This window comes from Triticum aestivum, chromosome 7B (genome assembly GCF_018294505.1).
Source record: "Triticum aestivum cultivar Chinese Spring chromosome 7B, IWGSC CS RefSeq v2.1, whole genome shotgun sequence".
In the NCBI taxonomy this organism is placed as follows: Eukaryota; Viridiplantae; Streptophyta; class Magnoliopsida; order Poales; family Poaceae; genus Triticum; species Triticum aestivum.
Window position 1 is genome coordinate 459,378,088 of NC_057813.1, and position 72,089 is coordinate 459,450,176.

The window sequence follows — 72,089 nt, forward strand, 5'->3', positions numbered from 1 at the left end:
GTCTTGCAGCATGTAGGAGAGAGTAGATTGAAGTCCTCCATGTAGCATCTTCAAGTAGCATCTCCAAGCAGCATCTCCAAGTAGCATCGCATAGCATAACCCTACCCGGCGATCCTCCTCTCGTCGCCCTGTAGAAAAGCGATCACCGGGTTGTCTGTGGAACTTGGAAGGGTGTGTTTTATTAAGTATCCGGTTCTAGTTGTCATAAGGTCAAGGTACAACTCCAAGTCGTCCTGTTACCGAAGATCACGGCTATTCGAATAGATTAACTTCCCTGCAGGGGTGCACCACATAGCCCAACACGCTTGATCCCATTTGGCCGGACACACTTTCCTGGGTCATGCCCGGCCTCGGAAGATCAACACGTCGCAGCCCCACCTAGGCTCAACAGAGAGGCCAGCACGCCGGTCTAAACCTAAGCGCACAGGGGTCTGGGCCCATCGCCCATAGCACACCTGCACGTTGCGTACGCGGCCGAAAGCAGACCTAGCCTAGTGGCGTTCCAGTCCAATTCGGCGCGCGCCGCTCCGTCGCTGACGTCTGAAGTGCTTCGGCTGATACCACGACGTCGGGATACCCATAACTACTCCCACGTAGATGGTTAGTGCGTAAAGGCTCGTAGCCAGACTCAGATCAAATACCAAGATCTCGTTAAGCGTGTTAAGTATCCGCGAATGCCGAACAAGGCCAGGCCCACCTGTCTCCTAGGTGGTCTCAACCTGCCCTGTCGCTCCGCCACAAAGTAACAGTCGGGGGCCGTCGGGAACTCAGGCCCACCACTACCTGGATGGAGCCACCTGCCCCTTCAGCCCCCATCTCCGAACAGTATCACAGGTAATGTAACTGTGTAAAGTATATAGTATATGCCCGTGATCACCTCCCGAAGTGATCACAGCCCAGTAGTATAGCATGGCAGACGGACAAGAATGTAGGGCCAATGATGATAAACTAGCATCCTATACTAAGCATTTAGGATTGCAGGTAAGGTATCAACAGATGTAGCAACAATGCCAGGCTATGCATCAGAATAGGATCAACGGAAAGCAGTAACATGCTACACTACTCTAATGCAAGCAGTATAGAGGAGAATAGGCGATATCTGGTGATCAAAGGGGGGGCTTGCCTGGTTGCTCTGGCAAGAGAGAGGGGTCGTCAACTCCGTAGTCGAACTGGTCAGCAGCAGCGTCGGTCTCGTAGTCTACCGGAGAGAAGAGGGGGAAGAAATAATGAATACAGAGCAAACAAAGCATCACAAAATATAACAAGGCAATACGCGGTGTTCGGTGTGCCCTAACGCGGTAGTAGGTGATACCGGTGAAGGGGGAAAACATCCGGGAAAGTATTCCCGGGGTTCCGTGTTTTCGGGCAGAGGAGCCGGAGGGGGAAAGTTGCGAGTTCGATAGGTTAGGGGGGTGTGGCGGACGAACGGGTTGCATATCCGGAATCGTCTCGTCGTTCTGAGCAACTTTCATGTAGAAAGTATTTTAATCCGAGTTACGGATTAAAAGATATGATTTTCTAAAGATTTTATTAATTTTTGGAATTTAATTAATTAATTAATTAATTCAAAAAAATGGATTTATGACGTCAGCATGATGTCATGCGGACGTCATCAGTCAACAGAGTTGACTTGGTCAACCTGACATGTGGGTCCAGGGGGACCCACCTGTCATCCTCTAATTAGGTTAATTAGGGTTTAGGTTAATCTAATTACAGTTTAATTAAACTTAACTAGTTAATTAAATTAATTAAACCGGATTAATTAACTTAATTAATTCATTAGTTAATTAATTAATTAATAATTAATTTTATTAATCATTTTTATTTTTATTTAATAATTTTATTTTTAATTCTCTTTTTTTAAACCGTTCTGGGGTGTGGCCCCCGTTGTCATAGGGCCACTAGGCCTTAGCGGATCGGGCGGTGCGGGCGAAGGGGCACCCGCACGCGAGGCCACCAGGGGCGAGTCGGGGCGCCAGAATCCGGCGGGGTAGGGGGAAAGGGCCGGCCAGCTCCGGCGAGCGGCGGGAACGGGCGGCAGGGGGCTCGGCGGCAGCGGACGGCGCCGGCGTGGGCGCACGGGACGCAGGGGGCGCGGCCATGGACGGGGCGAGACCAGCGCGGGTGCGCGGATGGGGTTTGTGCTGGAGAGAGCTGCGGGAGGCTGGGGTCGAGGGCGCGCCTGGGGCGCGGCCAGTGTGGGGAGGCGGGGAGCAGCACGAGCATGGCCACGCGCGGGGCGCGGGCGCAGCCGACGCGGCCGGGGGCGGCACCGTACAGCGAGCAGGGAGAGGAAGGAGGGGGTGGCGGCTCACAGGGGGTCATAGGGTCCGGGGCAACGGGGCGCGGGAAGGAGGTGGAGACGACGGCAACGTGGAGGAGGCAGTCCGGCGAGGTGGAGTCGATGAGGTGGCCGCGGCGGTGGCGGGTGGCGATGCAGATGGAACGGTGTCGGGGAGGCAACGCCGGCGACGGCGTTAGGTCGGCCTCCCCCCATTCCAGACGGAATCGGCAGAGGGGCGGGGAGGTGTCGGCGGGAAGGGGTCGAGGAGGCGAGCGCCAGCGTGGTGGTGAAGGGGTGGCGCGGACGATGTTGGTGAGTGGCGTCGGGGTGGTACGGCGAAGACGGGTTTGATCCCGGTGGCGTCGGGTCCTTGCCCCGATCTCGCCAGATCGGGGGGGGGGGAGCGTGCAATGTGGGGCGATGGCGGGGCAGTTGCCCGATCCAGATGGGGAGGAGAAGGGGATCGGGGAGAAGTGGGGTAGTGCGGTGGGCTAGGGTTTGACCAGGGTGGGGTTATGGTGGAGTGAGGGGGCGGCCTGGGCCGGTTTGGGCCGGCCTGGCTAGCAGCTGGGCTGACTGGCCTAGTGGGGGGGGGTTCCTTTTCTTCTATTTTGTTTTGTTTTTTACCTTTTATTTACTTTACATTTTCTGTTTTGTTTTGTTTTCTATTATTGTACTTTTAGTAAAATAGTATCTAAATTAGTATTTCAACTTAGTCCATAGTCACAAGAAGTCTAGTCCTCAAATAAATTAGTTTGACATTTAATTAATCACAAAAGGTTTTTAAAATAATTGTTTTGCTGTTGTTTTATTCATCTTAAAGTATTTAAACATTTTATAAAGATGTGGCTTCTCCACCATAATTACCTATACAATATTTGGTTCACTCCGAACATTTTAGTTTTAATATTTGAAAATTTTTATTGTTCGCTTGCTTTTGGATTTGAATTTGAATCGGTTTTGAACTAACGCGGGATTAACAACAGTAACCGTGGTGATGTGGCAACATTAACGTGGGATTACTGTAGCTTGATTATCCAGGCGTCACAGCTACTATCATCTTTCAACTTAGTTTTATATCGAAACATATCGAAAAACATAGGGAAGCTACAACATGAGCTATTGATCTACAACATAATTTGCAAATACTATGAGGACTAAGTTCATGATAAATTAAAATTCAATTAATCATATTACTTAAGAACCCCCACTTAGATAGGCATCCCTCAAGCCATCTAAATGATACGTGATCCAAATCAACTAAACCATGTCCGATCATCACGTGAGATGGAGTAGTCATCAATGGTGAACATCTCTATGTTGATCATGTCCACTATATGATTCACGTTTGACCTTTCGGTCTCCAGTGTTCCAAGGCCATGTCTGTACATGCTAGGCTCGTCAAGTTTAACCCGAGTATTCCGCATGTGCAAAACTGGCTTGCACCCGTTGTATTTGAACGTAGAGCTTATCACACCCGATCATCACATGGTGTCTCAGCACGAAAAACTTTCACAACGGTGCATACTCGGGGAGAACACTTGTACCTTGAAATTTAGTTAAGGGAGCATCTTATAATGCTATCGTCGTACTAAGCAAAATAAGATGGAAAGAGATAAACATCACATGCAATCAAAATATGTGACATGATATGGCCGTCATCATCTTGTGCTTTTGATCTCCATCACCAAAGCAACGTCATGATCTCCATCTTCACTGGCTCGACACCTTGATCTCCATCGTAGCATCATTTTCATCTCGCCAATTATTGCTTCTACGACTATCGCTACCGCTTAGTGATAAAGTAAAGCAATTACATGGCGTTTGCATTTCATAAAATAAAGCGACAACCATAAGGCTCCTGCCAGTTGCCGATAACTTCTACAAAACATGATCATCTCATACAACAATGTATATCACATCATGTCTTGACCATAACACATCACAACATGCCCTGCAAAAACAAGTTAGACGTCCTCTACTTTGTGGTTGCAAGTTTTACGTGGCTGCTACGGGCTTCTAGGAAGAACCGTTCTTACCTAGGGCACAAAACCACAATGGTGATTTATCAAGTTTGCTGACCTTCAACAAGGACCGGCCATAGTCAAAATTGATTCAACTAAAGTTGGAGAAACAGACACCCGCCAACCACCTTATGCAAAACTAGTTGCATGTCTGTCGGTGGAACCGGTCTCATGAACGCGGTCATGTAAGGTTGGTCTTGGCCGCTTCATCCAACAATACCGCCGAATCAAAATAAGACATTGGTGGTAAGCAGTATGATGATCACCGCCAACAACTCTTTGTGTTCTACTCGTGCATGTCATCTATGCATAGACATGGCTCGGATGCCACTACTGGGAACGTAGCATGCAAAATTAAAAAATTTCCTACGCTCACGCAAGATCTATCTAGGAGATGCATAGCAATGAGAGGGGGAGAGTGTGTCTACGTACCCTTGTAGACCGAAAGCGGAAGCGTTTGCTCAACGCGGTTGATGTAGTCGAACGTCTTCTTGTTCCGACCGATCGAGTACCAAACATATGGCACCTACGAGTTCTACACACGTTCGGCACGATGACGTCCCTCGAGCTCTTCATCCAGTAGAGGGTCGAAGGAGTAGATGAGTTTCGTCAGCACGACGGCATGGTGACGGTGATGGTGATTTGATCCGCGCAGGGCTTCACCTAAGCACCACGAGAATATAACCAGAGGCGTAAACTGTGGAGGGGGGGGGGCACACGGCTTGGAGCAATTGGTGTGTCCTCTAGGGGCGCCCCCCGTATATAAAGGAGGGAGGGAGAGGCGGCTGGCCCTAGGCACGCCCCAAGTGGGAGGAGTCCCACTTGGGCTCCTAGTAGGATTCACCCCCTCCCCCTTCCTCTTGCCGGAGGGGGAAAGGGGGAAGGAGAGGGAGTAGGAGAAGGAAAGGGGGCACCACCCCCTTCCCTAATCCAATTTGGCCTCCTCCCTTGTGGGGGGTGGGGGGGTGCCAGCCCCTTGTGGGCTGGTTAGCCTCTCTCCTATGGCCCATATGGCCCATATCTTTCCCCGGGGGGTTCCGGTAACCCCTCCGGTACTCCGGTATGTATCTGATACACTCCGGAACCCTTCCGGTGTCCGAATACTACCTTCCAATATATCAACATTTACCTCTCGACCATTTCGAGACTCCTCGCCATGTCCCTGATCTCATCCGGGACTCCGAACAACCTTCGGTCACCAAAAAACATAACTCATATAATACATATCAACATCAAATGTTAAGCATGCGGACCCTACGGGTTCGAGAACTATGTAGACATGACCGAGACACCTCTCCGGTCAATAACCAATAGAGGAACCTGGATGCTCATATTGGTTCCCACATATTCTACTAAGATTTTTATCGATCGAACCGCAATGTCAACATACATTATTCCCTTTGTCATCGGTATGTTACTTGCCCAAGATTCGATCATCGGTATCTTCATACCTAGTTCAATCTCGTTACCGACAAATCTCTGTACTCGTTCCGTAATGCATCATCCCGCAACTAACTCATTAGTCGCATTGCTTGCAAGGCTTCATATGATGTGCATTACCGAGAGGCCCAGAGATACCTCTTCGATACTCGGAGTGACAAATCCTAATCTTAATCTATGCCAACCCAACAAACAGCTTTGGAGATACCTGTAGAGCATCTTTATAATCATCCAGTTACGTTTTGACGTTTGATAGCACAGAAGGCATTCCTCCGGTGTCCGGGAGTTGCATAATCTCTTAGTCGGAGGAATATGCATTTGACATGAAGAAAGTAGTAGCAATAAAACTGAATGATCATTATGCTAAGCTAACGGATGGGTCTTGTCGATCACATCATTCTCCTAATGAGTTGATCCCATTCATCAAATTACAACACATGTCCATGGCTGGGAAACTTAACCATCATTGATCAACGAGCTAGTCTAGTATAGGCATACTAGGGACACGGTGTTTTGTCTATGTATTCACACATGTATCAAGTTTCGAGTTAATACAATTCTAGCATGAATAATAGACATTTATCATGATATAAGGAAATATAAAATAACAACTTTATTATTTCCTCTAGGGCATATTTCCTTCAGTAAAGCAATAATGAGAAAGAAGAACAAAATTGGTAACTAGGATTTCGGTATAGTGATTATGGTGATGACTCGGTAGGATACCGATGCATCCCGGGTTTTGAGAAGTATCACGAAGCAAAGGGAACATCACATGATAACCAAAGATTCACTCGAATATCATTCGTGTGCTCATAGGGATCGATATGGACGTTCACGGTTGAGGGAGTCCTGGACTAAGGGGTCCCCGGGCGTCCGGGCTATGTGATATGGGGCGGACTAATGGGCAGTGAGGATATAAGATTAACGACCTTTCCTCGTGTCCAGATGGGACTCTCCTTTGCATGGGTGGCAAGCTTGGAATTTGGATCATGCACCTTCCTTTCTTTGTAAACCGACTCTGTACAACCCTAGATCCCTCCGGTGTCTATATAAATCGGAGGGTTTAGTCCGTAGGGCAGGAACACAATCATACAGGCTAGACATCTAGGGTTTTAGCCGTTACGATCTCGAGGTAGATCAACTCTTGTAACCCTTATACTCATCAAAGTCAATGAAGCAGGAAGTAGGGTATTACCTCCATTAACAGGGCCCGAACCTGGGTAAACATCATGTCTCCTACCTTCTTGTTACCTTCGATCCTTAGACGCACAGTTCAGGACCCCCTACCCGAGATCTGCCGGTTTTGACACCGACATTGGTGCTTTCATTAAGAGTTCCACTGTGTCGTCACCAGAAGGCTCGATGGCTCCATCAACCATCAACATCAATACCGCATCGAGGGAGACTTTTCTTCCTGGCTAAATCTTCATATTCGGCGGCTTCGCATTGCGTGCCAATTCGATTGGCCATCTGGAGTAGATCGACAGCTACGCCCCTGGTCATCAGATCAATTTTGGAAACCTAAACTACGTCGCTGATATCCGAGGAGACTTGATCTTCCAAGGGTTCGCGACCTCAACGCAGCTCCGGCCTTAGATCCGGAACACCTTGCCGAGTCCGAAGACGGGAGTTTAGAGCCCACCGGACTCTCCGCAGCCATAGATCTCAGCACGGAAGATACGGAGGGGATCGTTTCATTGGCAGACCCAGAGTCGTACCAGGCTCCCCTTATAAACACGAAGCCGGACTCATCCCCGAACACCAGATCCGAACTCTCGAGGTCCGTGTTACGTGAGGTCGGCCGAGAAACTCTTGTCCCGCCCTACTCCATGGGGAGTCCAAACCTCACTCTTAAACGAGGCCCTGGACTTAATGCGATCCCTCGCCATTACAGAAGGATCGCTGCCAAAGTATGCCCAGCCCACACTAGGGGCTGAGGGCGGGGAATTTTACGTCCCACCCACCACCCACTTTATAGCCACTGCTGATGACTTTACCGACATGCTAGATTACGCCTCCGAAGACATTGATGGTATGGACGACGATGCCGAAGAGGAGCAAAGCCAGAACCTGCCGTTTATCAGACGCTGGACGACCATTTCCTCGTATGACGCATACATGGTGGACACAACTAAATATAATGACGCCGACGATGGGAAGAATCTAGAGGACGAGCCTGCTGAAGCACCTCCGAAGCGTCGACGTCGGCGGCACAGATCAAAATCACGTCATGAAAAAGACAACAATACCGGCACCGGAGACAATAAAACTCCGGAGAATGCCGAAGACCAAGACGCCCCGGTCGAGCCAACATCCAAAAATGATGATTGGGAAGAGGGGCAAGTCAACCACGATGGTCCTATCAGGAACGAGGGCTCAGAGGATAGTAACTACCTACCAACCTCCGAAGAGGATGAGAGCCTGGGCAACGAAGACTTCATCATACCAGAGGACCCCCTCGAATAAGAGCGCTTTAAGAGCCGGCTAATAGCCACAACAAGAAGCCTGGAAAAGAAGCGAAAGCAACTTCAGGCCGATCAGGATTTACTCAATGACACATGGACCAATGTCCTGGCAGCCGAGGAATACGACCTCGAGCGCCCAACTAAGAGTTACCAAAGCGCAGGTTGCTCTCCCAATTCGACGATGAGGTCCCAAAGCCTATACCAACAGCGCATAACGCGACTGACGGGCCTGACCGACCACCTCGTGGTCGGGACAGAGCGGCAACCCAAGCTGGACACCAGCCTGTGCCATCTTACCCTAGAGGCAGAGAAACAACGGCCGCAGGGTACACGCACGACCTGCGATAGGACTTGGACACTAGAGCCGGTCATACCAGATCAATTTACGGATCAAGGGGGCATGCGCCAACACGAGAAGATGGCCATCAGGCCTGGCGTGATAAACACAACCTCACCCGGGTCAAAAACCGCATACGGACTCCATTCGAACTGCGTCGTGACGTCGCCCGATACAGAGGAGGCGTGCACCCCCTATGCTTCATCGATGAGGTAATGGAGCACCAGTTCCCAGAAGGGTTTAAACCCGTGAACATTGAATCATACAATGGCACAACAGATCCCGCAGTATGGATTGAAGACTTTCTTCTCCACATTCACATGGCCTGCGGTGATGACTTACATGCCATCAAGTACCTCCCCCTAAAACTCAAGGGACCAGCACGACATTGGCTGAATAGCCTCCCAGAAAACTCTATTGGAAGCTGGGAAGACTTGGAGGACGCCTTCAGAGACAACTTCCAAGGAACCTATGTTCGGCCCCCGGATGGCGATGACCTTAGTCACATAATCCAGTAACCCGACGAATCAGCCCGGACGCTCTGGACCAGGTTCTTAATTAAAAAGAACTAGATTGTGGATTGTCCGGACGCCGAAGCCTTCGCGGCCTTCAAAGACAGCGTCCGAGATGAATGGCTCTCTCGACACCTCGGCTAAGAGAATCCGAAGTCCATGGCATCCCTCACCGCACTTATGACCCGCTTTTGCACGGGGAAGATAGCTGGCAAGCTTGTAGAAGCAATAGCACCAGCGACCCAGGCACCTCTGAAGCCAGGGAGGGCAATGGCAAGCCACGAAGCGACAAGCACAAGCGTCGAAACAATACCAAAGACACGACGTTCAACGCCGGGTTCAGCGGCTCCAAATCCGGTCAGCGGAAGAAGCCATTCAAAGGAAACAAAGATGGTCCATCCAGTTTGGACAGAATACTTGATCGGCCTTGCCAGATTCATGGCACCTTCGATAAACCTGCCAATCACACCAACAGAAACTGTTGGGTCTTTAAACAGGTCGGCAAGCTCAACGCCGAACACAAGGGGAGAAGGCCGCCCAGCGAGGACAACGAAGAAGAGCCTCTCCCACCGAACACAGGGGGCAGAAGAAATTTCCCCACGAGGTCAAAATGGTGAATATGATCTATGCCACCCACATCCCCAAACGGGAGTAAGGGACGTCTACGCCGTAGAGCCGGTCGCCCCAAAATTCAACCCATGGTCGGCTTGCCCGATCACCTTCGATCGAAAGGACCACCCGACCAGTATCCGTCATGGAGGTTGGGCAGCTCTTGTCCTCGACCCAATCATCGACGGATTCCACCCCATGCGAGTCCTCATGGACGGTGGCAGTAGCCTTAACCTACTCTACCAGGACACCATCCGCAAAATGGGTATCGATCCGTCAAGGATCAAGCCCACTAAAACTACCTTTAAAGGGGTAATACGTGGCATAGAGGCATGTTGCTCAGGTTCAATAACATTGGAAGTTGTCTTCGGCTCGCCTGACAACTTCCGTAGTGAGGACTTGATCTTCAATATCGTACCCTTCCGAAGTGGCTATCACACATTGCTCGGCCGAACCGCCTTTGCTCGATTCAATGCGGTGCCACACTATGCTTACTTAAAGCTCAAGATGCCCTGTCCACGCGGTGTCATAATGGTTAACGGAAACACGGAATGCTCCGCCCACACCAAGGAGCACACTGCGGCTCTCACAGACGAAGTATAGAGCATCCCCCTCAAGCCGCACACCTCATCGGTCATCAAGCCGCCGGACTCTGCTAAAAAAGTCCGGCCAGTCCTGCAGGCCGACAGCTCGGTACCTCCGGAGCTAGACTAGCAGTTTCGCCTCCGTCGATCGCCGCGCATAACTGCGGAATTCGTACCGTGCATGCATCACTACACACTCAAAATAACTTGGGCATCAACGGAGGCACAATACGAACATGTCTATAGTATGGTTCGACCCTATAGGACCTTCCACCTTTCTTCGATTATTTTTCTCTCCTATCACAGGTGTGCTCGAACCTATATACCCTACAGACTTACAAGGACTCTCTTCGAGCCCGGTTTCGTGCGGATAACCAAAGACCATTCCCTTCAAGGAACCCCTCTCTACAAGGCGAAAGCGGCGCAGACGTGCGGCAGGATTTCCAAAGAACTCTTCAGACCAAAAAGGACCTGCACTGAGCTTTTCCCCTTATTATTAGTCCCCAGGCATGTAAAATGACTTTGGTGCTTATGGTACCCTCTATAAGATCACGTTTTGACGTATCAACTAGATCCTAGTAGGGACAATTTTTCGTATCAACTTTATTCATAAAACTGTACCCCGTCTTGTCTCACATACCTCGACGCCCATTGCCAGGGGCTCTATACGACCACATATGTACCGCCAAACAAAAGCCCAAATAGCTCTGCAGCACACTTCGGCGTCCCGAGGTCGGGATTATATGCATCAGCTCCGAATCATGTCTTTAGTCAATAGTTGGGTTGCCCGGCTCCTGTGTTTGATACCTTACATTCTGTTTGTTCGGCTAGGGTAGTAAAGGGAGAACTACTGCGATTGTGTTTCTGGTTCGTCCGGTCAAGCACCTCAGTAGAGAAAGGCAAAAACTGACTGTCATGATGCGGCGAGAGTTGGTCAGCCACTCGGTGACTTACTAAATCTTTAACGATTTTTCCGTATTAACCGAAGGACTGTTTTTTCAGTCATATACGTAATGCATCCACATTTGGATAGCCGCATACGTACCAGGGGCTATTTTATAGCCCCATTGTCATACTCCTATGGCTAAGTGAGAGTGGTAAAGCCATATAATCCGATTGCCTAGTTCGCCGCACTGACACCTCCGTCACGGACCAAGACGTTGGGTCAAGAGTGCTCATGTGCTATTCCGAACACCCCCGTAGCATATACATGGGGGCCGAAGCCGACGACTGGAAAACCCTCAGGAATACAAAAACGGCCGCACAGGAGGAAAGAAATTTCCGATAATGGCACAAATATATTACAAAGCCTTAGTGTATATAACAAACACGTCTGGGTCATTCAGATACATTCATTCAAATATAATATCCTTTGAGCATTGACCCTCTATCAGGCGAGCATCCTCTAGGACATCGTCTAAATAACAGTCCGGCGTGTGGTGGTCCTTGCCTTTGGGAGGACCCTCCACCGCAATAACGGCGGCCTTCATCTTGGCCCAGTGCACCTTAACACGGGCAAAAGCCCTCTGCGCACCTTCTATGCACACCGACCGTTTGATGGCATCAAATCGGGGCACGACATCGATGATTCACCGCACCAGGGTAAAATAGCTGCTCGGAATGGGTTCGGTCGCCTACAGCCGGAGTATGACCTCCTTCATGGCCACTTCGGACATCTTATGCAACTCGGCCCACTGCGCCATTTGGTCGTTCAGCAGCATCGAGCGCTCATGCATTGCAAACTGCGGCCAAAACAGCTTCTCCGTCGCATACCCCTCTTGGGCTCCGTAGAATTGCGCAGTGTCAGTGGTGCTCTTAGGAAGATCCACAAAGGCGTCTAGAGAACTCCATAGTCGATTAAGCAAGGCATACCTCTGATCGCCAAACTTAGACTGTAAAAGAAAGGGCTTACCAGCCGTTATCTGTCCGGCCTGTCGGAGCTCCTCGCGAGCCGCTCGGGATTCGGACCTTGCCTCTTGGGCATCCTGAAGGGCCTTGGCGAGTTCGGCCGGCTTAGCTTTATTCTCCTCGTCGAGGAGCTCGCACTTGCGAGTTGCATCCTTGAGCTCTTGCTCAATCTTGGATACCCGCTCCTCGAACTGGCGCCGGGTGGCCTGTTCGGCCTTCAAATCAGCAGCCGCTTTCTCAGCAGCTGCATTGCCCTCCCTCGCCTGCTCCTTCGCACGGGCAAGGTCACTCCTGAGGGTCTCAACCTCAGCAACGCCATCTACAATTATGCATGTAGCGGCGTGTAAGCTTCAACTTTGCATTTGCAAACTAATTCAATTGAATATGGAGCACTTGAAACATACCTTGTGCCTCATCGAGTCGCTTGTTAATCCGGATATTGTCCTCATCGACCAGCTGTAGTTTCCGCTTCAGTTCAGAAACTTTGGTGGCCCGAGCGGTCGCCTCTAACAGTGAAGCCTGATTTTTTATCAAAAAAGATAACTATGTTATTTCCTGCGGATACCTATAGACCCTCTGTTCGCCCTCTTTCATTGGCCAAACAGAGTCTCAGGGGCTACTATCTATATATAGGCAGATTTTTTATGGAAAGCAGCCAAAAGACATTACATCGCATACCTCGAAGCTTGTTAGTAGGCTCGTGAAGGCTTCATTCAGTCCGTTCTTAGCGGACTGAACCTTTTCAGCCACCGTACCCATCAAGGTACGGTGCTCCTCCAAGACAGATGCACTTTGCAGAGCATCCATCAGCATGTTCGGCGCCTCTACATTTGTAGAGGTCGCAGCCGGAATAGCTGTCTCCCCATCCTGCAAACGGGGCTGCTGATCCGATTCCGGAACTGTTTGGGTCTCCGAAACAGTATCCGCCTCAGGGTCGTATGATCCAGGACCCCCGTTGCTGGTCTCCATGAGGGTTGCGCCCCCTATATTCTCAGCAGCCTCCGGTGCCGTCTTGTTCCCCTCCTGCACTTCTTCGAAGCCTGGAGAAATCCTTTGGGATGACACCTCGGTGTCATCCTCCCTAGGAGGCGAGGAAGGTTGTGGAGGCGTCTCGCTCTCCATCTTCTCCGGAGAGAGATCCCCCGATGACAATGATTCTTGAGGGATGTCACGTGCTGGACTGAAACATGAAATTGTATTATACTTATAATCTATAAAAAGATTAGATGTACGTAAGGCATCTTGAGGTACTTACGATTCGACAAGGGGCTTGGCTCGGGGGCAGTGCCTGGGGACAGCTTCAGCGCCCGAATCTGAATCATTCGAGAGGGATATCTTCCCCCTCTTGGACGCCCCCTCCTCCGGATCCACGGAGGCCGCCCTCCTTTTTCCTTTAGGAGGAGGGTTCTCTTCTCCCTCCTCCTCCTCCTCTTCCTCCTCGTCCTCATCTCCCTCGTGAGAGGAAGGAACCTCAGTTCCTCCGGACACGGCACCCGAAGTTTCTTCATGTGGGAGGCCCTCTTCGGCCTCCTTGTTCTTATTCTTCTTGCCCTTCTTTGCCGGCGCCTAGTAGGGCACCGGGACCATCATCTTCATCAGCAGAGGCTCGGCCGGGTTTTCAGGGAGTGGGATCGGACACTTAATCCGCTCTGCCTTCTTTATTCGGTCCTATTTAGGAGATGGAATTTTCAGAACCCCTCCCTAAGATTTACAAGCTAGGTAATGTTCGGAAATATGATACTTGCTGGGGATGCCGGATTGTTGCAGTTGAGACTGGTGTCGTCAGACGTCCTTGGCCACATCTTCTGCTTCTTAAAAAGCAGCTTCTAGATCCCTTTGTGCGCCATACTGAAGAAGTGCTGCAGGGTCCGTGGCCCCTCCGGATTGAAATCCCACATTTTGAGAGGTCGTCATTGGCAAGGGAGAGATCGGCGGATGAGCATCACCTGAATCACATCGGCAAGGGTGATGTCCTTTTTATCATGCTCTTGATATGCTTCTGCAGCGTCGACACTTCGTCAGGGGATCCCCAATCTAGACCCTTGTTGGTCCAGGATGCGAGCCGCAGCAGAGGACCAGATCTGAAAGTAGGAGCAGTGGCCCACTTGGTGCCGCGGGGTTCGGTAATATAGAACCACTCCTTCTGCCACACCTTGACAACATCCACAAACCTCTCTTTGGGCTAGGTAACATGGTTGAGCTTGCTCACCATGGCACCGCCGCACTCGACATGTTGGCCTTCAACCACCTTCGACTTAACATTAAAAACCTTGAACAATAAGCCGAAGTGTGGAGGGACGCGGAGGAATACCTCACACATGTAACAACCTGATTTTTTGGCCCTTTCTTTTTATTTTGATTTTCTGGGTTTTTTGCTTGAGTTTTCTTTTTCCATGGCTTTGTGGTCTGGGAACTGAAGAAGGTGACTTCTTCTTTCCTTCCAGAGTGGCATTTCATACCAAAATCCATCCATAGACCTTGCCATTTTCATCCTAGCCCAAATCCCAATATTCTTTTTATTGGGAATGTTTCTTTTCTATTAAAGGAATAGTCCTTTTTGCCCTAGGTTGTGAAGCAACCTATATTTCCATCACTCCAAAAATTCCCAAATAATTCCCATAAATTTTTTGGGTCATATCTTCCTCAAATATGTAAAAAAATTCATTTGCCATGTTTATCATCATCCTCAAATAATTCATTTCCTATTCTGCCCTAAATGGCACATTGTGAAGCAAGTGCTATTTTCCTTTGCCCAATTGACCTAAAACTCCTTGTACATCTTTTCCTGTCCATATCATTGCCACATGCCAAGATGCAACCTCATTTGCCTAGTAGTCATTTAATTATGATTTTCCAAAGTTTCTGTCCAGAAAGAAACTTTGTGAAGGAGGTACAATCTAGGAATATCCAAATGAGTTGCAATTTTGCATGGTCCTTCATATCATCAAATCATAGACGTTCACCAAAGGTGAGCTCATGTCATGCCTCCATGTGAGCACAACTTAAAATATTTGTTCCTGTCCAAAATTTCAGTTTGTGAAGCAAGTGTATCTTATCTTGCTCTATTATGGCTGCAAATGTTTATAGGCCTTCTATTATCCATATAACTTATCTCCACCAAATTTGGACATATTTCATCTATCCATTTTACCTCTAGAACTTTTGCAAGTTTCTGGTCAGTGGGGATGTTTGTGAAGGAAGTACCATTTTGGTTTATGCAAATGGTGTGAAACCTTTTTCAGCATCTTCATATGACCAAATAACTCAGCCTTACCCAAGTTGAGCTTAAGTTGATACTCCATGTGACAGCATCATCATGCTATTCATTCTGGACCATTTTAGTCAGTTGCAGAGCAACTATATTAATCTTTGGTCCATTTCCATCCAAAACCCCCAGGATTCTTGTCTTTCCGTAGTTAATCATCCCAGACAACACCATTTGACCCAATCAGTTCCCTGTTGAGCACAGTGGCTTGATAAAGTTTGATGCAGCAAACTTTAAAATCGATGCCTCACACCTATCCTTGGCTCCTTCTCTTGTTATTTAAATTCTGGGATGCCTTGGGGATCAAGGACTACGCCGTACACATGAATTGGCACCCAGGAGGCAGCTTGGACACGCTTTGTCCATGGTGATCACGGGTAGGCAAGGCCAAACGCGCGCTCTGGCGCCTCTGTCTTCTTCTCCCCCTCTGTGCTCTTGCCGCCTCGGCGCGTGCCCATGTCTAGAGCCTTCCTCGAGTATTCGCCGTCCCTTTGGAGCCCTTACCCCCTCCATTTTCTTCTCCGATGAGCCGTCGCCCTCGCCGAGCAGTGCGTGCCCGTGACCGCGTCGTCTTCCTCACGCGTGTCCTCTTCCTCCTCTTGTCCCCGAGCTCTGCCTCATCTCCGTGACCTCTGCACCTCGTCTGCGTCCTCCCTCGTCGCCTTCCCGCACCCTTCCGTGATCGCTGCCGCTGCCAGAGCATTGGCCGGACCTCCTGCGGCGGCACCCGAGCTCGAACCGCCTCGACCTGGCTATAAATAACCACTCCCCTCGCCTCCCGAGCACTCCAAGATCCTCTTCGTCCTCCCAGAAGCCTCCCCGAGCCCTTCGTTCGCCTCCAGAGCCTCTCTTCGCTCACGATTGCTGCCATGGCCGCCGCAAAGCTCGGCTTCAATACGAGCTAGCCGGTCCACCCCTCCACCCTTTGACCGCACCAGGAGCTCATCCAAAGCCCAGCGCACCTCCCCCTGCCCTCAACTCGTCGCCAGAGGCGCCCGTGCCCTCGCCCCCAAGATCAACCGCCACCGCCGAGCTCTCTGACTCAATAGCCACCGTGGCCGGAGGCCTCCCCAGTGCCTTCTCTCCCTCTAAACGGAGTCAGCACTCCGCCCTGATCCCACCGGTGCCCTTCCCTCGTCCGGAGAAGACCGGACCCGCGAGCCCCAACGTCGGTGCCCCTTCTTTGTTCACCGACGCCGCCATCACCTCGTCCTCTCGCCGGCGCGCGTGAACCCCCTGGTCGGGTGCGTCGCCATCTTCCGCACCCTCCGTTGGCCGGAGCTCGACCGGATCCCATCGGAGCAGGCCGGGACATCGCCGGCCAAGCTCAGCCGCGCCTCTGCCTCGCCCCGCTCTCTGTTTCTGTCGGGCGCGAGCGAGAAGAAGGAGCGGGAGGAGAGAGAAAGGAGTGGGACCCACCTGGCAGCCGCACACGCCAGGCCCCGCCACTGCCATGTCAAGTAAGTGGAAACATATTACTGATAGTACGCTTTCCTTTTCCCGAAAACGTATTACTGAAGTGCTTCAGAAAGAAGACGTTTTCTCCTCTCAAAAACGTATTTTCCTCTACTGCGAGTGAGAATGCGCTTTCCTGTTCCGAAAGCGTATTCCTCTAAATACGTTTCTTCCTTATCCACTCAGGGACCTATTTGTGGTGATATTTTTGCAGAATAGTCCCTAGACTTCAACCCCTCACAACTTTTTGCTCGTAACTCCGATTAAGGTGAAACCAACGCCCACGTCTTTGTCTCGTCGAGCCCGTTCTGTTCCCATCATTTTCAATATGGTTTTACATACTGGAAATGACCATTTTTCCCTTGCCCCTAATCAGCCCCCTCCGAGAGAGAACCCTTTCCGGCGATTCTTTCGGCGGCTTCACCGCACATCTCCCCGGAGTATTCTTCACCCCCAGGCAAGCCACAACACCCACTTGCATGATGGTCATGCAGTAGACATGGTTTTCAACTTGAACATTTACTAACTTTCTGCTTGTTTAACTGCAACTGTTATCGTTGTTACGGTACTGCTTATAGTTTCATGTTCACCGTTGTGCTATGTTTCGATGCATCTGGTTATCTTGTGTTCTTGATAGTATTACTTTCCTATGTCATGCATTCTAGTAGTGCATATTGATGTTGATGATGGCCTTCGGTACATGATTATCGTCTGTTCCGAGTGTCGCCGCGATGACTGTTCCTTTGCATCCCGTTGGTTAAATGCTTGCATGTAGTGTTGTCGTTATTTTCTTGCATGATAGTTGTTGTTGATGCTAGTAGTTATGCCATGAGTAGTTTTATGCTCGTAATGCTCGTCAGTACGCCATGTTCATCTGGATAAATGATTCACTGTTATTATGCTTAAGGCTTATGTTGCATCCATGTTTATGTTGGTATCATCCATTATTGATGCATCATGTTATTTTCATATGACTCAGCTTATTGCATTAAAGTTTAACCGGACTTAATTGAACTTGAACAACTGTTGGCTGAGTCATGGTGACGCTGAATCGAGATGACCAGTACAACCACATTTGGTTTATGGGAAGGGCCTAACTGGGTCTATTGTCATGCCTCTTGCCAGTGCCTCCAACGAGGGAAGGTTATGCGCGGGCGCTACCCTGATCAGGTAGGACGACATAAGCCTTATGTGCCCATTGTTGTGATTAGTATACCATGTCCCCGTTTGGGACCATTTTGCCACAAGGTGGTCGAAGATGCCTTTGGTAGGCATGGGGCCACCTGAGGGAGTCCTGGATTAAGGGGGTATCCGGACAGCCGGACTATATGCTTTGTCCGGACTATTGGACTATGAAGATACAAGACTCAAGACTTCGTCCCGTGTCCGGATGGGACTCTCCTTTGCGTGGAAGACAAGCTTGGCGATTCGGATGTTAGGTTTCCTTCTTTGTAACCGACTCTGTGTAAACCCTAGCCCCCTCCGGTGTCTATATAAACCGGAGGGTTTGGTCCGTATAGGGACGATCACAACAATCATAATCATCACAGGCTAGCTTCTAGGGTTTAGCCTCTACGATCTCGTGGTAGATCAACTCTTGTAATACTCATATCATCAATATCAATCAAGCAGGAAGTAGGGTTTTACCTCCATCAAGAGGGCCCGAACCTGGGTAAAACATTGTGTCCCTTGCCTCCTATTACCATTAGCCTTAGACGCATAGATCGGGACCCCCTACCCGAGATCCGCCAGTTTTGATACCAACATTGGTGCTTTCATTGAGAGTTTCTCTGTGTCGTCGCTGCAAGGCTCGATGGCTCGTCTCATTGTCAAGGACAACATCACCTCTGGGGGAGCGCTGGCTGTAGGCCAAACTCTCCGACTAGGCAACTTCGTCATGGCCGCCCGATCGGCTGTCGCGCCGACGATGACCTCTCGGGTCATCACGAATAGCCTCCATGTTAATTCGGAACTTGCCAAACAGATGGGTCCAAGGGAGCTCTCCTTCCTTAATGAGCTCTTGGATCGCATCGCCGCTTTGGGAGTCGCCACAGACTATGACCGGATCGGGCTTAAACCCGACCAAAGGGACATTAAATCCCCACTGGTCACCCACGAGATAGCGGTAGTGGAGGAGCCACATACGGATTATCCCTCTATTTTGAGGACGAATTATGTCCGGATTACCGAGCTCTCTGAGCCGGGTACCCGCTCACGGGAGGACATGACCCAGACCCCGAACTTAGAATCGGGTATCGGGTCGGAAAAATTGGGCAGCGCCCCGGATCCCGAGTTGTCAAGCCCGGAAGCTCCCCTGCCCCAGGGCGTTAGATCGGATCAGAATCCAAATTCAGCTACACCCACCCGCCCGGACTTAAACCATCTCTCCCATATCAGACAAGAGCCCCAAGAGACAGTACATCGCTACTGGGCCAGATTCCTCCTTGTGCTAAACAAGGTCAAGGACTGTCGTGAGGAAGACGCAATCTCACTTTTCTGCAAAAACTGCACGAACAAAGGGATCCTTAATGCTATAAGTCGTCGTGACATAGTACACTTCGCTGACTTAGCAACCATAGTACAGAAGTACTGTGTGATGGAAAGCGCCTGGAAAACCCAAACCGAATTTTGGGATAGTCCGGCTCTCACTAAAACCTTTGTCCGAGCTAAACAGGCGAACTCTCGTAAGTCAGCCGATCTAATCCCCAAGAAATCAAAGCCCACCCTAGGGCGTGGAACCGTATTGGAAGAATGGCTCAATGGGCCATGTAAACTCCACAGCACGCCGGACACTACACCAACACATAGCCTCAGAGCATGTTGGATACTCCGGCAGGTAGCAAAAACTGGCGAGGATCTCCTTGGAAGCCAGAAAGCAGAACAACATCCCGCCAAAGAAAACAATACGATACTGACAGTCTTCGAGACTTTCGCCTCAAATAATAGGCACAAGTGAGCCCATGGAAATGTCGCTGAAATTTTCCATGTGGAAAAAATAAACCCGTGGAACGACACTGCTATAACTTTCAGTGCCAGTGACAAATCCCAATTCCAGACAGTCCGGGCACCTGCGGCATTGGTCCTTAGCCCAATCGTGGACGGCTTTCGGCTCACGAAAGTACTCATGGACGGCGGAAGTGGACTAAACTTGATCTATGAAGAAACACTCAGTAAGATGGAAATGGACAAAAGTCGCATCGAGCAGAGCAGCACAACCTTCAGGGGAATCATCCCTAGTCGGGAGGCATGGTGTGCGGGAAAAATCACACTCGATGTGGTATTCGGCACCCCGGACAATTACAGGTCCGAAGAAATCACATTCCAAGTGGCTCCTTTCAGCAGCGGATACCACGGCCTTTTAGGGCGGGACGCATTCACAAGTTTTCAAGCTATAGCCCATTACGGATACATGAAACTTAAAATGCCCAGACCCAATGGAATCATCACTCTAACCAGTGACCCGGACGTCGCACTCCATGCCAAAAATAAAACTGCAGCACTAGCCCTGGAGGCATTATCTGAAGTCCTAGCGGCCGAAGAACTAACAACGCTACACGCCACAGTGGACAGGGATGATGTGATACTCGACAAACGACCCAAGTCCACATCATTTAAACCCACAGACGAGATAGTTAAATTCCAGGTCCATCCAACGGACCCCACGAAGATAGCTTCCATTGGGACATAGTTGTGCCCCACAATGGATGCCGCACTACGTGAATTCCTATGCGAGAATTGGGACATTTTTGCCTGGCATCCTTCAGACATGCCGGGCATCCCACGCGAGCTGGCCGAACACAGCCTCAACATACTGAAAGGATACAAGCCAGTCAAACAGACTCTTAGGCGCTTCTCAGAGCCTAAACGGCAAGCCATGGGAGAAGAGCTAGCCAAGCTGCTTGAGGCCGGATTCATCAGAGATATCAAGCATCCGGATTGGCTGGCAAATCTGGTAATGGTACCGAAGAAGGACAAATCCTGGCGCCTATGCGTCGACTTCAAAGACCTCAACAAGGCTTGCACCAAGGATCCCTTTCCCCTCCCTCGCATTGACCAAATCATCAACGCCACCGCAGGACACGACTCACTATGTTTCCTCGACGCATACTCCGGATACCATCAAATAAAGATGGCAGAGTCCGACCAAGCGGCAACGGCCTTCATAACGCCATATGGTCCTTTCTGCTTCAACACTATGCCTTTTGGGCTTAAAAATGCCGGCGCAACCTATCAACGCATGATTCAAACATGCCTGGAAAAGCAAATCGGCAAAACAGTGGAGGCATATGTGGATGACGTGGTCATAAAAACAAGACACGTCGAAACTCTAATAGACGACTTGAGGCTTACGTTTGATAACCTCCGAACATACGACATCAAGCTAAACCCGGAAAAATGTGTTTTCGGCGTACCCTCCGGGAAGTTGCTCGGATTCATCGTTTCCAATAGAGGAATTGAAGAAAACCCGGCAAAAATCCGAGCTCTATCGCAGTTGGCCATCCCAACAGACCTCAAGCATATCCAGAAACTAGCTGGATGTGTGGCTACCTTAAGCCGCTTTATCTCCCGATTAGGAGAAAAGGCACTACCTCTTTACCGCCTTATTCGACGCACCGAACACTTCGTGTGGACGGATGCAGCCGCGGCCGGACTGGATGAAATAAAGACCTTATTGGCCAGCAATCCAGTCCTAACAGCGCCAAATATTGGTGAACCTATGCTATTGTACATAGCCGCAACACATCAAGTTGTAAGCGCAGTGCTCGTCGTCGAACGAGAAGCAGACGGATACAAATTCCCGCTCCAAAAGCCGGTATATTACGTGTCCACGGTCCTCACCCCATGCAAATCCCGATACCCACACTACCAAAAGATAGCATACGCGGTCGTCATGGCATCCCAGAAGCTACGAGACTACTTCCAGGAGTGTTCAATTACGATGGCCTCTGTCGGAGGACAATTCGGCGTCGACCCCGCATTGGCCTCCTCTCTCGAAGCCGGTTCTGGAATCCGGCTGGTGGAGGCGTGATCAGCCGGGTCTTCGGACATAGTCCGACAACACCTCTTTCTGCTAGGACATACATGACGCTGTTACATTTCAAACATAGTAATCACAGAGCAGGTTTTTGCCATACCTCTGTAACGACGTTTCGGCCCTGACCGCCTTCCTCTTTAGCCTGCCCAATCCGGACGCCCCTTGCCGACGAGCCCCCAGGGGCTCGGCGCCGTGTTCCGATGGTCGTTGTCGGTGTCAAAACCGGCGGATCTCGGGTAGGGGGTCCCGATCTATGCGTCTTAGGCTGATGGTAACAGGAAGCAAGGGACACAATGTTTACCTAGGTTCGGGCCCTCTCGATGGAGGTAAAACCCTACTTCCTGCTTGATTAATATTGAAGATATGAGTAGTACAAGGGTAGATTTACCACGAGATCGTCGAGGCTAAATCCTAAGAGCTAGCCTATGATGGTATGATTGTGATTGTGATCGGCCTTCTAAGGACCATCCTCTCCGGTTTATATTGACACCGGAGAGGGCTAGGGTTTACATGGAGTTGGTTACAAGGAAGGAAATCTAATATCCGGATCGCCAAGCTTGTCTTCCACGCAAAGGAGAGTCCCATCCGGACACGGGCCGAAGTCTCGAGTCTTGTATCTTCACGCTTCGATAGTTCGGACAATGTATATTGTCCGGCTGTCCGGATACCCCCTAATCCAGGACTCCCTCAGTCATCTCTACAAAAATACGATATTTGGGGCGTAAGGCCTAGTATCAGAAAGGAGTCCTCTTCGGAGATAAGGTTTCGGCTTTGCTTACACGTGATGCCGGTAACAGTCCGGGATAGTCGGCGACAATAGCCACCGAGGCGCCATCGCAGCTGGCCTGATAAAATGTCCCGTTGACAGGCTCCACAGTAATATCCGGATCTTCCTCGAGTCTGGAATCGAAGGACCTTCCGGGGTCCTCTGGCTGCGGGGAGGGGCTGTTGAATCCTTCTATGGCCCTCCTTAGTTCCTGCTTAGAAATATTGAGGTAAATGATCATGACGAAGGATGCCAGAAGGAATGGAGTGGAGGGAAATAGTGACGACTTACCCAGCTTGGGGGATTGTACATGGAAAATCCATCCCGCGGTTTAATATGAAGGAATTCTTCTTCTTCCCCTTTGTATAAATAGGACAGTATCCTTGCTAGAGGAGTGGCGGAGTCCGGACCTTTACGACAGTGGGTGGCATCGTCTTCCCCGTTGTAATGCCACATGGGCTTCCCCCAATATTACAGCGGTTGCACTCCTCCATTATGCATATCGCCATAACTTCGACTATTGTCAGTCCTAATTTGGCCAGTATCTTTATCCTGCTCATCAGGAAGTGTACTTCTCTGGTATCCTCCTCTTGGGGGCCCTGAGGGCGCCAACTTTGGCGTGCCTTCGGCGGAGCGTTACTGAACTCAGCGAGACCCGTCCGAACTGGATCCGGAAGGGGAACGTCATCAATTTAAAACCACTCTGAGGGCCAGCTTTCAGGTGCCTTCTTGGGAGTGCTGGACAGGTATCCGGTCTCGGCGACGCGCCATGCTTCGGCTCCACCCACCTGACATATGAATTCCCCCTGGTTGCGAGGAACGAGGCAGAACAACTTCTTCCATAACCTGAAGTGAGCCTCGCAGCCCAGAAATAGTTCACAAAGGGCAACATATCCTACTATGTGTAGCACGGAGGCGGGGGTGAAGTTGTGTAGCTGGAGGCCACAGAACTCCAGGAGCCCGCGAAGGAACGGGTGGATTGGAAACCCGACGCCTCTTAGCAGATGTGGGATGAAGCATATTCGCTCCCTCGGGGATGGGTTAGGAGATCTCTCCGCTTGCTCCCCGCCATTATAGGTGGCTAGTCCAGCTCAGACGGGGACCATGAACGCCGGTGGAAGAAACCCTTGGGTCTGCAACTCTATCAAACGGCTTTGAGGGACTGAACACTCTTCCCAGTCACCTGGCTTGGAGCGAAGAGAACGGGAAGAAGAGCTGCGGTGACCAACCATGTTGGAATGGTTTCTTCCAGAGCGCTCTGTTGGATGCTTGCTCAAGGGAAGGAGGTGAGGTTTGGATCTGAGGATCCCCGTCCCTTCATATAGATGGTTTGCCTACGGGGCCGGGGGGGGGGGGGGGTGAGGGAGTCCTGGATTAGGGGGTATCTGGACAGCCGGACTGTGTACAACGTCTGGACTAGTGAAGCGTGAAGATACAAGCCTCAAGACTTCGGCCCATGTCCAGATGGGACTCTCCTTGGCGTGGAAGGCAAGCTTGGCGATCCGGATATTGTGTTTCCTTCCTTGTAACCGACTCCATGTAAACTCTAGCCCTCTCCGATGTCTATATAAACCAGAGAGGTTGGTCCTTAGGAGGCCGATCACAATTACAATCATACCATCATAGGCTAGCTCTTAGGGTTTAGCCTCTACGATCTCGTGGTAGATCTACTCTTGTAGTACCCATATGTTCAATATTAATCAAGCAGGAAGTAGGATTTTACCTCCATCGAGAGGGCCCGAACCTGGGTAAACATCTGTGTCCCTTGCTTCCTATTACCATCAGCCTAGACGCACAGATCGGGACCCCTACCCGAGATCCGCCGGTTTTGACACCGACATTGGTGCTTTCACTGAGAGTTCCTATGTGTCGTCGCTGTAGGGATCGATGGCCCCTTCAATCATCGTCAACGACACGGTCCAGGGTGAGACTTTCCTCCCCGGATAGATTTTCGTGTTCGGCGGCATCGCACTGCAGGCCAATTCGCTTGGCCATCTAGAGCAGATCGACAGCTACACCTCTGGCCACCAGATCAGGTTCGGAAACCTGAACTACATGGCTGACCTTCGCGGAGACTTTATCTTCGATGGATTCGGGCCTGCGCCAGGAGCACCGGACAGTCACGACGGGCATGGCTTTGTCCTGCTGTCGAACAACACTCAGGATATTACCCCTGCAGTAGCCCCGGACTCAAATCCGGAGCGGGCTGCGTCGCCTAAAGATGGAGGGCTAGACTCCGTCCCACAGGCTGCACACTCATCGGTGGTGGAGCCGAACACGGGTCTCACCTCTGTGATGGCCTGTGACTTTGGACCCCCGGATTTGTATCCGTTTGTTGGTTCCAGTCCACGCACTCTCAAGCCAATCGAGCCAGGTTGGGCTCCGATAATGGAGTTCACTGCTGCGGATATCTTCCAGCACTCGCCCTTTGGTGACATGCTGAACTCGTTAAAAACTCTCTCTTTGACAGAAAATTCCAGGCCAAACTATGTCCGGCTGGAGTGGGAAGCAGGCGACGAGGAAATTCGTTACCCACCACCACCCACTTAATAGCCACGGTTGATGATTGAACCGACGTGCTTGACTTCGACTCCGAAGGCATCGACGGTATGGACGACGATGCATGAGAAGATTTAGAATCTATGGGGTGCCGGACTTCCGCCACGGCACACGATATATACATGGTTGATACACCCAAGAAGGATGACGATGATAATCCGGAAGATAAAACACCCGGGTAAAAGCCAAAACGGCGGCGCAGACGCCGCTCAAAGTCCAGCAAAAATAAAAATAGTGATAAAAGCGCAAGAAGGATTGACATACCATTAAACCCTGAAGGCAATAACGACAACATGGACCCAGCGATGGAGCAGGACGGGCCAGGTTATGCCAAACCGAGTTCGGAGCAAAAACCCGATCACAATGAACCGGAGGGACGAGCTCATGAAACCGCCCCAGGACAGGAACACAGTCCGGAGAACGACGCATTCATCATTCTGGAAGAACGCGTGGAACGAGACAACCTCCATCGAAATCTTATGGCCACAACGAGAAGTCTAAAAAAGCAGAAGCAACGGCTCAAAGCCGCACAGGAAATGCTTAGTCGCAGATGGAATAAAGTGCTAGACACTGAAGAAAGATATGGTGACGATCGCCATACAAAAAGCTATCCAAAACGCAAACTACTGCCAGAATTCAACGACGAGGCCGTTCCACCAAAGAATAATACGACCAGGAGACCAGACGTACCGCTTCACAACCACAACAGAGTGGCTACTGACGCCGCACACGATCTACGTGAGCATCTGGATAAGAAAGCCGGTGCAGCCAGGTCCATCTACGGATCTAAAGGACACACCCCGGCGAGGGACTATGGTCACCCAAACGCTCATACAAGCCACATACCAGTTCGGAATAAACACCAGACACAACAACAGCCGACGGCATGCTACAACACGTCCAGATACAGAGGGGCTGCTCACCCCCTGTGCTTTACCGAAGAAGTACTGGACCATGAATTTCCATAGGGCTTTAAACCTGTGAACATAGACGCATACGACGGAACGACAGACCCAAGGGTCTGGATTGAGGACTTTATCCTGCATATACATATGGCTCGTGGGGATGACCTCCACGCCATCAAATACCTTCCCCTCAAACTAAAGGGACCAGCTCGACACTGGTTGAAAAGCCTCCCCGAAAATTCAATTGGGAGTTGGGAGGAACTCGAGGATGCTTTCAGAGCCAATTTTCAAGGGACTTATGTCCGGCCTCCGGATGCTGACGATTTAAGTCACATAATCCAACAGCTCGGAGAGTCTGCCCGCAAGCTTTGGAACATATTCCTCACTAAAAAGAATCAAATTGTCGATTGTCCGGATGCCGAAGCCTTAGCGGCATTCAAACACAGCATCCGCGGCGAGTGGCTCGCCAGACACCTCGGCCAAGAAAAACCAAGGACAATGGCAGCCCTAACAAGCCTTATGATCCGCTTTTGCGCGGGTGAAGACAGCTGGCTAGCTCGTAAAGGCACCAGCGACCCCAGCACATCCGAAATAAGGGATGGCAACGGGAAGCCACGGCGTATTAAAAACAAACGCAAAAACAAGGAAGAGAGCCCAGATAACACAATGGTCAACGCCAGATTTAGGGGCTCTCGACCCGATCAGCAAAAGAAACGATTTAAAGGCAGTAAAGAGGGACCGTCCGGTCTGAATAGTGTCCTGGACAGACTATGCCAAATTCATGGCACCCCTGACAAACCTGCAAACCACACACACAGAGAGTGTTGGGTCTTCAAGCAGGCCGACAAATTAAATGCCGAACACAAGGGAAGGGAAACACCAAGTGAAGACAAGGATGAACCTCGCCAGCCGAACACTGGGGGACAGAAAAAAATTCCCGCCAGAGGTTTAAACAGTGAACATGATCCACGCGACTCGTACATCCATGAGAAGGCACGAATGCGCACATAGAGACGCGCGCGATATAGAGCCCATCATACCCACACCTAACTACTGGATGTCTTATCCGATCACCTTCGATCGCTTGGACGGTCGAACTAGTATTCGGTGCGAAGGATCAGAGGCCTTGGTGCTTGACCCAATAATCGACGGACACCATCTCACCCACGTCCTCATGGATGGTGGCAGCCGACTCAATCTAATATATGAGGACACTGTCCGCAGGATGGGGATAGACCCATCTAGAATTAGTCAAAGCAACACCACCTTTGAAGGAGTGACACCAGGCGTTGAAGCCTACAGCAGGGGCTCCGTCATACTGGAGGTAACATTCGGCTCTCCAGGCAACTCCAGAAGCGAAGAACTACTCTTCATCATCGCACCCTTCCAAAGTGACTATCATGCATTGCTTGGAAGAATGGCCTTCGCCCGATTCAACGCATTGCCGCACTATGGCTACCTTACACTCAAGATGCCCGGTCCACGTGACGTCATCACCGTTAGCGGAATAACAGAACGCTCTTCATGCGCAGAGGAACATGCGACGACCCTAGCGGCCAGACTATAAGCGGCCTCCAATATAACAAAAAACATGACTGGTCGTTAAGACCACAAACACGGTTAGACGAGTTCGGTAGCCCAGATAAAATTGAACCAGGGCACCGTATATGTAATCCCATAGAGGACACCAGGGGCTATAAATATTTAATAAAGCCCCACACTTGGCTCAACTTTATTAGCAAGCCAACATCTTACACTTTTATTATCCATCGCATACTTAGGTTGTACTCTCCTACGAGTTCTCTTTTTCACAGACAATTTTCGCGCGATGCCCTTCCAGGATACGGCACAACGGAGACAAAGGCGTAGACATGCAGCAGGGCCCCGCTCAACAGGTTTCTTTTTAGATTAAGCCCCTGTGTAAACATTTTCTATTGCCTCTTGTTGTTTAACCATCCCATGGGTTCCATATCCACAGAGGATACTGTCGTTATTGGCATTTCGCCACGACAGACTTACGCACGTACCTGGAAACACATGGTTTATAATGAATAGGCATTCTTGAGCCCATCATCTGTTATAAAGTCCGAATACCTTCGGGAGTGTTCGGCGTCATGAGTTTGGCCTTATATGCATCAGCTCCGAATCATGTCTTTTATCAAATGTTGGGTTTGCCCGGCTCCTGGGTTTGCCGCCTTACGTTTCGTTATTATCGGCTAAGGTGGCCAAAGGAGAACTACTGCGATTGTGCCATGATTATTCCGGATGAGCACCTTAGTAGAGAAAGCCGAAAACTGACTGTCATGATACAGCGAGAGACTGATCAACCACTCGAAGACTTATCGGAATCTTTAGGATCCCTCCGCATTAACGAAGGACCGTTTTCCGGTCATGTACACACGCGCCTATATTCGGATGCAAGCGAAAGTACCAGGGACTACATAGTAGCCCCACCATTAGACTCCCATGGCTAAGCGAAAGTGTTACAGCTATATAGTCCGGTTGCCTAGTTCGATGTGCGATCACCTCTTTAATGGACCAAGATGTTGGATCAAGTGTGACTATGCATATTCTTTCTCGAACACCCCCGCATTATAGGGTTGGACTATTCTGTTACCGGTAACAGAATATTATTCTGTTACTATCCAGCCTATAAGGGAGCAATGTTGATTTTCTGAATTGAGAGAGAGAAAATAAGCCTACGCACCCACGACCCCCACCTCCGGCGACCCGCCATGCCCCCTGCCTCCCACCTCCGGCGACCCTCCGCGCCCCCCGCCTCCCGCCTCCTGCGACCCGCCGCGCCCCCCGCCTCCCACCTCCTGCGACCCGCCGCGCCCCCTGGCCTCCACCTCCGGCGACCCACCACGCCCCCTTCTCCCACCTCCGACGCCGGGCCACGCCCCCCAGCTCCCACCTCTGACGAGGCGCCACGGCCCTGCCTCCCACCTTCGGCGATGCGCCACGGCCCTGCCTCCCATCTCCGGCGACGCGCCGCCCCTGAACCCCGTCTCCTCTCTCGCGCCGCCCCCACTAGCCCCAGAACGCGGGCGTCCCTCCCACGGAGCCAAGCTCGCGCACCGCCGTCCCTCCCACCGCGCCGAGCTCGCACTCCATCGCCGCTGGTGCCCCCATCCTCGCGCCGTCCGTGACCCCTCCACTACACTCCTCTGCTGCAGGAACACGTCAGTTCGTGTGGAGCATAACAGTCCGTCAGTTTGATAGTTCGTCAGTTCGCCGATGGGATCCGCAGGTCAGCCCCTCATCTCCCACAAATTACACTTAAATCGTGTGCAAATTTGTAATCAGTTCGTGTGTATGTGTCAGTTCATCTCTGTTCTTGTCAGGTCGTGTTCATAAAATTGTTTTTTGGCTAATTTATTGTTATGTACAGTACATATGCATATTGTTGTGTAGTACTACATGTGTGCATTGATGCGTTCAAATCTCACTTTGATTCCTCCTGGTGGTTCAAGCGGCAGCAATGCTCGCTCCCCAATGGTTGCCCGCGCAATGAGGATACAGGGAGGCGACAGTGGTGGAGTCAGCAGCGTTCCATGGCCTTTGTCTTCCTCGTCGCATCTTTTCTTATAAACAGCGAGAAGAAAACGAGGCATAGGCTTCATGCTCTCCATCTCCTGGTAAAGGGAAGTTAAGCTCTACGGCCACTTGGATGTGGATGCTCACGCTCCTCCACTGGGTGAGCTCCCAGGGCACCACGGGGATTGATATTGTCATCTCTATCCCTCGGCCATGAGGGCCAAGAGGTTGCCTGCACCCTGCTGAGTGAAATGCCACTTCCGACCAGCACCTGGCCTGATGCCGTACGTAGACCGCCGTGCTTTTTAAGATTGCCTGTATGCCTGTACATGAAAAATCTCAACAATTCTGTTTCTTGTCTACATGATTTTGTGCTAGCTTATCACAAGTTCACGTTGCATGCTCAATGTAGTAGCTAGATGAAGAAAAGTTATTGTTCTGTAGCTTTGGTCTTACCATTGTGGTGCTTGTGTTATTGCGTGGGAAAATGAAAGAAAGGAGTATTTTTGCAAATCAATGAATGACAACAAAGTTTGCTGTTTCCCCACCCAATTTAGAGCTCCAAAAAAGTTCAGAGTTCAGAGTAGTTGTTTGGAGATGAACAATAAATAAGTATAATAAAACAAAAGAAAAATTTGTAAAAAGTACGACAAAGTTCACTATGTATTTCACCATCAGTACATAAAGAAATATTATATAAAATTCCCTGCTCACAGACTATATTTATAGCCTAATGGTTAGTGTCAAAATGTGTTGTTCTTGTTTCTTTATGGTTGCTTCTTTATTATATGAATATGAATGTGCTAGCTAGCTTAAGCTTAGCAATACCTTTTGGAGTCAATAGGTGTAGCTCAAATAATTCTTGGGCCATTTTGTCATAACAATAAGGCAGGACATGCTAACAAGATGATGAAACCATGTATATATAACTTGATGACTGTCCAAATTGAGAAAATCCTGAAATATTATATGTGCTCTCTTTGTATCAGTTCTTATGCTTGTGACAATTCTGCACTCATAATGTGCTCGGTAACTAGAAAAAAATACATAAGTTCGAAATATACTTACCATGTTTATTCAGTGTTTTTTCAGTGGTTATTGGTTTCCTCTTGAGCAGATGAACTACATTGTCACATTAAACTGCAGGGAGATGTTCCCTCAGTCCTCTCTCGACAAATCCAACAGTACAGGTTCTCCGGCGCGCCAAGTATTGCCGGCGGCGATGCCTGCATCATGGCCCATTGAGGAGATCATGCCCGTCAGTTGTAGGTTTTTCTGTTTGCACATTTATTTGTTTAGCTTTAAATTTTGTTGTTTTCCACATCTGATACTTGTGTTAATGCTTCTATGTGTGCACTTCTGATCCCATTGTGAGTAAAAAGACAAGTGAGATAAGTACTTATTTGGAAAGTTTGCAAGTTCAAACACAAAAACCTAGAAGTTCATTGAAAAAGTTTGGTGTGGTCTTCTCCACCACGAGCCCCAGCGTGGATCACCTGCAGCAGCCAAATCCCGGCGCGCCCAGCCACTGCTCGTGAACCCCGCGTCCATCAGCTCCACTCACCGGAGCCGTCAGCCCGCAGGAGTAGGGGTAGCAGGTTCACCCGACGTGCGACGCCTTCTTCCATCTCCAAAAATCTTGTTTATTGAGTTCAGTTCTTCATCGCATGTTTCACTAGCTAAAAAATGTATGGTGTTCTGAAATTGCTTGCGAACTACTAGCTGAAAAAATAATCCCTCTTCTAGTAAGTTCTGGTTAGAGTTCAGACTATACCAAATGTCTAAATTACATGGTGTGGTCTTCTGTTCTTTCCGTTCATTTCAAGTTAACTATAGCTGAACTTGTGTCGTGTTGATACTGAACTTGTGTTTTGGCTAATTCTAAACTGATGCGTATCCAACATTGGTGTTTAAACAATTTTTGGTCCATTGACTGTTTGAACTTGCAACCTTACTGCCTTGAACTATGGTCTAAAAAAACTGAACTCATGCAGGTACTTGGTGGTGCAGACTTGGTAGCGGTTATATTTTGGTTCGATTATATATCAACAACAGTGCAATGACTGAAAGATCATCAGTCCAAAATATATGCAGGCACCAAATTCTGCTACTGCTCCGACCACTCATGCCAAGAAAAGGGAGCACAATTCGCAAGGTTCAGAGCAATCTGTCATAGTTGATTCAGTGTCTAGGTCTAGTGGAATCCCCAAGGTGCGTGCAGATTTATGAAATTACTATGTACGGGGTGAGTTTTGTTTGTTGTGAGTAATGGACTAATGGTTATCTGCTGCTCCTTTTTGTCAAGAATTTGTAACGAGTTTCAGTTCTGATTTCACTCGCTCACAGTACCATTGTTCTTCATAGCACACCACCTGTTTGTGCAAATACCTATGAGAGGATACCATACAATGGAGATGAAAAGGTGTGTTCAAAATAATGTCAAACAACCTGCTCCTTTCAAACATTTTGGATAAGTGCAGAAATGAAAGTGTGCAAGTTCAAAAAAGCTAGTTCAATAAGGTATACAGAGAGCTTTTTTCAAATAAAAGTTTTCCTGCAATTATCATTTTTCGTGTGTGATCATTTCTCCACTTAGAGCAATTTTCATGTGTGATCTGTACTTTAGGTGCTAATATAAGAATTCGTGTCCTCAGGGAGTTCATGTGTTACTACCATAGGGGTTCAAAAACTACACAATGAAAAAGTTCGCCCCACAGTACGTTTAAACAAAGATACTCTAGAAATTTTATTGGAAAGAATACTTAACATGAGTGGCATGTTTGTTTTAGTGTGCCTAAAGAATGGCCCGATGACGCAAATGCATCCTTTCTTTACTGTTTCTCTTGCTTATTAAGAGCTGAATTGATAACTTATCTTGAACTGAATGTTGCTGCAGTTTGGGGATTTTATGTTATATGGCATTTGGGGATTTTGCAGCAGTTTGCCAATAAAGGTTTACACCTCTTCAGATTATGAAAAGCTAGTAAGTTCAGACTCTGGAAGGAGAGATCATCGTTTGTTAAGGTCTGGTGTTTAGTTGGTGGTTATGTGGTACCTACACCGTCACTTTTCATCAAGACCTCAAGAAGAGATATCATCTCAAGGTGAAAAAAAATATCCTTTTATTGCTCTCTTTCTTCTCTCACTCATTCATCTTATTATATGCACACAAAATTCATGTCATCTTGAATTTGTTACACTGGTGCGGGAGCAAAAAACAGATGCACAAGTTCATCTTCAGTGACACGCTCAGTTCAAATTCTAATTTTTAGTTAGTACAATTCTTATTTTATTAGTTCAGCGCTGATTTCTGACTTCCTCGGCCATCACCACCACCTCATGTAAGTTCGCTGCCGAGAACAAGCACGACCACCTACAGTCTCCGGTGGTCGCCTTGGCCACCCTCGGCCACGAGCTCGTCCACCATGGTTATTCGCACCCGTCCAAGTGGAGCACGGACATCAGTCCATGTAGAATTGAAGCCACCATCTTCAAAAGCAGAATAGTTGTGCTAGTTCAATTTTTTCAGTCCATATTATGTGTGCTATTCAGTACATCTAATGCCAAATCATATGTACAATTGCCTCATCTTCATATAACATTCAGGAATTCAATTTATAATGTTGTTTACTGTCCTATTTTTTTGGTACCAGTAACCTTCCTATATACATATGCAGCATCAGTTCAGCCGCTGTTATGGTAATAAGTACTCCCTCCGTCCCATAATACAAGACGTTTTTGGAGTTCAAATTGAACTGCAAAAACGTCTTACATTATGGGACAGAGGGAGTAGTTTAGTAACTAGAAAAACAACAAAAGGTTGGTTCACTTTTTTTCTCAGAAGCTTTTCCGGTTCACCTTGTATATGGTTTTTCAGTTGACCTTGTATATGCCTTCTCAGTTCATTGTACATGTTTCAAAAGGAGCTCCCTTGTTTCAGTAGATGTGGAGATTGGTAAAATCTAAAGTTCAACTTTTCTGATGGGGCACTTCATAAAGCAAAGAAAAAACCAAGCAGCAAAAAGTGAAGAAAAAGAAAAGAAAACCAAAGTGGTTCTGAGAAGAAAATGCCTACTATCGAGTAATACATTCTCTCGTTAGTCTATGGTTATTTGTTCATGAGAATGAAAAAAATAGTGGTACTATACATAGTACGTGAGCTGTTCATATAAAAAATGCCTCGGTTTGTGTAACATCAGTTCTAACTTTTATAGCTTGATAAATGATTAGAAATCAACCTGAATTCATTTTGATCCATTCTCTTGTGATTTTAGGCTGAACTCCAATACTTGCATCCGCCACCCTAACGCTGGCGTGTTCCCTCAGTCCTCTCTCGACAAATCCAACAGTACAGGTTCTCCGGTGCGCCAAGTATTGCCTGTGGCGATGCCTGCATCATGGCCAATTGAGGAGATCTTGTGTATTCCACATAGAAGAAATATTGTCAGTTCAAGAATAGAGAATTTCTGTACCAGACTTAATATTAGTTTGGTGCGTATTCTATCTTCAGTCCATGAAAAATCACAGAATAGTTGGTGCGTGTGTAGAAAAATCGTCGGTGCAAGTTTCAAAATTCTGTAACTTTAGATATATCACCTAAATAAGTAATGATTTGCAGCGAGTTTCTTCAAAATTCAGCAAAGTTTAGATATATCACCCTAATATCGTCAGTGCAAGTTTCAAAATTCTGTAAGTTTAGATATATCATCAAGAAAAATCGATGAGTCACCATCTGCTTTATATTCATGTTCTCTGTAGCACAAGTAGCAAATGGGATTGACTGGGAGTGATCCCTGAACCATTTTATTAAAGTCCATGGTTTCCAACAATGCTAATGCTACTAGAAAGGAGCTGGAGGTGATGAAGCCTCTTGGCTTCTCCAATTAGCATGTTTGGCCAGTCCTGAAGCTCCTCCTCAAGCTCTTCGATGATGACTGGGCGCCCATCCAGGACGAGAGCTACCGCATCCTTGTTGACACCATACTTGATGGCAAAAGCAATGAACCAATACCTACCACTACCCGTCATGTAAAAAATGCTACTTTCGTTTTTGTTAGCCTTCCTTAATTACCACTTGATGCTCACCTTTCCAATTGCAGTTTCTAAAAAAATTTAGAGCTTCAGTCCAACTATGTTGCTTCTGCGATTATCCATATGTAGAAAATCACACTAAAGATTGTTTTGTTCTCTGAACCTAAACACATTTGTTCTTTGAGCTAAAATGCATTTATTCTCTGAACATAAACAGGATGGCTCTTTGAACTTAAGTGTGTGTGTTCTATGTGTATCATGTGAGTGTTAGAGAACAATATGATGTATTTTGTTCTTGTAGAATAAAAATATGACTTATGCATTGCTTCTTGGCCCAGCTGAGAGAACCCTCATGTTAAAAGTATAAAGCAGTTTTGAAGCAATTCCTAGTGTCTTTTGAAGCATTCATGGTTAAAAAAGCAACGACAACCTCCTCCGTTTGAGTTGAGCATTGGTCATCGTCCAAGTTGAGGACTAGGTGCCGTCCAAGTTCAAAAAGGGTTGTATGCAAGTACAGAAGTTTGTTTTAATGAGAAAAATGTGGGGTTCTGACAATATTATGTATGATTCATTTGTTCAACCTTAGAACTTGGTGATATTCAGTATATTTTTATATGATGAAGACACACATGAAGTCCTGTGCAAATGGTTATCCCCCTAGTGCTTCCAAGATTCGTATTTTGTTTCTTTAAATGTGTTGTGCGCCTGTTTGATGAGGTAAAGCAAAGTAAAAAAGTGAAAATGTCACTAAATACACTTGGAAGTACAAATGTAAAAAATAAATAAGTTTTGATTCTCGTCAGGTAGGAAGTTTGGAGAAGAAAACATAAGTTTTTTTAAAAGAAGGGAATTGTAAAAATGTAAGTCCGTTCAACTACATAAACCATAAAGGTACGATGTGTGATGACACCGTCAGTAAGGATAAGGATGAGAAAGAAAACTAAAAACTAAAACTAAAAGAACATCGAGTGATTATTTTTTGAGAAGTACAAACTCTCTAGTACCATAAGTACCATAAATAAAAAATAAAAAATTGCATCAGTTCTAACTCAAGGGACATTAAATTTGCAAAAAAAAAATTATACCAGTAAAAGTTCGGAGGAAAAAAGAAACTTAATAAATGAAAAAATGACAAGTTCACAACTACAAAAGTTATACGTTCAAACATGACATCTCAGATAAGTTTGGGAGAAAGCTCAAATAAAAGAAAAGCCCACGGAAATTCAAATGGTAAAAGTTCAAGTCGCAAAACGCGAGAAGTCCAGAAACATCGTTGCAAAAAAAAGAGTTCAAAAAAGAAACACACAAAACATTTTCTTTTTGAAAAAATATCAATCAATTCAAGATATAAATCATGCAAGTCCGAGGACTATGATACCGTAAACCATTGAAAAATTACGAGGAAAACCGTATCCAAAAAAAAAGTAAAGTCTAATCTTCGAAAACACGATCAGTACAAACCCATACGGACATCCGTTCAAGTACTTTTTTCGGAACCATTCAAAATTACTCTGTGAAAAATACCTCCTCAGTACACACATACACATAGATCAGTACGAGTACTCTGTTTTTCTGACGTGAAAACAATACGAAGGGTCTCACCGTATTTCAAATTATTCTTCACTAGTTGCGAATTTGAGAAAATGTTCAACATGACTAAGTTTCACATTTTCAATGGCTTTGCGTAGACGTTAAACTGAAATCTTTGGCCTCTTCGAAAGTTTCGCATTTGACAATTCTTTGTGAAATTTCATGGATAAGCAAATAAGCAATCTGGCCCTTTCAAACAGTAAATGGATTTGGATTCGTGGACAACAATAATTTGATGGATGCAAATAAGCAATCTAGCCCTTTCTCTCAAAAAATATAAATCGGAAACTTGCTATATACACAATTAAGGAACAAACTGCCTCCTCTGTTTCTTCCCAAATTGGGAAGAACGCAACACAACTAGTACTATGTACAGTATAACTGTGCTCTACTTAGCTCAACGATTAACTCCACATGGCGTCCGCGTCTCCGCCATGCCGCTGTGCTCGCTGTCCTCTCGCCACGCTCCAGCGTCCGGTGGCTCGACGAGCATCCCCTGCACCAAAGATCTCATAGTACGACCCGACAACCATGTCGCCAAACCGTTGCTCGTCGTCGAGCTCCAGCAAGTCGCCTGACAACATGGAGAACAGCGCGCCGCTCAGGATGACGGCCGGCTCCTCCGCTGGGCAAGCTACTGGAAGAACAATCTGTTGCTGCTGGAACACTAAATTGCTGTCATGATTGATAAATTTAGGTGTTTTTTGCAGGTTCAATCTCTGAGTATTTTTTTGCGGGGAATCCAATCTTTGGTTTACCTTATAAAAGTACCTCCTTTCGGGCTCCAACCCATTCATGAGGCCATCGAAGACGAAGCCCGGATCCCTCCACCCTACGATGTCGTTTGCCAGCGCGTCGCACATGTGCTTCTGCTCGTACGTCCTCACCTCCATGCCCACCTCCGTTCAGCCCTTCTCCTCCTCCTTCTCAAGCCCATACCTCACGGCCCTCTTTCTGGCGTCCGCGCACACGAACATCACCCGCATCTCGTCGGCCCTATCGGCAAACGAGAGGTGCACCTGCTCTGGCCGCGCGGCCGAGCCCGCGAAAGAGACCTCGCCGGAGTGGGCGACGTGGTGGCAGCCGTGGAGGAGCGGGTTACCGTCGTGGTCGACATGGTGGTAGGAGTACTTTTTGGCGGGACAACAGAAGAGGCGGAACTGGTAGAGCGCCCGCAGGTTGGGGAGCCATGGGAGGGTGAGCTCTCCACGGCCGTTGCGCCAGGAGGCGGAGCCATTGAGGAAGATGTAGCCGAGAAAGTCGCGGTCGCTGGAGGTAGGGCCTGGGTTACCGGGAGGGATCGGCCACAAGCAGCTCAGTTGACGGCTGGAGTGGCCGGCTGAACGGACAGGGGGAAGAGCACGAGGGGCTCTTATTTGCATTTTTAATAAAAGATGATCAGTTCAACGAAAATGACAGAATCAGTACAACCGCTCGAATGCATCAGTACAAGTAGGGTAACAGAATAATATTCTGTTACGCGTAACAGAATAGCCCAGATGTGTGTGTGTGTGTATATATATATATATATATATATATATATATATATATATATATATATATATATATATATATATATATATATATATATATATATATATAAACGGCCGCACAGGGGACAGAATCATATCTTCAGGCAAACAGTATAAATATAGCCTCATAATCAAAATAAACATTGTTTTTACAATGATTCGATTCATCACTCGAACAAGACATTCTTCGAGCACTGCACCTCTATTAGGCGGGCACCTTCTGTGACCTGCGCCAAGTAGTGCTCGACCGGATATTGGCCCCCCGCTAGATCCTGGGTCGCTATAATGGTGGCCTCCATATCCGTCCAATAGGCTTTAACGCGGGTAAGAGCCATCCGCGCACCCTCTATGCACGCTGACCTTCTCATGGCGTCGATCCGAGGCACGGCCCCAAGGAATTGTTGCACCAAGCCAAAGTAATTGTCCGGCTTAGGCCCCTTTGGCCAAAGATGGTCTATTACAGACCGCATTGCAAGCCCGGACAGCCTGTGAAGCTCCGCTACAACAGTCATCTTGTCACTTAATGGCAGCGGGCGAGGGGGAGCATTGAATTGCGACCAGAAAAGCTTCTCCACTTCCTTGTCACCCTGATCTTCAAAGAACTTGGCAGCATCAGCTGTACTCTTCGCCAAATCTGCATACGCGTCCGCAGGACTCTAGCATCCATCCAGGGGAGCGTACTTCGGATTGAAAAACTTCATCCACAGCAAGTAGGAGCCCCCAGCCGTGATTTTTCCGGCCTGTTGAAGCTCCTCCTGCGCACCCCTGAGCTCAGTCCGTATCTCCTTGGTGGCATTCAGTTCCTTGTTTAGATCCGCCGAACTATCCTTATTCTCCTTTTTAAGGAGCTCATACCAGTCAGCGGCATTTTTTAACTCAACAGCCATTTCGGCTATCTTTTCCTTGCTTCGGCGATGAGCAGCCTGTTCGGCTCTCAATTCCTCGGCCGCCTTTAGGGCAGCCGCATTGCTCACCCGAGCTTGTTCCTTGGCTTGAGCAAGTTCCGCCCTCAAGGCCTCCACGGCAGTAGCACCATCTGCAGTCCAAACATATTGCGCTAACATCATGCCGCCTTCATATTTCCCTATACAAAGGAAGGCAAAGCACATACCTTGTGATTTATCCAGCCGCTCGTTCACTAGCATGATATCGGCATCAATCGATCCAATCTGCCTCGTTAGTTCGGCAACTTCAACAGACTGGTCGGCGGCCGGACCCACAGGTACCTGCACGTATTTATAGTGCAATCATTGATTTATGATCCCCCGTTTGCCGCCTAGGGCGGGCAACCAGAGTCTCAGGGGCTACTATCTATATGGAGCACATCTAGCGCGTGCCTCACAACCAAAGAAATAGTGTATTCTTCACTACATACCTCAAAGCCTCTAAGCATGCTTGTAAATGCTTCATTCAAACCACCTGTAGCGGATGAAATCTTCTTGAGCACCACGCTCATTAATGAGCGGTGCTCTTCCGAGAGCGCAACTCGCTCCAGTAGGCCTGTTAGTACGTCCGGCCGGACATTAAACTGTGCCGGACCCTCCCCATCGCCCCTCATGGGAGCCAAACGCTCCGGGCTCAGGGCGGCTGATGCATTGGCTTCCAGCTTTGGCAGATCCGGACTCCTCCGTGACGACACCTTGGTGTTGCCCGCTTCATGAGTCGGAGAGGGGGGAGGGGTTTCGCTCTCCATCATCTCCGGAGGAAGATCCCCCGAAGACGAAATCTGTTGAGAAGAGCTGCTAGCCGTACTGCAAAAGTCGAATCCTGGTTATTTATCTAGGAGAAACACAGTACCTTCAAATTGTCGATTGACTTACAGCTCGATGGAGGGCTGGCCCGTTGGTGGGCATGACGCGGTGAGGGTGCCCGTTGGGGTAGGGGCCCCCGAGGATAACTTTTTCCCTGGTTTGGGCATCTCCGCCTCCAAGTCTTTGGAGGCAGCCCACTTCTTCCCGCGCGGGGAGGAGGCCTTAGCCTCCCTTTCCTGGCTATCCTCCTTAGGGGAGGTAACAATTCCCCCGGTTCGGATGCGTAGCGTGTGGAGTTCGGTTTCTTCGTTCTTCCCCTTGTCTTTCCCTGAGGGCATTCTGCTGAGTACTCGGTCAAGCATCTTGGCCATGGTGGGACCAGGCGAGCCTTCGGGAAGTGGCGCCGGACACCCGATTCTCTCCGCTTTGCTGAGCCATTCCTGGCCACAGATGATTTTCAGAATAAACAACTATGACAGATAAAAAACAAGGTGTCCGGTATCAAGGTTACTTACTTGGGTATCTAGGCGATTGCAGCTTAGGCCCGCATCCTCGATGGTGTCCGGACATTCTACTTTCGGTCCGAAGAACAATTTGCACATCCTTTCGAGTTTCAAACCGAAGAAGTGCTTAACAGTCTGCGGACCCTCTGGATTAAACTCCCACATCCGGAGAGGCCGGCGTTGACACAGCAACATCCATCGGATTAACATCACTTGCATTATGCTAACAAGATTTATGTCCCTCTCAAGAAGCTCCCGGATACGGCTCTGCAATACTGGTACATCGCCAGCTAGCCCCCAATTCCGTCCCACATCAGTCCAAGATGCTAGTTGTGACGGAGGGCCCGAGCGGAACTCGGGGGCGGCCGTGACATAAAACCACCCCCGTTGCTATACATCGGATACTTCTAGGAAAGAACCCTCTGGCCATGGGGCATCGGTGTTCCTGCTTATTATGGTACCTCCGCACTCTGCATGTTGTCCCTTGATCATCTTCGTCTCCACATTGAAGGTCTTAAGCCATAAGCCGAAGTGTGGGGTGACATGGAGGAAGGCCTCGCACACTATAATGAACGACGAGATATGGAGGATGGCATCCGGAGCCAGATCATGAAAATCCAACCCATAATAAAACATGAGCCCCCTCACAAAAGGATCAAGGGTGAGGCCCAAGCCACGGAGGAAGTGAGGAACAAACACAATGCACTCATTGGGCTCCGGTGTAGGGATGACCTGCCCTAGAGCGGGAAGCCTGTGCCGGATGTTGGCGGTTAGATATCCGACCTCCCTAAGCTTCGCAATGTCTTTCTCTTGGATCGAGGAGGCCACCCACCGGCCTTGAAGGTTGGATCCGGACATATTGGAGGATTTGGGGTGTTTGGGCTTAGGTCTTGGGCGTTGGAGCTCGAGGTGCGAGAAGGTGCAAGGGAGGTGGAAAAGAGGCATAGGCCTTGACCCCTTTATAAATGGGATGAATATCAAGAGTCCTCAACGTGACCGCTTGAGGCTTATCTAAAAACACACAGAGTTATACCAACGGTCGTCGTGGGGTCACGCACGCCCATATTAATGGAAAATCCCGTAATAAGAGGAACACGATCTCTGCTTTGGCAGGACGTGCCAGTAAAACCGCCTTGCAATACGAGTCGAGGTGGGGTAAGGAACGCCGGTTTGTGTTGGACCAGGCCACAATGCAAGGGCACAACGTACGAAGATTGCCAGTGAATCAGATTTATGTTATGTTCCCTACAATGGTATGTGAAGATCATCTTGCAGATCCGGACACGGTTTGAGTGTTTGATAAATTACCTTGGAGTATTCGGAGATGGAACCCGCCTTGCAATGCCGATGACAAGACTGCGCTCCAGACTCATCGTCATTGAAGCCTGGTTCAGGGGCTACTGAGGGAGTCCTGGATTAGCGGGTATCCGGACAGTCGGACTGTGTACAATGTCCGGACTATTGAAGCATCAAGATACAAGACTCAAGACTTCGGCCCGTGTCCGGATGGGACTCTCCTTGTTGGAAATATGCCCTAGAGGCAATAATAAATTGATTATTATTATATTTCCTTGTTCATGATAATTGTTTATTATCCATGCTAGAATTGTATTGATAGGAAACTCAGATACATGTGTGGATACATAGACAACACCATGTCCCTAGTAAGCCTCTAGTTGACTAGCTCGTTAGTCAATAGATGGTTACGGTTTCCTGACCATGGACATTGGATGTCGTTGATAACGGGATCACATCATTAGGAGAATGATGTGATGGACAAGACCCAATCCTAAGCCTAGCACAAGATCATGTAGTTCGTATGCTAAAGCTTTTCTAATGTCAAGTATCATTTCCTTAGACCATGAGATTGTGCAACTCCCGGATACCGTAGGAGTGCTTTGGGTGTGCCAAACGTCACAACGTAACTGGGTGGCTATAAAGGTACACTACGGGTATCTCTGAAAGTGTCTGTTGGGTTGGCACGAATCGAGATTGGGATTTTGTCACTCCGTGTAAACGGAGAGGTATCTCTGGGCCCACTCGGTAGGACATCATCATAATGTGCACAATGTGACCAAGGGGTTGATCACGGGATGATGTGTTATGGAACGAGTAAAGAGACTTGCCGGTAACGAGATTGAACAAGGTATCGGTATACCGACGATCGAATCTCGGGCAAGTACCATACCGCTAGACAAAGGGAATTGAATACGGGATTGATTGAGTCCTTGACATCGTGGTTCATCCGATGAGATCATCATGGAACATGTGGGAGCCAACATGGGTATCCAGATCCCGCTGTTGGTTATTGACCGGAGAACATCTCGGTCATGACTACATGTCTCCCGAACCCGTAGGGTCTACACACTTAAGGTTCGATGACGCTAGGGTTATAAAGGAAGTTTGTATGTGGTTACCGAATGTTGTTAGGAGTCCCGGATGAGATCCCAGACGTCACGAGGAGTTCCGGAATGGTCCGGAGGTAAAGATTTATATATAGGAAGTCCTGTTTCGGCCATCGGGACAAGTTTCGGGGTCATCGGTATTGTACCGGGACCACCGGAAGGGTCCCGGGGGCCCATCGGGTGGGGCCACCTGCCCGGGGGGCCACATGGGCTGTAGGGGGTGCGCCTTGGCCTACATGGTCCAAGGGCACCAGCCCCTAGAGGCCCATGCGCCAAGATATAGGAAAAAGGGGAGAGTCCTAAAGGGGGAAGGCACCTCCCAGGTGCCTTGGGGAGGATGGACTCCTCCCCCCCTCTTAGCCGCACCCCTTCCTTGGAGGAAGGGGCAAGGCTGCGCATCCCCCCTCTCCCCTGCCCCTATATATAGTGGAGGGGAGGGAGGGCATCCATACCTGAGCCCTTGGCGCCTCCCTCCCTCCCGTGACACCTCCTCCTCTCCCGTAGGTGCTTGGCGAAGCCCTGCAGGATTGCCACACTCCTCCATCACCACCACGCCGTTGTGCTGCTGCTGGATGGAGTCTTCCTCAACCTCTCCCTCTCTCCTTGCTGGATCAAGGCGTGGGAGACATTGTCGAGCTGTACGTGTGTTGAACGCGGAGGTGCCGTCCGTTCGGCACTAGGATCATTGGTGATCTGAATCACGACGAGTACGACTCCATCAACCCCGTTCACTTGAACGCTTCCGCTTAGCGATCTACAAGGGTATGTAGATGCACTCTCCTTCCCCTTGTTGCTAGTCTCTCCATAGATAGATCTTGGTGACACGTAGGAAAATTTTGAATTTCTGCTACGTTCCCCAACAGTGGCATCATGAGCTAGGTCTATTGCGTAGATTCTTTGCACGAGTAGAACACAAAGTAGTTGTGGGCGTCGATATTGTTCAATATGCTTGCCGTTACTAGTCTTATCTTGATTCGGCGGCATCGTGGGATGAAGCGGCCCGGACCAACCTTACACGTACGCTTACGTGAGACCGGTTCCACCGACAAACATGCACTAGTTGCATAAGGTGGCTGGCGGGTGTGTGTCTCTCCCACTTTAGTCGGATCGGATTCGATGAAAAGGGTCCTTATGAAGGGTAAATAGAAATTGGCATATCACGTTGTGGTTCATGCGTAGGTAAGAAACGTTCTTGCTAGAAACCCATAGCAGCCACGTAAAACATGCAAACAACAATTAGAGGACGTCTAACTTGTTTTTGCAGGGTATGCTATGTGATGTGATATGGCCAAAAAGGATGTGATGAATGATATATGTGATGTATGAGATTGATCATGTTCTTGTAATAGGAATCACGACTTGCATGTCGATGAGTATGACAACCGGCAGGAGCCATAGGAGTTGTCTTTATTTATTTGTGACCTGTGTGTCAACTTAAACGTCATGTAATTACTTTACTTTATTGCTAACCGTTAGCCATAGTAGTAGAAGTAATAGTTGGCGAGGCAACTTCATGAAGACACGATGATGGAGATCATGGTGTCATGCCGGTGACGATGATGATCATGGAGCCCCGAAGATGAAGATCAAAAGGAGCAAAATGATATTGGCCATATCATGTCACTATTTGATTGCATGTGATGTTTATCATGTTTATACATCTTATTTGTTTCGAACGACGGTAGTAAATAAGATGATCCCTTACAACAATTTCAAGAAGTGTTCTCCCCTAACTGTGCACCGTTGCGACAGTTTGTGTTTCGAAGCACCACGTGATGATCGGGTGTTAGATTCTAACGTTCACATACAACGGGTGTAAGATAGATTTACACACGCGAAACACTTAGGGTTAACTTGACGAGCCTAGCATGTACAGACATGGCCTCGGAACACGGAGACCGAAAGGTCGAACATGAGTCGTATAGAAGATACGATCAACATGAAGATGTTCACCGATGATGACTAGTCCATCTCACGTGATGATTAGACACGGCCTAGTTTGACTCAGATCATGTAATCACTTAGATGACTAGAGGGATGTCTATCTGAGTGGGAGTTCATAAGATGAACTTAATTATCCTGAACATAGTCAAAAGGTTTTTGCAAATTATGTTGTAGCTCATGCTATAGTTCTACTGTTTAGATATGTTCCTAGAGAAAAATTAGTTGAAAGTTGAAAGTAGCAATTATGCGGACTAGGTCCGTAAACTGAGGATTGTCCTCATTGCTTCATAGAAGGCTTATGTCCTTAATGCACCGCTCAGTGTGCTGAACCTCGAACGTTGTCTGTGGTTGTTGCGAACATCTGACATACACGTTTTGATAACTACGTGATAGTTCAGTTAAACGGTTTAGAGTTGAGGCACCAAAGACGTTTTTGAAACATCGCGAAACATATGAGATGTTTTGAGGGCTGAAATTGGGATTTCAGGCTCGTGCCCATGTCAAGAGGTATAAGACCTCCGATGACTTTCTTAACCTGCAAACTAAGGAGAAAAGCTCAATTGTTGAGCTTGTGCTCAGATTGTCTGAGTACAACAATCATTTGAATCGAGTGGGAGTTGATCTTCCAGATAAGACAGTGATGGTTCTCCAAAGTCATTGCCACCAAGCTGTTAGAGCTTCGTGATGAACTATAACATATCAGGGATAGATATGATGATCCTTGAGGTATTCGCGATGTTTGACACCGCGAAAGTAGAAATCAAGAAGGAGCATCAATTGTTGATGGTTGGTGAAACCACTAGTTTCAAGAAGGGCAAGGGCAAGAAGGGATACTTCATGAAACGGCAAATCGGCTGCTGCTCTAGTGAAGAAACCCAAGGTAAAACCCAAACCCGAGACTAAGTGCTTCTGTAATAAGGGGAACAACCACTAGAGCAGAATTACCCTAGATACTTGGTAGATAAGAAGGCTGACAAGGTCGATAGAAGTATATTGGATATACATTGTGTTAATGTGTACTTTGCTAGTACTCCTAGTAGCACCAGGGTATTAGATACCGGTTCGGTTGCTAAGTGTTAGTAACTCGAAACAAAAGGCTACGGAATAAACGGAGACTAGCTAAAGGTGAGCTGACGATATGTGTTGGAAGTTTTTCCAAGCTTGATATGATCAAGCATTGCACGCTCCCTCTACCAAAGAGATTGGTGTTAAACCTAAATAATTGTTATTTGGTGTTTGCGTTGAGCATAGACATGATTGGATTACGTCTATCGCAATATGGTTATTCATTTAAGGAGAATAATGGTTACTCTGTTTATTTGAATAATACCTTCAATGGTCTTACACCTAAAATGAATGGTTTATTGAATCTCGATCGTAGTGATACACATGTTCATGCCAAAAGATATAAGATAGTAATGATAGTACCACTTACTTGTGGCACTGCCATGTAAGTCATTATGGTATAAAACGCATGAAGAAGCTCCATGCAAATGGATCGTTTGGACTCACTTGATTTTGAATCACTTGAGACATGCAAATCATACCACATGGGCAAGATGACTGAAAGCCTCGTTTTCAGTAAAATGGAACTAGAAAGCAACTTGTTGGAAGTAATACATTTTGATGTGTGCAGTCCAATGAGTGCTGAGGCATGTAGTGGATATCGTTATGTTCTTACTTCACAGATGATTTGAGTAGATGTTGAGTATATTTACTTGATGAATCACGAGTCTGAATTATTGAAAGGTTCAAGTAATTTCAGGGTGAAGTTGAAAGATCGTCGTGACAAGAGGATAAAATATCTATGATATGATCATAGAATATCTGAATTACGAGTTTGGCATAGAATTAAGACATTCTGGAAATTGTTTCACAACTAATACAGCCTGGAACACCATAGTGTGATGGTGTGTCCGAACATCATAACTGCACCCTATTGGATATGATGCATACCATGATGTCTCTTATCGAATTACCATGATAGTTTATGGGTTAGGCATTAAAGACAACCACATTCACTTTAAATAGGGCACCACGTAATTCCGATGAGATGACACCGTATGAACCATGGTTTAGCGAAACCTAAGCTGTCATTTCTTAAAAGTTTGGGGCTACGACGCTTATGTGAAAAGTTTCAGGCTGATAAGCTCGAACCCAAAGCGGATAAATGCATCTTCATAGGACACCCAAAAACAGTTGGGTATACCTCCTAATTCAGACCCGAAAGCAATAGGGATTGTTTCTTGAATCGGGTCCTTTCTCGAGGAAAGGTTTCTCTCGAAAGAATTGAGTGGGAGGATGGTGGAGACTTGATGAGGTTATTGAACCATCACTTCAACCAGTGTGTAGCAGGGCACAGGAAGTTGTTCCTGTGGCACCTACACCAATTGAAGTAGAAGCTTATGATAGTGATCATGAAACTTCAGATCAAGTCACTCCCAAACCTCGTAGGGTGACAAGGATACGTACTACTTCAGAGTGGTACAGTAATCCTGTCTTGGAAGTCATGTTGCTAGACAACAATGAACCTACGAGCTATGGAGAAGCGATGGTGGGCCCGGATTCCGATAAATGGCTCAAGGCCATAAAACCCGAGAGAGGATCCATGTATGAAAACAAAGTGTAGACTTTGGAAGAACTACTTGATGGTCGTAAGGCTGTTAGGTACATATGGATTTTGAAAGGAAGACAGACAATGATGGTAAGTGTCACCATTGAGAAAGCTCGACTTGTCGTTAAGATATTTTCCGACAAGTTCAAGGAGTTGACTACGATGAGACTTTCTCACTCGTAGCGATGCTAAGAGTCTGTTGGAATTATATTAGCAATTACTGCATTATTTATGAAATCTTGCAGATAGGATGTCAAAACATTGTTTCCTCGACGTTATACTTGAGGAAAGGTTGTACAACCAGAAGGTTTTGTCAATCCCAAAAGATGCTAATAAGTATGCAAAGCTCCAGCAATCCTTCTAAGGACTGGAGTGAGCATCTCGGAGTTGGAATGTATGCTTTGATGGTGATCAAAGATTTTGGGTTTGTAGAAAGTTTATGAGAAACTTGTATTTCCAAAGAAGTGAGTGGGAGCACTATAGAATTTCTGATGAGTATATGTTGTTGACATATTGTTGATCAGAAATGATGTAGAATTTCTGGAAAGCATATAGGGTTATTTGGAAAGTGTTTTCAATGGAAAACCGGGATTAAGCTACTTGAACATTGAGCATCAAGATCTATAAGGATAGATCAAAACGCTTAATAGTACTTTCAAATGAGCACATGCCTTGACATGATCTTGAAGGTGTTCAAGATGGATCAGTCAAAGAAGGAGTTCTTGCCTGAGTTGTAAGGTATGAAGTTAAGACTTAAAGCTCGACCATGGCAGAATAGAGAGAAAGGAACGAAGGTCGTCCCCTATGCTTAAGACATAGGCTTTACAGTATGCTATGCTGTGTACCGCACCTGAAGTGTGCTTTACCATAAGTCAGTCAAGGGGTACAAGAGTGATCCAAGAATGGATCACAGGACAGCGGTCAAAGTTATCGTTAGTAACTAGTGAACTAAGGAATTTTCTCAATTATGGAGGTGGTAAAAGAGTTCGTCGTAAAGGGTTACGTCGATGCAAGCTTAACACCTATCCGGATAGCTCTGAGTAGAGATACCGGATACGTATAATGGAGCAACAATTTAGAATAGCTCCAAGTAGAACAGTTATTTGGAATAGCTCCAAATAGAACGTGGTAGCTGCATCTAGGAGATGACATAGAGATTTGTAAAGCACACACGGATCTGAAAGGTTCAGACCCGTTGACTATAACCTCTCTCACAAGCATAACATGATCAAACCCAGAACTCATCGAGTGTTAATCACATGGTAAATGTGAACTAGATTATTGACTCTAGTAAACTCTTTGGGTGTTAGTCAAATGGGGATGTGACCTTGAGTGTTAATCACATATCGATGTGAACTAGATTATTGACTCTAGTGCAAGTGGGAGACTGTTGGAAATATGCCCTAGAGGCAATAATAAATTGATTATTATTATATTTCCTTGTTCATGATAATTGTTTATTATCCATGCTAGAATTGTATTGATAGGAAACTCAGATACATGTGTGGATACATAGACAACACCATGTCCCTAGTAAGCCTCTAGTTGACTAGCTCGTTAGTCAATAGATGGTTACGGTTTCCTGACCATGGACATTGGATGTCGTTGATAACGGGATCACATCATTAGGAGAATGATGTGATGGACAAGACCCAATCCTAAGCCTAGCACAAGATCATGTAGTTCGTATGCTAAAGCTTTTCTAATGTCAAGTATCATTTCCTTAGACCATGAGATTGTGCAACTCCCGGATACCGTAGGAGTGCTTTGGGTGTGCCAAACGTCACAACGTAACTGGGTGGCTATAAAGGTACACTACGGGTATCTCTGAAAGTGTCTGTTGGGTTGGCACGAATCGAGATTGGGATTTTGTCACTCCGTGTAAACGGAGAGGTATCTCTGGGCCCACTCGGTAGGACATCATCATAATGTGCACAATGTGACCAAGGGGTTGATCACGGGATGATGTGTTATGGAACGAGTAAAGAGACTTGCCGGTAACGAGATTGAACAAGGTATCGGTATACCGACGATCGAATCTCGGGCAAGTACCATACCGCTAGACAAAGGGAATTGAATACGGGATTGATTGAGTCCTTAACATCGTGGTTCATCCGATGAGATCATCGTGGAACATGTGGGAGCCAACATGGGTATCCAGATCCCGCTGTTGGTTATTGACCGGAGAACATCTCGGTCATGACTACATGTCTCCCGAACCCGTAGGGTCTACACACTTAAGGTTCGATGACGCTAGGGTTATAAAGGAAGTTTGTATGTGGTTACCGAATGTTGTTCGGAGTCCCGGATGAGATCCCGGACGTCACGAGGAGTTCCGGAATGGTTCGGAGGTAAAGATTTATATATAGGAAGTCCTGTTTCGGCCATCGGGACAAGTTTCGGGGTCATCGGTATTGTACCGGGACCACCGGAAGGGTCCCGGGGGCCCACCGGGTGGGGCCACCTGCCCGGGGGGCCACATGGGCTATAGGGGGTGCGCCTTGGCCTACATGGGCCAAGGGCACCAGCCCCTAGAGGCCCATGCGCCAAGATATAGGAAAAAGGGGAGAGTCCTAAAGGGGGAAGGCACCTCCGAGGTGCCTTGGGGAGGATGGACTCCTCCCCCCCTCTTAGCCGCACCCCTTCCTTGGAGGAAGGGGCAAGGCTGCGCCTCCCCCCTCTCCCCTGCCCCTATATATAGTGGAGGGGAGGGAGGGCATCCATACCTGAGCCCTTGGCACCTCCCTCCCTCCCGTGACACCTCCTCCTCTCCCGTAGGTGCTTGGCGAAGCCCTGCAGGATTGCCACACTCCTCCATCACCACCACGCCGTTGTGCTGCTGCTGGATGGAGTCTTCCTCAACCTCTCCCTCTCTCCTTGCTGGATCAAGGCATGGGAGACATCGTCGAGCTGTACGTGTGTTGAACGCGGAGGTGTCGTCCGTTCGGCACTAGGATCATCGGTGATCTGAATCACGACAAGTACGACTCCATCAACCCCGTTCACTTGAACGCTTCCGCTTATCGATCTACAAGGGTATGTAGATGCACTCTCCTTCCCCTCGTTGCTAGTCTCTCCATAGATAGATCTTGGTGACACGTAGGAAAATTTTGAATTTCTGCTACGTTCCCCAACACTCCTTGGCATGGAAGGCAAGCTTGGCGATCCAGATATTGTGTTTCCTTCCTTGTAACTGACTCCATGTAAACCCTAGCCCTCTCCGGTGTCTATATAAAGCGGAGAGGTTCATCCTTAGGAGGCCGATCACAATTACAATCATACCATCATAGGCTAGCTCTTAGGGTTTAGCCTCTACGATCTCGTGGTAGATCTACTCTTGTACTACCCATATCTTCAATATTAATCAAGCAGGAAGTAGGGTTTTACCTTCATCGAGAGGGCCCGAACCTGGGTAAACATCTCTGTCCCTTGCTTCCTGTTACCATCAGCCTAGACACACAGATCGGGACCCCCTACCCGAGATCCGCCGGTTTTGACACCGACAGGGGGCAAATGAAAAAATGCCTCGCCTCCTCGTATTCGCTCGACACATGGAGATGGCCATTATTGAAGCACAAAAGCCGAGGAGTACAACATTGATGGGAAGCCGGACACTGTTTGTTACAACAGGTACTTTGGAGTATTCGGAGATGGAACCCACCTTGCTATGCCGAAGACAAAACTGCGCGCCGGACTCATCATCATTGAAGCCTGGTTCAGGGGCTACTGAGGGAGTCCTGGATTGAGGGGGTATCCGGACAGCCGGACTATATGCTTTGTTCGGACTGTTGGACTATGAAGATACAAGACTCAAGACTTCGTCCCGTGTCCGGATGGGACTCTCCTTTGCGTGGAAGACAAGCTTGGCAATCCAGATATTAGGTTTCCTTCTTTGTAACCGACTCTGTGTAAACCCTAGCCCCCTCCAGTGTCTATATAAACCGGAGGGTTTGGTCCGTATAGGGACGATCACAACAATCATAATCATCATAGGCTAGCTTCTAGGGTTTAGCCTCTATGATCTCATGGTAGATCAACTTTTGTAATACTCATATCATCAATATCAATCAAGCAGGAAGTAGGGTTTTACCTCCATCAAGAGGGCCCGAACCTGGGTAAAACATTGTGTCCCTTGCCTCCTGTTACCATTAGCCTTAGATGCACAGATCGGGACCCCCTACCCGAGATCCACCGGTTTTGACACCAACACCACCCATGACTTAGCCCTGAGAGGGAGTTAGTCGGAGTGGCCGGGAGAGTGTCATGGTAGTAGATCGGTTTTGTCGGAATGCTGTTGGTCGACCCGAATGGGAGCGAGAGGCCATGGGTTTCGTGTGTGGGTATAGTGTGCTAACCTCTGCAGAGCGTGTGTTAAGTCTATCGATAGCCCTGCCCACGGATAAGGGCCTAGTTCGTAAGTAAGTCACACTATGGGTCAACAGTACTAATAATGACGTGCTTAATAACAACCCCGGTTCGATGATGAAAGAAGTTGGTTGATCTTTATGTGATCGTGAGAGGATCACCGTGGTATCGAGGATACCGAGTGGTGGAATATTTGTGATATTATGCGAGAATCATAGGTAAAGGTCAAGATCCTTGTGGTCATGTATTGATTACTATGGTATTGTTTATACCAAGCTTGATTTGATCCTGAGATGATCGTGTGATGTTCGAGGATGGTAAGTGATGCATGTGATGGTTACGAGGTAACCCGAGCAGAGTAAGTTGGTGCCTGATAGCGTCATCATGTTGCATGCTAGTTTCATCATGTTTATATGTCATGCCATGCTTATATTGTGATAGTGGTATCATGTTGCTGCCATGTTGTTCTAATGATGTCATGTTAATTTCTGCTTAACCTGTAATGGCCATGCTGTTGTTTGTCTTGAATGCTTCTGGTTATTGTGAGCTTGCAAGTACATTCAATGTACTGACCTGGCATGTCATGCCAGTTTGCAGGTCATGTCGGATTTGATTGCTTGTTTGCCGGGGATTCTTTGCTTGCGAGCTAGGATATGCGTTCTAGCTAGAGTCCCTGTGGAGTGGAGTTCACCACCATCGTCATTGTTTCGATGCTAGAAGTTATTGCGCTGCTTCGTGTTGTTTTGCTGCTTGCATAGAGCAACCGTGGCAGGCGTAGTGTCGCCTTACCGATGTAATTCCCTGTTATATCAGAATCCCCTTGTACCCAATATAGATTGTAATAAAGAACCGGTTTGTTCTATGCTAAGCAGTTCCGTATTCCAGAAGACTTCTCCTCGATCTCTGGGCTGGAATACGGGGCGTTCCAGTTTCTCTGAGCCGGGGTGCCACAACACACGATGATAAACGCCGAGATGTGGAAGGAATTCGGGGCCAGATCATGGAAATCCAGCCCGTAGTAGTACATGAGACCTCAGACGAAGGGGTGAAGAGCGAACCCAAGTCCTCAGAGGAAGTGGGGGATAAAAACCACCCTCTCACCGGGCTCCGAGGTGGGGATGACCTGCCCCGGGGTTGGAAGCCTATGTTTGATTTCCGTTGTCAAGTACCTCGCCTCACGCATGTCCTGGATGTTCTTCTCCGTTACGGAGGAGGCCATCCACTTGCCCTGAAAGCCGGATCTGACCATGGCCGAAGGAGTTGGGGCGAAGGGAAAGTTTAGAACTTGGGCGCTGGAGCTCGGGGGATTGAAAGGCAGAGGAAGGAGAAGGCGTGAGGTGAACAGATGGGTCTTTGTCCTCTTATAGAGGCAGGGAATATCAAGTGCCCCCTCATAAGCCTTAAATCTTGCCTATTCCCAAGGAGACGTGTGAACGACATGGTTGGATTACCCAAAACCCCTATTGATGAGAATCCCATGATAAGGGGACACGATCTCTGCTTTGACAAGACATGTCAATGGTCGTGCCTCGAAATGCGAAACAGGGTTGTAAAACGGTTCAGAATAGTAATAAGGCCAGAACATAACATCTCACCAAAAAAGTTGCTCGTGGACATGACTTATTTTAAGTATTGTTGCCTTTTACAGCTTAGGGTTGTATGTATTAAGCAGGGTCGGATACCGCCCTTGTGTGAGGAAAGCTGCTTTGAAGTAGTTGGAGAAGGAACCCGCCTTGCAATGCCGAAGACAATCTGCGCGTCGGACACGTCTTCATTGAAGCCTGGTTCAGGGGCTACTGAGGGAGTCCTGGACTAAGGAGTCCCCGGGCGTCCGGGCTATGTGATATGGGCCGGACTAATGGGCCATGAGGATATAAGATTAAAGACCTTTCCCCGTGCCCAGATGGGACTCTCCTTTGCATGGGTGGCAAGCTTGGTGTTAGGATCATGCACCTTCCTTTCTTTGTAAACCGACTCTGTACAACCCTACATCCCTCCGTGTCTATATAAACTGGAGGTTTAGTCCGTAGGGCAGGAACACAATCATACAGGCTAGACATCTAGGGTTTTAGCCATTACGATCTCGAGGTTGATCAACTCTTGTAACCCCTATACTCATCAAAGTTAATCAAGAAGGAAGTAGGGTGTCGTGGAATTATCACGTCAGATGTCCTAGTGTGAGGACTTAGTCGTGAAGCCATCGCAACAAGATTAGCTTAAAGGGGTTAACCCAGACAAAGGACACGGGGAGTTTATACTGGTTCGGCCCCTTGCAGTGTAGGTAAAAGCCTACGATCCGGTTTTGGTGGAATTGATGGGGTCTCGATGATCAGGGAGCAAATCCGCTTTACCTGGCTCTCGAGTTATTGTTTCTTATCCTTGAACCGCCGCTGGGTCGTCCCTTTATATACACAGGTTGACGCCCGGCGGTTTACAGAATCCCGATGCCGGCTCATACACGTGTCCGGCTCGGTTTCTACCCTTTCCTATCTTACAATACAAGTTACATATCACATGGCGGTTTATATCTACGGGCCCTAATCCGCCTTTGGGCTCTGGGCCTTTAAATCTCTGTAGTAAAGCACCATACTCCTTGTCTTCATGGGCTTCAGTACGGATGACTCCTTATGAGTATAACCCGGCCCCTCCTGGGCGGTTTATACTCAATAGTTATATCCCCAACATTAGGCCCCAGATTGATTTGTACCTGTTCATGTCAATCTTCAACACTTCGGAACTTTTCTTCTTGAAAATCTTTGAACCTTGTAAACCGCCATGATGTCATCTTCCAAGATTGTAATAAACCGCAATTACGTCACCTGCTTATTGAAACCGTATATACTTCCCTTTTATTAATAAACCTCCGAAAATCGAGGCAACAGCTCTGTCACATATCCATTTTTTGGGCTCCTCGATTCCCGTGCCTTCGCTTATCCCTTCGTCTTATAAATAGGGCCGAGGGTCCCTTTACTTTTCTCCCCTTGCCTCTTCGCCTTTCTTCCACCTCGCGTTGCCTCAGTACTCAAGCACAGTCGCCGCCGTCGTCGACCTTCACCTCTGCCCCAACAACGGCCGCTGCATCACCCTGAACGCACCAGAAAAAACGCGGCGCCTCTCCGCTGCTCCCTCAACCTCAGTAAGTCTTCTTTATTTTCACCTTAGATCTACCACTAGGGTTTCGGTGTTCGTTGGTGTTCATTGCTGCACTTCGCTGCCACATGAGCACTTGATAAAAACTTTACATTTTCCATGTGCAGCCGTAGCCATGATCCATTTTCCTCATCACAGCATCCCTTTTTCAGTGAAAAGATCCCATATGGTTCTTAGCTGTTCTGTTGTCACCATTTATGGTTTTGGAATTTTCTCCTTTTTTAGAACTGCGGTATATCCAAAATTATAATACCAACCTATAAAACCTGTTTGTGCAATACTTAGAAATTTTTCAGATCTGTAACTTCCATACCATTGTAGGCGGTTTAATCTTTAAAGAAATTATAACCCGCCAGGTACCATTAGCCCTCTCTTAAACCGCCGAATCGCCTTTAATGTCAGAATCCGGTTTAACATGTACATACGTTTCAATGTCTTCTCCCTCCGTCCTTGTGCCGGTTTATAGGCGTCAGTCATGAATCTTAAACCGGCATTGATCCTCTTTTCCAGCTTTTTGTTGAAATGGCCAAACAGTTCTATGCTTGCAATTGGGTCCCTTCCCAAGTTACTGAAGAGCAATTAAATGGGTTCATTGCCACTGGCGTTTTAGCAAAGAAGGAAGTCATATACTGGAGATTTCCCGGTCCAGAAAATCCTCCTGATCCCAAAGATGCAGAGGTGATTGCGTTTGCTGATCATCTAGGCCGAGGGTTTAGCCCTCCCGGATCAAAATTCTTCCGTGATGTTCTTGCTAGCTTCCAGATCCGCCCCCAAGATATTGGACTGAACTCGTGTCCAATATTTGCAATTTCCAAGTATTTTGTGAGACTTATCTGCAAGAAGAACCTACTGTTGAGTTTTTTGGGACTTCTTTTACTTAAACCGCCGTACTGAATTTACGGACGGGCCCAACACTGAACTTGGCAGCGTTTCAATTCAGAAGAGAAAATATGTCAACTTCCCTCACGCCAAACATCATAGCCACCCCAAAGACTGGAATCAGACTTGGTTTTACTGTCAAAATACAGCTCCGGACGATGAAAATCCTTTGTCGGGTTATCGTGCTCACCGGCTTACCAATAAGCATCCACTTCCTCAACGTCTAACTACCAGGGAACGATCAAAATACACCCCTCAGCTATCAAAACTCAGAGCTTTTGTTCCAAGCGGACAGACAGACGTTGATTTCGTTCGATGCTGGGTTTCTTGGAGCATTATGCCTTTAAGCCGGCGCCCCAATTTAATGTGTGAATACACAGGGGATCTGAAAGACCCTCAACGTCATATTGACATCCAACTCACTGATGATGAAGTCACCGAATCTGTCAAGAAAATGCTTGATGAACCGGTGGCTGTATGCAGCAAAGTAGGGCGTAGTCCCTTCTGTGCTTCCAACAAACCGCCAGCTGTAAGAATTGCCTCATTTTTGTCTTAATCCATCCCATCTTAAACATTCCTTTATAACTTGTTGTCCATCTATGCAGGGTGATGATCCGTTCTGGAAGAGAAAATCGCAGGATAAACCGGCAAAGGCGCAGGATAAACCGGTGAGAGCGCCTCACATCAAGACCAAAGCTACAAAGAAACCCGCGAAGAAGAAAACCGTCGAGTCCCCTGTCCTACCAAATGAGGAAGAACTTGATGATCTGGAATCAGAGGTAGCCCTTGACTCTCTTGGTTCTTTTTTCATACACCTCATTCACAACGATCATTATCAGGATCACACGGAAGCCAGCCGCGCTGGTGATGTAGAGGTAACTATTCTTTCTTCTGACTCAGATCCTGTGCCAACACGAAAAATCCATCGAGCAGTCCGGAAAGTAAAATTTTCACGCCCTCTTGCTTATTCGGATCCACACTTTCTTTTGAAGACACAACAGCATGAAGCTTGCCGCACAACTCGGCATAGTGGCCAAGTGGTGAACTCCTCCGGTTTATCGAACTCCCCGGTTCGTAAACGCCGCCAAGAGGTTTCTTATACTCCTGACACACTTTGTCCTAAAGCGGGTTACTTCCGATATCCTCTTAATCCGTCTGACTCAAATTATCAGGGAACCTCCCATTCATCATCCGGCGAGTCACCAGCCACACAACTCCCTCCCCTCAAAACTGTTCCTGGGTAAGTATATTACACTTAACCCTTTATGCCTTGTACTTGTTTATTATACTAACTTTTGTGTCTGTTCTTTTTAGTGCCAAAGCCAGACTTAGCAAGAAAGCCAAGTTGAATAAACCGACCGATGATAACCTGGTCACTGAAACGGAGAAGACCCCAGGAACCTTTGATCCAAATGTTGATACCATCCTGGATGATCTGGTACCTCAGGTTCAGGACACTTTTGTTGAACCGGTAGAGATAAACCCGACGAGCCAATCTACTGATCCGCCAAGCCCATCTGATGATCCACCAAGCCCAGCAAAAACAACTGATTAACCGCCGAGCCTAGCCAAGACTACTGATGGCACCATGGATGATATTATGATTACCGGTGTTAGTCATACTGCTCCTGGCAACCCTGTTGCTTTATCAAAGCATAGTGCCAAGGAAGAGTTTTCGCTATGGACAAGGGCAAGCGGAAAATAGACTTATCAAGCTATGCCCACCTCAATGCTCAGGACATTCATTCTGGATATTTAAACCGCCTGTACACAAGCCGCGACTATGAAGCCGGTTTAGTAGGTCTAATGAAGGAGCGATATGAGGTAAATATCAATTACTTTGCACAAGTTCTTTGTTCTCAGAATCGGCTTAAATTATCAACTCCAGTAGCCCCCAAGTGTCGGTTAATAATATTGATGTGAACCGGGACTTGTAGTAGAATCAAAATTTAATTTTGCTGGCATAACCCCCATGGACCGGTTTATACCTTTAGGATGAACCGGTACATCTTCTGTCATGCAACTTCCAAAATTTCTGATAATTATCAATGTAATCAGGTTGAATAGGAAAAAACCATATCCTGAACTGGAGAAAATATGCATTAGCCCCCAAGTGCCAAGTGGATAACTTGTTATGTGCTTGGGACTTTGAAAATGACAGTTGATAAAAAGCAATATGCATTAGCCCCCAAGTGCCAAGTGGATAACTTGTTATGTGCTTGGGACTTTGAAAATGACAGTTGATAAAAAGCAATATGCATTAGCCCCCAAGTGCCAAGTGTATAACTTGTTATGTGCTTGGGACTTCAAACATGTACCATCAGCTCAGTAAATGTCTCTTGCAGGATGATCTGAACAAGAAGGAAACTCAAATCGCCGACCTTCAAGAAAATATCAAGTCCCAGGAAGCAGAAACTTCCAAGGCTATCGGTGCTTTAACAGCCATGGAACAATTGAAGGATAGCTTTAAAGGCGAACGTGCAGACTGGGAAGCTGAAAAAGCAACTTTGGTAAAGTGGGCGGAAGATGCTGAAGCAACCCTTAATCCGGTAACAGAAGAACTGACCGGTTTGAAGCAGTAGATCAATGCCATGACTTCGGCTGTCTTCGGTAAATAACCTTTTCATAGACTGTATATACATAACATCCATGAACCTGTCGGTTTAATAATACTTTTGACCTTTGCAGGTAGCCATGTTACTCATCTTGGCTCGGATATGCGCAAAAAACTGAAAGCTATCTATACGTTGATAGAATAACTATATACTAGCGTTCAACGGGTCATCTGCACAGCTTCACATAATAAACCGCCCCCAACATTGATCAAGGACACATTGGAAAATTTATCCATGATGCCTACCCAGCTTGAGGATTTGAAAAAATCAGCTGCAAGGGCCGGTGCTCTGTCTGCATTGACTCGGGCCAAGGCCTGGATATCTGATATTGATCCGGAAGATATTGGAAACGGCTATCCCAGCCAAAAAGAGGATGGGTCAGATTTTGACAATGACGACCTCAGGGCTTTGACAAAGGAAATGCGTCCACTTGCAAGTAAACTGGCTGAAGAGACTGATTTGTCTTTCTACCGGTCAATTTATAGTGCAGAAAACAAACGGGTTGATGCACTTGTATATGATGTGCAAAATCTTATCCCGCCAATCCGTAAGCATACCTACGCCCCTGATGTTGAACTGTCCGATCTTATAAGTGATGAAGCTGTCTTCCGAGCTTTAACTGGGATTGACTTGGCAACCATTGACTTCCAGCCACTGGGTGGAGAGGCGGAGGTTGAACCGGCACAGGATGATCCACAACCTTCAAGTCAGCCTGAGGAGGAATCATGATCCGGGGGCCGGTTTAACTTTTGCACACTGTTATCTGTGTGATAAACAATTACTCTTTTGGGCCATCAAAGCTCCTTGTAATAGGCTAGTTTAAATACTTTGGTCTGTTATGCCGTCGTGCATATTTACTTTGCACAATACTGTTAATCCGTCATGATTATGCTATGTCTGCTTATGATCCTTAGCAGCTTCATGCAATCCTATTTCTGCATATAATAAACTTAAAATTGTCCTGGCGGTTTACCGCCGGACGGGTCATAACACCCAATATAAAGCCAGGGTTTATAACCAAGGCTGTATTTTCAAGAATAATTAAATATGAAATACATCATACCTGTGACATTGAATAACATTGTTGATTTATCAACTTTATTGTAGTAAGGGTGGTAACCCAAATATTGAATGTTGATAACTCCCACCATGCTTTGCTGGTTTATAATGAAGACATGCCGGGTTATAATAAACACCGGATGATCATACTGGTGACTTATAGTCAAAGCCAAACCGGGTTAATAAACGCCGGTTTTTAATTGATCGTGTACTGACAACTTATAGTTGAAAGCCAAGCCGGGTCAATTGACACCGGTCATCTTGTAAATTTGTAGTTGGCAACTCAAAAGCCAGACCGGTTTAGCAAGCACCGGTTTTAATATAAACCTCATCGAAATAAACATCGAAAAGAAAGATTTGTGAATTTTTTTTGCAAAAAAGGCGAGGCTTTTCATGGGTTGCCAGGCCACTGAGTTAAACCATTTTACAAAGCCTTTTAAGATGGACCTCACATTAACCAATCATCATTTTAACTTTGACAAGTTCAGGGTGTGTATAAGATTGACTTGCCAAACGTTCGGTGGGTCATACTAGGATTACCTGGGCGGAGTGACTTACTTGATGAAGGCAGGTTAACCCGGGGTTTTAGGTGAATACACCTGGCTTCCAAGCCTGGCTTTTATAGCCTATTGCAAGGTGTAGACTCTTTGTTCTTGTAGAAGCAAAGATACCCCAAGCAATATTTTGAGCTATGCTCAGTGGGCGCCTATGTTTGAGTTATGCTTTGCAATGAACTCCCTTTGGCTCCTTATGATATTGGGTATGAAGCCCCCAAGCTCTCTTTTTTTAGCTTTATAAGCCGGATTAATGAACAAACAGAGCTCCGCTTTATAAGCAGAAGCCCCCATGTAACCAAGAATTTTTTTAAAGACGAACGATAGAGGCCCCGCTTTAGCAAGGATGCCGGTTTATTATATTGATCATAATATATACATTGTCAAGAATATGTACATAATAGGAGCCTATGGCTCAGGTGTAGTAAGGCCGAAGATGAGCAATATTCCATGGCTAGCGGGTCTCCTCCTCCGACTTGCGTGAGTCTTTGTGCTCTCGAACATCGATAAGGTAGTATGACCCGTTGTTCAAATTCTTGCTGACCACAAAGGGCCCTTCCCAAGGTGGGGATAACTTGTGCATGTCGGTCTGATCTTGGATAAGCCGGAGCACTAAGTCGCCTTCTTGAAAAGCTCTGGTTTTAACCCAGCGGCTGTGGTAACGCCGCAGGTCTTGTTGATAAATCACCGAACAAGCTGCCGCTATGTCCCATTTTTCATCTAACAGGTCCAATGCATCTTGGCGTGCTTGCTCGTTATCCGCTTCAACATAAGCTGCCACTCGAGGCGAGTCATGGTGAATGTCACTTGGGAGAACTGCTTCTGCTCCATAAACCATGAAGAAGGGTGTATAACCCGTAGATCTATTGGGGTGGTATTAATGCTCCACAATACGGAAGGCAACTCTTCCACCCAACAACCCGGCGTCCTCTGCAAAGGGACCATAAGCCGGGGCTTGATACCTTTTAGGATTTCTTGATTAGCTCTCTCCGCTTGACCATTAGACTGGGGGTGAGCCACTGATGACACATCAAGCCGGATGTGCTCACGCTGATAGAGCTCTTCCATAGCACCCTTGGAGAGGTTCGTGCCATTATTTGTTATGATGTTGTGTGGAAAACCAAAGCGGAAAATCACCTTCTTCATGAATTGAACCGCCGTGGCTGCGTCACACTTTCTGACTGGCTCTGCTTCCACCCACTTGGTGAACTTATCAATCGCAACCAAAAGGTGAGTCTTCTTGTCCTTGGACCTCTTAAAGGGCCCAACCATATCAAGTCCCCAAGTTGCAAACGGCCAGGTGATTGGAATCATCCTCAATTCCTGAGCCGGAACATGGGCCCGGCATGAAAACTTCTGACAACCGTCACACTTCCTGACCAAATCCTCAGCATCAGCATGAGCTGTTAGCCAGTAAAAACCGTGTCAGAAAGCCTTAGCCACAAGGAATTTTGAACCGGCAAGATGACCGCAATCCCCTTCGTGGATTTTACGCAAAATCTCACATCCTTCTTCACGAGAAACGCAGCGCTGAACCCCCCCCCCCCGAGACACTGCAGTGATGTAACTCGCCATTGACAATAGTCATGGATTTGGACCGCCGGATTATCTGTCTGGCCAAAACTTCATCCTCGGGTAACTCGCCCCGGGTCATATACGCCAAGTAGGGCACCGTCCAGTCAGGGATAGCATGAAGAACCGCTACCAATTGAGCCTCCGGGTCAGGAACAGCCAGATCCTCCTCCGTTGGTATTTTTACCGATGAGTTATGCAAAATATCGAGAAAAACATTGGGCGGCACCAGTTTACGCTGAGATCCCAGCCGGCTTAAAGCGTCCGCCGCTTCATTCTTGCGCCGATCAATGTGCTCGACCTGTTAACCCTTGAAGTGACCAGCAATGACATCCACCTCACGCCGATAAGCCGCCATGAGTGGATCCTTAGAATCCCAAGTACCAGAGACTTGCTGAGCCACCAAATCAGAGTCCCCAAAGCATCGTACCCGGATTAAGTTCATCTCCTTAGCCATCCAAAGACCGTGGAGCAAGGCCTCATACTCAGCTGCATTGTTAGTACAAGGAAACATCAAGCGGAGAACATAACAAAATTTGTCACCTTGAGGGGAAGTAAGAACCACTCCAGCCCCCCGAGCCCTCCAATTGTGTGGAACCGTCGAAGTGAATAGTCCAGTATGTGTTATCCGGTTTATCCTCCAGTGCCTGCAACTCTGTCCAGTCGTTGATGAAATCTACGAGCGCTTGGGACTTGATGGATGTACGGGGCATATATTTTAACCCGTGTGGTCCAAGCTTGATAGCCCACTTAGCAACCCGGCCAGTCGCCTCCCTGTCCTGGATGATATCTCCTAGAGGAGCGGAACTAACCACAGTGATGGGATGGCCCTGAAAGTACTGCTTAAGCTTTCGGCTTGCCATAAAAACCCCATACACAAGCTTCTGCCAATGTGGATATATCTGCTTCGATTCGATAAGTACCTCACTGATATAATAAACCGGCCGTTGAACCGGATACTCCTTTCTTGCCTCCTTGCCCTCCACCACAATAGCCACGCTGACAGCCCGGGCGTTAGCAGCCACATATAACAGCAATGGTTCTTTATCAATGGGGGCAGCAAGAACAAGCGGCTCGGCTAACTGCTTCTTCAGATCCTCCAATGCCACATTAGCATCATCACTCCAGACAAAGTTGTCCGTCTTTTTCATCATCTGATATAGAGGGATGGCCTTCTCTCCCAACCGGCTGATAAACCGGCTTAGCGCTACAATGCAACCCGCCAGACATTGAACATCGTTGATACACACCGGTATAGCCAGGGACGTGATAGCTTTGATCTTTTCTGGATTAGCTTCAATGCCCATGTTAGACACCAAAAACACACTTGGCTGGATTAAGCATCATCTTATAAACCCGGAGATTATCAAAAGTTTCCTTCAAATCATCTATCAACGTCTCCGCCTTCCTGGACTTCACCACAATATCATCCACATAAGCATGAACATTGCGCCCAATCTGACTATGAAGACAATTCTGCACACATCGCTGATAAGTCGCCTGGGCACTCTTGAGCCCAAAAGGCATAGACACATAGCAGAAGGCTCCAAAGGGAGTTATAAAAGCTGTCTTCTCCTGGTCCTTATCTGCCATTTTGATCTAATGATAACCAGAATAAGCATCCAGAAAGCTCAAACGCTCACAACCCGCCGTAGCATCAATAATTTGATCAATACGACGAAGAGCAAAGGGATCAGCCGGACAAGCCTTGTTCAAGTTTGTGTAATCCACACACATACGCCAAGTGCCGTTCTTCTTAAGCACTAGCACCGGGTTAGCCAACCACTCCGGATGAAAAAACTCCACAATAAACCCTGCTGCCAAGAGCTGGGCTACCTCCTCGCCAATGGCCTTGCGTCTCTCTTCATTGAAGCAGCGGAGAAACTGCTTGACTAGTTTAAACTTGGGATCGATATTAAGAGTGTGCTCAGCGAGTTCCCTCGGTACACCTGGCATGTCAGAAGGTTTCCATGCAAAGATGTCTTGGTTCTCACGGATGAACTCAATGAGCGCGCTTTCCTATTTTGGATCCAGGTTAGCGCTGATGCTAAATTGCTTGGATGAATCGCCAGGAACAAAATCAACCGGCTTAGTCTTATCAGCCGATTTAAACTTCAAAGCCGGATCATGCTCTGTAGTTGGTTTTTTCAAAGAAGTCATATCTGCCGGATCAACATTGTCCTTATAGAACTTCAACTCCTCTGTTGCACAAACCGACTCAACATAAGCCGCATCACTTTCCTCACATTCCAAAGCGATCTTTCGGCTTCCATGTACTATGATGGTCCCCTTATGACCCGGCATCTTGAGCTGCATATAAACATAACATGGCCTTGCCATGAACTTAGCATAAGCCGGCCATCCAAACAGGGCATCTTACGGACTCCTGATTTTCACCTGCCTCCATTAAGAGGGCCCAAACCTGGGTAAACATCGTGTCCCCTTCCTCCTTGTTACCTTCGATCCTTAGATGCATAGTTCAGGACCCCCTACCCGAGATCTGCCGATTTTGACACCGACAACAGTCCCGCTACCAGTCATTGAACAAACGATCTCATTCATGTCTATGAGTTACCGAACCTACAAGATCACAAGATTAAGGAAATCATGATCTACTTAGTGTTAGTAGGATGGGAGTGATGGGAATATATTTGTGGAATTGTTTCATTAATATTTGGGCTGGTTTTGAGAGGATGCGAAAGCGTTTCAGAGTCACGGGAAGGATTTCGGTGAATATCGGGTAATACCGGGTATTACCGATAAATATATATAGGTGGAAAATGTTTCCAGGTATGTTAAATTATATATAATGGTCTAACAATATTTAGAACTGTTTTATATTTAATTTAATATCGACATGCCTAAAAAGGCCAAGTGGTTGAAGGCAACTTGGGACAAAAAGACCCAAGTGGGAAAGTGCCTCCTTCCCTAAGGAAGGAGGCCAATTAGGGAAAGGGGAGGAGTCAGACTCCTCCTCCCCTAGGCTGGAGCACCAAGGGGGACTCCTTTCCCCTTGGTGGCATCCCTCCCTCTCCCTCCAACCTATATAAACTAGGGGATTTTGCTCTTTTGGATATACAAGTTTTGGAGCCTCCTCTAGTTCTTCTAGTTCTAGTTCTAGTTGGTCCTAGTTGACTAATGATAGATAGTCTAATCCTCCTGTCCTCATAATTAGAAGGCATGTGTGGTTCTAATATCCTCCCTCTAATTCTTCGGTGACAATTAGCTCTGGACGGCGAAGCGCCGCCGGATCGTGAAGGTTGCACGCTTGCAACCAAGTAGAGAGGTTGTGCTTTCGGCCTTCAGTTCAAGGGACTATTCATGGACGGTATGAGGGACTCCAAGTATGATCTACACCAAGACATTCTTCTTCTGCTGCAACTCAGTGACGGTAACGATCGTGATCCCAACTCGTAATGCGTCTTCATATTAATCTTGGGTGATTGTAGGCGTGGATTTTTTTTGTTTCCTACTATGTTTCCCAACAATGGCATCATGAGCGGTTTTGTAAGTAGATGCCACATGTGATTGTGAGGGTTGATGTTCTTTCTATGCTTCCCTTGAGTGTTTCTTTGGTTCAATTAATCGACAACATGTTGTCGCCTTGTTACAAGGTTCTGACAATCGATCGGCTCTTGCTGTCAATGATCTGCTAACAGTTCCTTGGGCTTCACCATAGTTGAGAATAGTGAACCGTCCGGTACACAAGAAGGTGACAAAGATGGATAATCTTATGGGGAGTCACGCGTATTTGACGAAGTTTAGGGTGGGGGACGAGATTTTTATTAAGTCTGTTCTTTCACACACCACGAAACTTAATCTAGCATCAAGAATCATCGCCTAAACTGTGGACGTAGGTAGCTAGTATTACTTGTTAAAACTGGTTAACCATGTAACTATAATTTTCCTTAAACGATTAGACAACGTCTAACTTGATTTTTCAGGGAATGCATATGATGTGGTATAGCCTTTGTCATGATAATGAGTTTATGTATGAGATGGTCATATGGTGTAATATTAAGTGGCATGTGCATCATTGCATGACAGTTGGAGCCACAAGATTACCACGTTAATGTAAATATAGTAGAGATAGACTATAGTTTACAGATGACGATGGCAAACATACACGGAGGACCCCAACGAGGAGAAGGTGTACTAGGCACGGGACAAGGAGCTATAATTTCGTGCCACGACGGAATTTCTGAATTTGATGCCACGACAACATTTTTTGAAACAGTCGCCACGACAACATTTTCTGAAATTGTTGCCATGGTAACGTTTTTGAAATGGTTGCCACGACAACGAAATATTGGCCATCACGATGCTTCAACAGAAGATTGAAGATGATCACGGAGAATTCCCGACACCCAGGGCTATACCATATCATGCTTTTATGAATTGCCTAAGATGTTTATCCCTTCGTTGGTTGCACCATTGATTGTGCATTGTCAATTATTAGGGTGATCTCTCACAGTAAATATCAAGTTAAAAGGTGCTTTGCTGAGTGTTACAACCGTCTATAACATGTGGCCTTTTGGAAAACTACATGCTACCATCAGTACAAACAAGAAATGAAGTGTAAGGCGGGTGAGGTAGGACTTCACAGCAGAGACACTCGGTTGCCTTGAAGTTCTAGCAGAAAAGTTCTGAGCTCGGAGCACAAAGCATCGAAAGATGAACCAGGGTCATATGGTGACACTACAAAAATACACACTTCCGTGATGATACGTGTTTGTCACAGTAGGTCACGTTTTCTGTCATGCATGTACATCCATGACGATTTTATGACAGAATCAAGATAGTCATACATGTGCTATCGTAGAAGTGTTCCATGACATTACCAAAATTATCATCACAGAAATATCCACTTCCATGACGATAAATCACGCATCATAGAAGTGCTTTCGTCAAGGGTGACCAACACATGGCATCCACCTTAATGGGTTACCGTTAAGCTATCGGGTCTGGTTTTGGATCCGATAACCCGTTAACAGCCCCGACCAATGGGGATTTTCCACGTGTAAAATTATCATTGGCTATAGCAACCACGTGTCAGCACCTAAAAAGGACATATGTCAACCGCCCAATGGATAGGAGGCTCCTATGATACGTAGACACGTGGCAAGGCCCAACAACGCCCCATTTAGGTTAAAAAGGTTGGCCCAGTCAAAATTAGCGGGCGAGCCCATTAACTGCCTGCTTGCAGATGACCCATTCATAGTTAAGGACTGTAGGACTATTGTCAAATCGGCCCGTCAATGGCTCTTTCTAAACTTGTCATCATCGCGGTCCATGGTCATTTCTGGCCCGTTAACAGTCCACTATGTATTTCGGCCGAGTTACGCCCCGGTGTGTTTTCGGCCTATTAAAGGTGCTGCTTCATTTGGGCCCATTTTTTGGCCCTTGAAACTTTCGGCCCATAAATGACTGTGAAGGATTTGGGTCATATTCGGCCATGTCTGACATTCAGCCTGTTAGAGGCCCACTGTAGATTTGGGCCACTTCTAGCCTGTTGTGACATTCGGCCTGTTAGAGACCCATTATAGATTTAGACCACTTCCAGCCTGTTGTGACTTTCAACCTGTTAATGTCAGACGAAATCCATGTGCCATATATGGCCCAATGTCACATCGGGCCTATTAATGACCCATATAAAACTGATACTAATCAAGCCGGACCAAACTTCCAGCCTGTTAAAGGCCCGTGTAGTAGGTTGGTGCATTTACGACCCGTCTGAATTTCGGCCGGTGAACGATCTGCGTTGTAAATGGGCCAACATGAGTTGAGATACATTTCGTCCTGCTAATGACCAGTGGGTTATTTGGCACAATCAGGGCCCAATCTCACTTTCGGCCTATTAAAGGCCCTTGTTATTTATGGGCTCGAGACATTTACACATGTTAACGGCCTATTATTCTGAGGGCCCAAATTATGTTTAGGCTTGTTAAAGGCCCATGGTAAGTCTCCAATGTATCTAGAATTTTTTATTGTTCCATGCTATTATATTACCCGTTTTGGATGTTTATGGGCTTTACTTTACACATTTATATCATTTTTGGACTAACCTACAAACCGGAGGCCCAGCCTGTATTGCTGTTTTTTTCCTATTTCAGTGTTTCAAAGAAAAGGAATATCAAACGGAGTCCAAACGGAATGAAACCTTCGGGAGCGTGATTTTTGGAACGAACGTGATCCAGAGGACTTGGAGTGGAAGTCAAGAAACCACCGAGGCAACCACGAGGGTGGAGGGCGCCCCCCTACTAGGCGCATCCCCTATCTCATGGGCCCCTCGGGCATCCACCGACCTACTTCTTCCTCCTATATATACCCATGTACCCCGAAAACATTAGGGGAGCCAACAAAAACCTAATTCCACCGCCACAACCTTCTATATCCACGAGATCCCATCTTGGAGCCTTCGCCGGCGCTCCGCCGGAGGGAGAATCGACCATGGAGGGCTTCTACATCAACACCATAGCCTCTCCGATGAGTTGTGAGTAGTTTACCATAGACCTTCGGGGCCATAGTTATTAGCTAGATGGCTTCTTCTCTCTCTTTGTATCTCAATACCATGTTCTCCTTGATCTTCTTGGAGATCTATTTGTTGTAAATCTTTTTGCGGTGTGTTTGTCGAGATCCGATGAATTGTGGGTTTATGATCAAGTTTATCTATAAGAAATATTTGAATCTCCTCTAAATTCTTTTATGTGTGGTTAAGTTATCTTTGCAAGTCTCTTCGAATTATCAGTTTGGTTTGGCCTACTAGATTGATCTTTCTTGCAATGAGAGAAGTGCTTAGCTTTGGGTTCAATCTTGCGGTGTCCTTTCCCAGTGACAGCAGGGGAAGCAAGGCATGTATTGTATTGTTGCCATCGAGGATAAAAAGATGGGGTTTATATCATATTGCATCAGTTTATCCCTCTACATCATGTCATCTTTCTTAATGCGTTACTCTGTTCTTTATGAACTTAATACTCTAGAGCATGCTGGATAGCGGTCGATGTGTGGAGTAATAGTAGTAGATGCAGGCAGGAGTCGGTCTACTTGTCACGGACGTGATGCCTACATACATGATGATGCCTAGATAATTTCATAATTATTCGCTTTTCTATCTATTGCTCGACAGTAATTTGTTCACCCACCGTAATACTTATGCTATCTTGAGAGAAGCCACTAGTGAAACCTATGGCCCCCAGGTCTATCTTTTATCATATAAGCTTTCAATATATCTTTTATTTGCAATCTTTACTTTTCCTATCTATATTATAAAATACCAAAAATACATTTATCTTATCATATTATCTCTATCAGATCTCACTTTCGCAAGTGGTCGTGAAGGAATTGACAACCCCTTTATTGCCTTGGTTGTGAGTTCTTGTTTCTTTGTGTAGGTGCGTGGGACTTTTTAGGAGCCCCCTACTAGATTGATACCTTGGTTCTCAAAAACTGAGGGAAATACTTATGCTACTATTGCTGCATCACCCTTTCCTCTTCAAGGAAAACCAACGCAAGCTCAAGACGTAGCAAGAAGGATTTCTGGCGCCGTTGCCGGGGAGGTCTTCGTTCAAGTCAAGACATACCAAGTACCCATCACAAACTCATCTCCCTCGCATTACATAATTTTCCATTTGCCTCTCGTTTTCCTTTCCCCCACTTCACCCTTGCCGTTTTATTTGCCCTTCTTCTGTTCGTCTTTTCATTTGATTTGATGTCTTACTTGGCTCGTTTGGTCGTTCAGTTGGAATAGTTGTTTATTTATTGCTAAATAGAGAAGCTAAGATCTATGGATCCTCATCCGCTTGCTAATCTTTTTAAGAGATCCAACTATGATGAACCAATTGCTAGTGAGTTTTGTTCACTAGATTATCTTTATGAAGCTTTGCTTGAAATCCGTGAATCTGAAAATTATGATGAAGAAATTTATGAAGAGATTCACAATAACTCTTTGAATAAAAAGCATGATTGCAATGATGTTACTATAAATTCTCTTGATGTCAATTGTGCTAATAATATGCAAAACCCTGAGCTTGGGGATGCTAGTTTTGCTATGTCTACTACTTGTTGCAATGATCATGATTGGGGTGATTCTTCTTTTGATCTTGAAAATTTATTTAACCCCCATGATGAATATGAGATTGATAATAGTGTTTGCAATATTACTGAAAGTGGGTTTGGAAGAGTGTTGTCGGGGAAGCTGATCCACGAACACCTATGGGGCCGGCGGACCAAGCCCCTTTCGGTTCGGCGGGGGGCGGAGATCACACGAAGAGCAGATCGAGGCGAAGCACACGAGCAGTTTACCCAGCTTCGGAGCTCTCTTGAGAGATAACACTCCTACTGCTGCTTGTCTGATTGTATTGTGTTCTTGCTCGGGAGCGCTGAGTGCTACAGTACACACGAGCTGCTAGAGAGACCGAGCGTGAGTGTTTTTTGGCTTCGAACCGAAACCCCTTTCTACGTTGCGCATGGGCCTCCTTTTATATGCTCAAGGGGTCACCGACAGGTGGCAAAGTAGACAAGGGTAAAAATGGAAAAAGAGGGGTGGTTGGTACAGCTACCTGTACAGTGTATCCTACCTAACCCTGACGGCAGGGGACAAAGGCATTAAATGCCCGTCTACGTCGCCCAAACAGTGCAAAAAGGGACCATCAGGGACGCCACCGCTCGCCACGATGGCGATCTTGTCAGCGTCGCATGCCACCGCGCACCGCTGGCTGCACAGCCTCTCGCGACGCGCGCCTGGAAAGGCCCCCAGGGCGACACGTTGGTGGATGTGCTGGAGCGCGGGTACAGAGTGGTTGCCTGCCGCGGCAAGCGCCTTGCCGCGGCCGTTGTCTTGCCACGCCCGGAAGCTTGTCGCTCACCGGGCCTTGCCGGGATGCGTGGCGCGTCGCGGCAAGTTCCTTGCGATGCCTTGGTTGGCCTTCCCGGCAAGCTCCTCTTGCCGGGGCCTTGTCTCCTTGACTTGAATACTTTGTTCTTGAATGGCTCCAAAGGAACCACGGAGGACCTTGGCGGTCACCCGGCAAGCCTTGCCGCGTGGCGCTGCAACTGCCCGTGCACAAGTTCGGGATACTAGGGTACCCCTACTCTAGTACACCGACAGGAGCCCCCGGGCCTGGGCCACACACGGTGCCGAGCGCTGTTGGGCCAGGCCCAAAACAGGGCACGGGCACGCGCGGCCTGGGTCACGCCATATCTTACTCCGTATCCACCGCACCCTCCCCCAACGGCACGCGTCGAATGCGGCATCGTGGGAGAGATCGTGGGTGGTTTCTTTATTCGGAAGGACGAAACGTCCGCCCCCTCCCTCTTTATAAGCAGGGGAAACAGGGGCAGTTCGCCCATCCTGCCGGTTGCTACTCTAATCTTCACAAATCTCCGCCGCTCCCCCCTTCTTCCCGAAGCTGAAAGAGAGGAGCGCTCCGCCCCCCATTGCCACCAGCACCACCAACGCCGCCGATCTCCCCCACCACCTTTGCCATGGCTCCGAAAGCCAACAAGGGGAAGGGCGTGAAATCGGTCGAGGCGCAGCGGCTCGCGGCGCTGCGGAAGGAGCGGGCCATCTTCCCCCCTCAGCTTGTCGCGATGGAGCTGAGGGAGTACTACTACCTCTTCTGGTCGACGGAGACGCGAGCGCATCCGCGCACGAAGGTACTCCCGGCCGCCGCTTCGGAACTGGCTCCAAACGGCTATCCCTTCTTCGCGCTGTTCTTCTACTGCGGGCTCTGCCCGCCCTTCTCTGAATTCTTCAGTGACATCATGAACACCTACGGGTTCCGCCTCCTTGACTTCACCCCCAACGCCGTTCTGACCATGGCAGTTTTCGCACATCTCTGCGAAAACTTTGTCGGAGTCCATCCAAACGTAGCCCTTTTCCGCCACTTCTTTAAGTGAGCTGCGACTAGTTGTGACAAGGTTTCTTGCCGGTAGCGGCACCGCCAGCAGGCTGCTGACGTCCCGCACTCAGCGCTCGCTGCTAAGGTGCCTGCACCGGCAAGTTCCCTAAAAGCGTAGGGTAAAAACATACAAAGGAAGGAATCAAGTAAAGGAAATAACATAGCAATCTCTACCCAAAATAGAGTTATATTACAAGATAGCTTGTCGCAGCTCTAACAGATTGTTCTCATGACATGACCAACCACAACAAGAAAAAGAAAAAACGGGCGGCCTAATCTACGCGATCGCCCTCAACCCTCTTGATCTTGCTCACCTTGTCCACAATGGGTGCGACAAGGGCCTTGAGCGCTTCCAGATCAGCATCCGGCGGCAAGGACTTGAGGACGTTGGTGAGGTTGAGGCCTGGGTTGCGGAAGGCCATCTTCACCAGCACCTTCTGAAGAACTCCCGCGCAGATCTTGCACGACTCGTCGGCCAGCTGCTTTGGGATCTTCTCCCGGAGTCATTGGAGGGCCGTCGCCACGCCTTTGAAGAACAAGCTGAGCTTGGCGCTGGGTTGGAGGTGCTCATCGGAGGAGTACCCGAGATCCTCCATCCCCAGCTGCGCCAGCTCCCCATCGATGGCTGCGGCAACATTCACAAGACCCTCGGTCCAGTGCTCCACAGTCTCTCTAAAGGTATCCTGGGCGGCAGCAGCACTCGCCAGCAGCGCCTCGTCGGCCTTGATCTTCTCCGACAAGGCCACCTCCCGCTCCCTGGCGCTGTCCAGCGTCTGAGTCAATGTAGCCAGCTTCAACTCGAGATCTGCATTGGAATCATTGGCGGTGCTGAGCTCCTTGCTCCTCTCAGCGAGAAGACCCTGCAGCTCACCATGAGCGGCAGCGTCCTTCTCGCGCTCATGCTTGAGAGCGGCAAGCTCCTCACCGCTCGCCCT

The 72,089-nt window shown here is 47.6% G+C and overlaps 1 long non-coding RNA gene and 1 pseudogene across 11 annotated transcripts; one reads left to right on the forward strand and one right to left on the reverse strand.

Moving 5' to 3' along the window:
- Positions 1–28,893: 28,893 nt before the first annotated feature.
- Positions 28,894–34,324, forward strand: LOC123161129 (uncharacterized). Of its 11 annotated transcripts, none has more exons than XR_006480559.1 (5): positions 28,894–29,404; positions 29,628–29,975; positions 30,809–30,956; positions 31,686–32,795; positions 32,988–34,324. It is a non-coding gene; the product is annotated as an uncharacterized lncRNA (long non-coding RNA). The 11 variants fall into 11 exon arrangements; XR_006480555.1 differs by having other exon boundaries at positions 29,634–29,975; XR_006480551.1 differs by lacking the exons at positions 28,894–29,404; positions 29,628–29,975 and having other exon boundaries at positions 29,991–30,956; positions 32,988–33,772; positions 33,966–34,324.
- Positions 34,325–36,700: 2,376 nt separating this feature from the next.
- On the reverse strand, positions 36,701–52,675 carry LOC123158053 (uncharacterized; annotated as a pseudogene).
- Between the last annotated feature and the right edge of the window lie 19,414 nt (positions 52,676–72,089).